General features: G+C 40.0%; 7 protein-coding genes and 1 long non-coding RNA gene across 14 annotated transcripts; 2 read left to right on the top strand and 6 right to left on the bottom strand.

The window, feature by feature from the left end:
* Nucleotides 1-831: 831 nt before the first annotated feature.
* Nucleotides 832-4,634, bottom strand: bloc1s6 (biogenesis of lysosomal organelles complex-1, subunit 6, pallidin). Of its 3 annotated transcripts, none has more exons than XM_026378004.1 (6): nt 4,502-4,634; nt 4,221-4,313; nt 3,218-3,386; nt 2,498-2,585; nt 2,308-2,394; nt 832-2,195 (listed from the first exon to the last, which is right to left on the bottom strand). In XM_026378004.1, the coding sequence occupies exons 2-6, from the start codon at nt 4,282-4,284 to the stop codon at nt 2,076-2,078; spliced, it is 528 nt and encodes a 175-aa protein (XP_026233789.1). In that variant the 5' UTR covers nt 4,285-4,313; nt 4,502-4,634; the 3' UTR covers nt 832-2,075. The 3 variants fall into 3 exon arrangements, with proteins under 3 accessions (XP_026233789.1, XP_026233791.1, XP_026233790.1); XM_026378006.1 differs by having other exon boundaries at nt 3,218-3,377; XM_026378005.1 differs by having other exon boundaries at nt 4,414-4,541.
* On the top strand, nt 4,497-12,186 carry slc30a4 (solute carrier family 30 member 4). Of its 2 annotated transcripts, none has more exons than XM_026378003.1 (8): nt 4,497-4,580; nt 5,099-5,629; nt 6,186-6,332; nt 7,910-8,063; nt 8,307-8,544; nt 9,279-9,384; nt 9,486-9,620; nt 10,988-12,186. In XM_026378003.1, exons 2-8 carry the CDS (start codon nt 5,230-5,232, stop codon nt 11,140-11,142), a joined length of 1,335 nt encoding a protein of 444 aa, XP_026233788.1. In that variant the 5' UTR covers nt 4,497-4,580; nt 5,099-5,229; the 3' UTR covers nt 11,143-12,186. The 2 variants fall into 2 exon arrangements, with proteins under 2 accessions (XP_026233788.1, XP_026233787.1); XM_026378002.1 differs by lacking the exon at nt 4,497-4,580 and adding an exon at nt 4,666-4,800.
* LOC113174221 lies at nt 11,157-14,437 on the bottom strand. The gene is made up of 2 exons (XR_003299894.1): nt 14,256-14,437; nt 11,157-14,120 (listed from the first exon to the last, which is right to left on the bottom strand). It is a non-coding gene; the product is annotated as an uncharacterized LOC113174221 (long non-coding RNA).
* Nucleotides 14,438-15,371: 934 nt separating this feature from the next.
* On the bottom strand, nt 15,372-16,746 carry c3h15orf48 (chromosome 3 C15orf48 homolog). 2 transcript variants are annotated; one of them, XM_026378993.1, is made up of 5 exons: nt 16,671-16,746; nt 16,506-16,564; nt 16,300-16,388; nt 16,075-16,135; nt 15,372-15,848 (listed from the first exon to the last, which is right to left on the bottom strand). In XM_026378993.1, the coding sequence occupies exons 2-5, from the start codon at nt 16,542-16,544 to the stop codon at nt 15,780-15,782; spliced, it is 258 nt and encodes an 85-aa protein (XP_026234778.1). In that variant the 5' UTR covers nt 16,545-16,564; nt 16,671-16,746; the 3' UTR covers nt 15,372-15,779. The 2 variants fall into 2 exon arrangements, with proteins under 2 accessions (XP_026234778.1, XP_026234779.1); XM_026378994.1 differs by lacking the exon at nt 16,671-16,746 and having other exon boundaries at nt 16,506-16,664.
* On the bottom strand, nt 16,550-21,455 carry spata5l1 (spermatogenesis associated 5-like 1). Its single transcript, XM_026378992.1, has 12 exons — nt 21,323-21,455; nt 20,177-20,780; nt 19,898-20,083; nt 19,250-19,534; nt 18,977-19,162; nt 18,484-18,642; nt 18,114-18,323; nt 17,802-18,029; nt 17,568-17,702; nt 17,290-17,415; nt 16,671-17,189; nt 16,550-16,564 (listed from the first exon to the last, which is right to left on the bottom strand). Exons 2-11 carry the CDS (start codon nt 20,768-20,770, stop codon nt 17,052-17,054), a joined length of 2,247 nt encoding a protein of 748 aa, XP_026234777.1. The 5' UTR covers nt 20,771-20,780; nt 21,323-21,455; the 3' UTR covers nt 16,550-16,564; nt 16,671-17,051.
* Nucleotides 21,456-22,166: 711 nt separating this feature from the next.
* On the top strand, nt 22,167-32,712 carry LOC113174373 (NAD(P) transhydrogenase, mitochondrial-like). 2 transcript variants are annotated; one of them, XM_026378327.1, is made up of 22 exons: nt 22,167-22,299; nt 22,923-23,088; nt 23,814-24,043; nt 24,149-24,348; nt 24,427-24,514; nt 24,660-24,748; nt 24,847-25,034; nt 25,318-25,451; nt 25,552-25,743; nt 26,292-26,442; nt 26,586-26,747; nt 26,851-26,961; nt 27,069-27,214; nt 27,324-27,519; nt 28,134-28,367; nt 28,906-29,066; nt 29,248-29,427; nt 29,513-29,672; nt 31,065-31,146; nt 31,823-31,941; nt 32,280-32,395; nt 32,490-32,636. In XM_026378327.1, exons 2-22 carry the CDS (start codon nt 22,959-22,961, stop codon nt 32,634-32,636), a joined length of 3,216 nt encoding a protein of 1,071 aa, XP_026234112.1. In that variant the 5' UTR covers nt 22,167-22,299; nt 22,923-22,958. The 2 variants fall into 2 exon arrangements, with proteins under 2 accessions (XP_026234112.1, XP_026234114.1); XM_026378329.1 differs by lacking the exon at nt 22,167-22,299 and having other exon boundaries at nt 22,959-23,088; nt 32,490-32,712.
* Nucleotides 32,713-32,976: 264 nt separating this feature from the next.
* Nucleotides 32,977-36,691, bottom strand: dtwd1 (DTW domain containing 1). Of its 2 annotated transcripts, XM_026377652.1 has the most exons (5): nt 36,469-36,691; nt 34,754-35,069; nt 34,421-34,558; nt 33,447-33,714; nt 32,979-33,293 (listed from the first exon to the last, which is right to left on the bottom strand). In XM_026377652.1, the coding sequence occupies exons 2-5, from the start codon at nt 35,009-35,011 to the stop codon at nt 33,064-33,066; spliced, it is 894 nt and encodes a 297-aa protein (XP_026233437.1). In that variant the 5' UTR covers nt 35,012-35,069; nt 36,469-36,691; the 3' UTR covers nt 32,979-33,063. The 2 variants fall into 2 exon arrangements, with proteins under 2 accessions (XP_026233438.1, XP_026233437.1); XM_026377653.1 differs by lacking the exon at nt 36,469-36,691 and having other exon boundaries at nt 32,977-33,293; nt 34,754-35,038.
* Nucleotides 36,692-41,258: 4,567 nt separating this feature from the next.
* Nucleotides 41,259-46,891, bottom strand: fgf7 (fibroblast growth factor 7). The gene is made up of 4 exons (XM_026379173.2): nt 46,316-46,891; nt 45,286-45,922; nt 42,423-42,529; nt 41,259-42,247 (listed from the first exon to the last, which is right to left on the bottom strand). Exons 2-4 carry the CDS (start codon nt 45,569-45,571, stop codon nt 42,032-42,034), a joined length of 609 nt encoding a protein of 202 aa, XP_026234958.1. The 5' UTR covers nt 45,572-45,922; nt 46,316-46,891; the 3' UTR covers nt 41,259-42,031.
* Nucleotides 46,892-60,086: the final 13,195 nt, after the last annotated feature.

Raw genomic sequence — 60,086 nt, 5'->3', positions numbered from 1 at the left:
GTTGGTTTTGACTGTGTTTCCTGCTGTAGTAGTGAGTATAAAATTAGAATTTTATGTGAACTGGAGGGAGGTAGGACAGACACAAGGCTGTGTTGGGACAGAGAGGAATGTAACCTACTTCTCTGTCAACAAACTCCTGCTTGTACGGCTGGTATGTGACAATGATGTATAAAATGTTTGTGAGAAGAGACCATGTTTGTTGAAAACATCTGTCTAGTGTTCACCAATCCTGTGACACATAAAGCTTTATGTGAGAAAGGCCGAGGCTGAATCCTGAACCAACAAGTACACCGATCAGGAAATCTACATCGGTCCTGCTGCTCTCCTCTCTTCCAGTTAAATATATTCATCTGGAAGCCGAGGTAATCAGAAATATATAATAAAGCAACAGATTGAAATGTGAAAGTCTACATCCTAAATGTGTGGAATAAAAACAAAGAAGTTTTCTTAAAGACCAAATATTACACACGGATGTAATTAGTGTGAACTCACTAACCAGTTTCTTTCTTTCAGGTTGTAGCTGTAGAAATGTGAAATGTTAAAATAACAACAACAACAAAAAACAAAACAAAACAACAACAGATAAATAAAAGAAGCATGGAGCACATTAGAAGGTCAGAGATTGAAGCACTGGTGAATTGAACTGGATAGTGCTGACACCTGGTGGACTAAGATGCTTAATGTAAATCATATACATGTAGAGCACAAAATAGTGATCAACAACAATACACACTATATTTTATTTGCATTTAACTGTGACAAATAACAGTGCCACACATACTAATATTTAGAGCATGTTAGTAAAACCAGAAAACTAAAAATGGAACTAAATTCAGTACAAACCAGTTTGTGTTGCTTTTATTATTAATTATACAAACAGTGTAGATTCAGATGTACGTAGTGCATAGAAGACTCTTTTTACACATTAGGTGGGGTAGGTTTGGTACAAATTGTCATCCATTATGATATCATCTGGACCCCAGAAATACAGTCAATCATATTCAGTGCAGACCTATTTGATTTAAAACAGCGTCTCTGTTTTATAACATTCAACACTAGCAGGACATAAAGCCCAGAAACAACATATATTAACACTTTTAACACAAGTTGACAAATGCACTGATTCTCCTCTTTGTCACTGAAATGTGAAATGGTTGAGTTTGTGTGATCAGAGGTTGATAGTGGGAAATACCAGCATTTTAGGATTTTGTCCGTGTCTTTGGTTTGTGGCAATCTCGGCAATCTCAGACATAAAGGGTCAGTTTTAGCCCATTTATTCACAATCTATATACTGTCTACTAAGTGAATCATTTTCCAAAGAATATTACAGTCTTGGCTACTGTTTGTACCTACCACAGAGATGGTATAAGACAGGCATCATGCAAGTGAAGAAACAACACGAGTCAAGCTGCTGTGAGCTGCACGAGCTGCGAGTCAAATAAATGATCAAACATTTACAACCAAAATCTTCTGTAATACTGCTGGAAGCTAAGAGCAAGTCAAACACGGTCCCATTTGAAGGACGTCATGCCATTTGTAACAACACACTTGATTGCGGAGGTTGGATTTCAAAAAGGTTAATTTACAGCACAATTAAAATGTTCTGTACTTTGAACCTGCTGAGAGGTGAAACCTATTTGAGACATGCAATAAAAGCATTGTTGAATTTATGTCTACTTTTATTGTCTAACCTGCTGTACTTCGGAGCAAACCTGCCACGTTATTGAGCCAACAGCGTTACCATTAAGAATAATTTAAGTTGAACCATAATAAAATGTGACATTTCAGGTGCATTTTATTATTATAAATAAAAACTCTAACTGTCTTGATTGCAGGGAAGCACATTCAAAAATTTCAGGTTGGGGGCAAAGTTGAGGTCCTGGGGGTCTAAGATGAAAATGATTTGACTACAACATCCCTGTTCAGCATCTAAGAAAAAAAAACAAAACTTGTGCTTTGGAAAATGGTCATCAGTAATGTGACGTATAGTTGATCTGCAATAAATAGGCTAAAACACTCAAACCACCTGTACTGTATGGTCCGTTAATACAGCCGACGTAAAGTACTTGCGGGTCCTATGTTCTTTTAGCAGGTTTGGCAGTAAGCTGCCTTTCTCTCTCAAGCTCCTTCTCACGTTGCTGCTCCTTCTCCAGCGCCTCCTTCTGCTTTTGTTGCTGCAGCTTCAAAGCTCTTTTCTGACATAAATGAGAAACAAATTAATATTTTTTTCATTTGGAGCATGATGGAATTAATGCTAATGTTAGAAATACATGCATGTCATGCCATGTCAAAGAGGATGAGAGGTACCTTTAGTTTTGTTGTTTTTTCATGGAGCATAATCATCTCTTTTCTTATAGTCACCAGTTTATTGTGGTACACTTTTGCCTCTGTAAACTACAGATAACAAACTGGATTAGAGATCCCGTTCGCTGTCTGGTGTGCACACTACAAACAACAATAAGTGCAAATGTGAGCTTATAATTCAGTCCAAACTTACCAGTGAATTGAGGTCCAGTAAGGCATTACATTCTCTAAACTTGGTGACTTCTTGGTCCAGTGTGTCTAACAATATCAGCTGATTTTGACTAGATGAGAAATAAGTAGAATTAAGAGAACTTCACTTATGCTTAATCACACTACTGGATATTCAGCACCATGACTTCTGGCAGAATAAACACGAACATGTCATCTTAAAAAAAAATTTGAAACATGTTTCCACAACTAAATGTTTTGGGGAAAAAAAGTTCAGTACATACCGCAACTTAAAAATTGACATAGAAAAAGAAAAGCTTGATACTTCCGTACAACTATCATGGCTTCAGACTCCATTTTTGCAGACAATTACTTGATGCTTATTTAACAGCACTGTCCACCACTATTGCAATTTCCCCCTAATGATGTTTCTAAACATTTTGCGGTGACATTGGAACAACCGATTGCTTGGGTAGAAAAATAGTTTAAACACCAATTGTTAAATAATTTTTCAAGAAAAGAAAATGTGGTATTAAACTAAATATCTTTAGACTTCAGACTAAAAAAACTACTGGCATGGGACCTTTGGTTCTGGGACATAGTAACAGCAATTTGCCACCATTTTCAAGACAAAAGAATCAATTGAGAAACGTAATCATTATTCGCAGTCCTAGAAAAACCAATAAGTATTGCAGTACCTCAATAGCCCATTAAACACTCAAACACTAATAAGGGAAATACTCACGTAAGCTCTTGAAGTGCTCTTTTAGAGTTCTGTAGGTCCGGTAGGTAGTGAGAAAGTAATCCCTCTGTGAGTTTCTCCACAGCTTTTTTATCCACCAACACATTCTCGACAGGAGCTGAGCTCTCCAGATGCAAGGATTCCTGCCGTGTCAACTGGTGATCTGTCAAATCTGTAAGAAAAATGTACAAAGTATTAAGTATTATGTGTCTCAAGAGTCTCCATCAAAACCATTTATCATTTGTTTTTGGTGATCTGATGACAATATTAGCTTCAGAAAGGTCATGACTAAAGCTTAGCACAGTTGTTGCACTTGTTGGCATATTCCCCTCCTGCCTTCTTCTCTGGACATCCCTCACTCTCCTGGAGGACAGTCTGAGATAACACCAGAAACATCTGCAGTCAAAGAAAACTGGTTCAAAGCCGCCCTCAAGACTGACGGTGAGGGATTCAAGGTTATAGACATCGAGAGGGAGCTCACTGAGTCCATCCACATCAGATGACACTAACCCACACTCAACAGAGATGGGGGGTTATGCCTCCCAGAGGCAACCGATTGTTGTCATGTGGCCAAGTAAGGTCACATGACACAACATGGTAAATTCACATGTCTGAGCTAGTTACAGTCACTGATTGAAGATCTTTCACGTGAGGTTAAACGCTCTGCTGCTAAGTACAGTAAGTGGACTTTTGTGTTTCTATCAATTTCTGAAAAAAAAAAAAAAACTGTCTTCAGGGTTATCTCAAATTGTGCTTCAAACATGGTGATTAAATTAGGACACAGGAGATACTGAGACAACCTAAATTAACTGAAGATCTGTGGCCTTTTTTTTCCAAGATGCTTGATGCAACCTGTCTGTACCTTGACAAACTAAGATTTGATGCCCTTCTCCTTTTTGCTAGTGCTAAAGCTGGATTTTAATCATATCTGCTGAAGTGCAGGCCTCGTTTAGCAGGCTAGGCAGGTATACAGTTACAGTGGAGAGCTGGGGATAGGGATACACACCTTCATTATGTGGAAGTTCACGCTGGGACGAAGGTCCTTCATCTTCCATCCCCTCCACCTCCATGAGCTACAACCTGCTACTGCTTTTATAAGCTAAAAGAGGCGACGACACAGAGGGATGTCACAGTTAGACCACATAGAAAACATCAGCTGAAAGATGATATGATAGCTTATCACAACACTGAGTATTTACATGTTGAGGAAGTGTTCAGCTAGCTTGGACAGAGACCCAGCACGGCATGCTAGAAACCAGGCAATCACCTCGGCCAACACCGTCTTACCTTTTTGATAGCTTACTAAATCGTGCTTGCAGGGGAGAGGAGTAAAGTTTTGTGGACCAAAGACAGAAAAGTGACCACGGTAAGATTTTGGATTTGTTACTGCGGCTGAACAAACTGCTGTCATGTGACTGTGCGTCATCACGTGATGACTCCTACGTAACGTATGTGAACACTTCCTGCTACTGTGAGCGGCGGATGGAAGTCGAGCAGCGATGCTCTGATGTTTACAGCCGTATTATCATGACAGTTAGCAATTTAAGCACTAAATAAGTTTGTACAACCGAAAACTAAATCTACAGGTAAGTCCGGATCGTATCTCTTAACAAAACGCCATACTACAAGGGTTCCCTAATTGACAGGACAGGAAAGCTAACCTTTCAGCTAGCATGTTACTGTTTAGCCACGGCTGTTTTTTATGGCGACTATTAAAGTTAAAGTTTATGACTCATGTGGGGATGTGAGTAACTCAGTGAATTTGACATCTCATGTGTCATTTTGGATGTTTGGATGTCGTTGCTGAAATAACCGAGCAGCTGTTTTCTTTTTAAAACCATGATCTCTCTGTGTATTTTTGGTATCATTTTCTTTTTCCTCCAGATGCTAAGATGGAGTTGAAATGCGAGCTTAAAGGAGGACTCCGCTGGGCACATGTGAATGATTACCTCGGATGTCAGTAGCCTGCTTCAAGAGCTCATTTGGATATAACTTGACCCTGTTAAGTATTAAACATGTCAGGTGGGAGCCTCTTCACAAAGATGCGGTCCGCCTTCAGGAGGGGACCGACGGACTGGGACCTCAGCGACACGGCGAACTTCGACTTATCCGACGAGCTGGTGGAAGATGAGACGCCTAAATTCAACAAGCTGAAGGTGGTGGTGTCCGGAGAGATGTCGGACTTCTCTGCCGGGGCTACGTCCAACGGAGTGGCGGTGAACACGCTGGTGGTGGTGGCGGCGGATGATGATGATGACTCGCTGCTGGACTCCAACTTGGGCAGCCCGGGGTTAAATATGGACCCCTGTGACAGCTGCACCAAGAAGAGGGAGAACATGAAGCACAAGAGTGTGATGAAGAGGCTTGCCATTGCAGCTTTGCTTTATTTTCTTTTTATGACAGGGGAAATTATAGGTAAGCTGGTGAAAAGTGAGTCTCACCACGTATTGTACTGTTACTAAAGTTTATATTAACCTATTGAGTTTTTCACCATTAAATGTCAGAAAATAGTATAAATTATCCATCACAGTTCCCTAAAAAAGAAAGTGCAACAATGTATGACAGGTTCTGTCCAGGTGCCCCAAAATCCCTAGGTTATTATCATATCATTTGAGGCTACATCATTTATTTAATTTCTAATTTATTAGAAATTTGTAGCAAACTCAAATCTCATCGGTTTGCTATAGAAATCCAACAGATATTTCCAGGGACATGCTAACATTTTACTCTTCTCAAGTTTAAATATGTGATTTATCTAAAAATTTAAACGAAACTCAATGTGGTTCACAAGAGAAACTATCACTATCACTCACCATTCTATCTAGAAATCTATCACATCCTGTTCTTTTCTGTTTATGTATGTCATCTTAGAGTCACACCCATCGAAACTTGTTTAATATGTCGGCATCCGCATGCTCATCTTACTATCTGTAGATCTCAGGTCATTTTAATTGTTCACATTATTTTTCAGGTGGCTATGTGTCAAACAGCTTAGCCATTATGACTGACGCGGTGCACATTCTAGCAGACGTGGTGGGCATTTTGTTTTCTCTGCTGGCTCTCTGGCTCTCCACCAAGCCTCCTACCAAGAGATTCACTTTCGGACTGCATCGCCTCGGTATGGCTCTGATTTCAGTTGCGTCATGCTTTTTATTTTCACTTCCCTTTTGTCACAGATGTTCTAAAAAGAAAGTGTTTGTTCAGCAACATCAGATTACATAATTTTTCAATTCCTGTCATAAATACTGATGCAAGTTACTGACATTTACGCCAATAACAGTCAGTTTGGGTTTCTGTGGCCACATCAGCAAACTGTGGGATTTGTTGCTGAAATGCACTAAAGTTAGCAGTTTAAGAGGTAGAGCTAGTAGTAACTAATTAAATCCATAAATACTTCCTTTATGGAGGTAATAATGTTCAGTGAGTATTGAAACTGTTCTAGAGAAGTGTTCTTTCAACAGTTCTTTACAGTTTGGAGGCTGTAGTTTGGGTTGCTGAACTGCATTATAAAGAGATGTTTCTGTTATCCCACTTTACCTCATCAATATAAAGGTGGTGGACATAATAATTGACGAGATGATCTTTATTGAAAAGTATTGACTGAAACATCTTGTCAGAATTCAGCTCCATCAAAAACATAAAAACATAGCACAAACGAGACCAACAACACCAACAACAACCCCAAACTTACAGTTGAATAAACATTGATGTTACAGTTGATTGAGCAGCAGAACAGACTAATGAACAACAGCTTTCTTCATCCTGTTCATTTTGAACTGTTGGACTCTAAAATGCCTGTCAAGCGCTAAAAGCTGATATTCTCCATTTATTACATGTTTTTTTTATGAGCTGTTTGAAAAAGGGCCTACTAAGGATCTGCCAGTTACCTTTGAACATATACAGATTTGATTATATAAGTTATGACTGACTTGACAACATAAACATAACAGTATCTACCGTTGGCTCCAAAAGATCTGAGCCCACAGAATATAGATGTGCTGCTTAAATGCAGGTTAGGACCATAATACAAAACAGTATCATAGACAGCAGCACCTGCTCTCTGAGAAAATCTGAACACACGCTGCATTTGCATTAGACTAAGTTTTAGCTTGATGTGCCTACTAAACTGCCAGCTGAGTGCAGATCTACCTGTGGATTACTAAACATGGAACAGTTGCAAACAATCACATATAGGAAACAATTCTGCTGTAACTGCTGCATATGTAAATAAGTAACTGTTTGCTTATGATGATCATATGTCAATAGATTATTCCTGTTGCTTCTAGTTGGTCTCTGCTGTACTATTGACTTAAAACCAGTTTAGAGTAGTGATATGCACGTTATATGCTTATTTTATGGAATAGCCTGAATTATGTTACAGAATATGAAATAGTATTATCTTTGTAAATACACACACTATAAATTTATACACATAAACTGTGAACAGGACAAGGCCCACAATTGGATCTCTGCAATACATCGTTTGTAATTGTAATAGGCTGTAAATTCATACATTTGGCATTAGAAACAGGAAGTCGCACATAGATTCTAGAGCTCCTCCGTTGTGCGTGAGGCTAAACTAATGGAGAGCCCAGTACTAAATACTGTATGTATCTCACAGTAATAATTCATAAATGTCCTCTTGCCTTATTGTTATTTCTTTGTTTTTACAATGAATGTAATTTCCTGGCCTAGAGGTGATATCAGCCGTCCTCAGTGTGATTCTCATCTACATTCTGACGACCATCCTGCTCTACGAGGCGGTTCAGAGGACAGTTAACCAGGACTTTAACATAAACGGAGACATCATGCTCATCACTGCAGCTGGAGGTGTAGCTATTAACCTCATGTAAGTGAAGCACTCATGTAAATATGTGTTTCTAATATTCTATTGTGTATGTATATTCTCTAAGTTGTCTTAAAAGTATTACATGTGCAGTAAGTTGTTGATCCTCTATTGTTTGACCGCAGTTTGTAGGTGAAATAATGAAACCTCACCGTTTACAGTTTCTAGGTCTGTTAAACAGTGATGTGACTTGGACCAAATGTATGGAAAATGAATGCTTAAAATAAACTTGTCTTCTCTCTTCAGAATGGGTTTCCTGTTAAACCAGTGTTGTCACCTCCACTCTCACGGCCATGGTCACTCTCACGGCCATGGTCACTCTCACGGCCATGGACACTCTCATGGTTCAGCAGCTGCCTCGAGATCAGGTCACGAGCAGAGTCCTCCTGGCAGCCTAGCTGTTAGGGCTGCCTTCATCCATGCTTTGGGAGACCTTCTCCAAAGTGTCGGGGTGCTCATAGCTGCCTACATTGTCCGCTTCAAGGTACCCGGACGTTTTATTTTACAATAAATGTTAAACATTAACATGGCTGACGTTGATGTTCTGTAGAATTATCACATATAATTGAGCTTATGTAATTTAAAATTATTTTAGTAGATTAGCTAAATCTTCATTTTATTAATATAGACAAGAATATTTGGTAATGCTGTATTTTACAGCTTCACTTTCCTAGTGCAGCTGTAAGTTCTTTAGTTTCCTTGAAGTAATATTTATTAGTTGATTACTGCAAACTTTAGTCTTTATTTTTGCTACAATGTATGCACAACTTGCGTGTTTTAGTCTCTTGCTAACCCCTGAGGAAATGTCTGGCTTAGCATTGAGAAATAAATTGGAGTATAACAACTGATCATTCTCTCTCTTTATAATTAATACCAAATTACATGGTTCTTGTCAGGAGACTTATTACGATTTTATGTGGATATTGGAATATACAGTATGGATGAATAATATAAATAATGTGTGCTGTGCTTAATATAGTAATTTGTACCTACCAGGATAATACTTACTTAATTGCTACTTAATTATAAGGTAATTGGTGAGTGGTTAATTGAAAGTTCACTTCAGGGTAGATTTAATTGAGCCAGTTGTTAAATAACTTCAAGTTCATCCCTTGAATTAACTACCAGAATGGCTGAACTTGCAATAATGAATATTTGTGATTCAAGAAACTTACTACTATTGTTTTTGTTGTCTGTTTTAACTTTGTGTCTTCACAGCCGGAGCTGAAGTTGGCAGACCCCATCTGTACCTACATCTTCTCCATTCTGGTTCTCTTCACCACATTCCGCATCTTACGAGACACAATAGTAATTTTACTGGAGGGTATGTCTTGGCTCTTGCTCCCAGATTCATGTCAGATTATGCTGTTTAGTGTAAAGTGTGTGATGTGAATGCACGGATGTTTTTTTTTTTTTTTTTTTCAGGTGTCCCCAAGCACCTGGATACTCAGCGAATCAAAGAGGACCTCCTGAAGCTGGAAGATGTCCAATCAGTCGATGAGCTGAATGTCTGGGCGCTGACAGCTGACAAGACTGTAGCACTAGTGCATCTCCAGCTCAGTGAGTAGTTACAGTACATAACATCAGGACAACCAACAAGAGAGATTGATGTAGGAAAATTAAAAAATATATTCCTACAGTAAATATTTAGAAAATTCTAGTAATATAATCCACCATTTACAGTTGCTTTCTCTCTGTTTACAGATTGAGCAATTTACATTATTTAGCTTTTATCCAAAGCAACTTACAAATGAGACATGACCGGACAGACAAACCACACATGTACAATAATTATAGACTGTTACATGTGGAATTAGTTTGTGTTTTGGTCTTTGTTTTAGTGATGCTACCACCACCACTGTTAATGGTAGGGGATCATAAAAGAGGCACGTCTGCATGTTTTATTTATGTTCATTTTAAAATACTCCACAAGATGGAGCTGGTTGATCATTGTCAGATCACATGCATCTCACACCACAGCAAACTGCTGCTGCAGATTAAACCTGCAGATGACATGGTCTATCCTAACGTCTCCTCTGGCTCCTGATTGGTGGCGTGTGATCAGTGATATTTGGAGATTTAAACTGTACATTTAATTCTGACGTCAGATGTGGATTTACAGATTAGTGAAACATATAGACCATGACCTTTCACCTTATGTCTAAATCTATCGTATGTCCCAGTTCTCTTCAACATAAACATACATATTAAAATCTAATCATGTAGTGATACCTTCAGTATACTGAAATAAGGAAAAACAAACAGTTAAAGTGTGATTTAATGTTAATGATTTTACGTTGCTGTACTTTACTTCTCTACAATAATGTGCCAAAAGGAAACGGACAGGCTATGTGGTTAGTGGTTAAAAAGCTTTGTGAGAACAGCAGATTTGATTATGTGGCTCAGAGTCACATGTAACTTATGAGTAAAGCCATAATGTGCATAAAACTGTAACAGCTGTAGATACGTATTCATACATCATGTAAATAAAATATGCAAAATGACCTCATAACACAAACTATAATACATGCTGTGTAGTTGTATGAACTGAGGATAAATATGTGCTAACTGCACGTTCAAAGTGCAAAATTCTGCAATCAGATATAACTCTAAAACAAAGTGTTACAAAATGCATTTTAAATAAACATTTTGAACATATAGTGCTGTTCCCCTGGGCTGTCAGACTTCACATACAGATCATACAGACTGTCTACAATACATGTGCAATATGTATGTGTGAACAGTGATTATGCGACAGTGAGGGACATGCATGTTTATTTTATACTATTTATATTATATATTATACTGTATTGTTTGCACCAAGAGCTCATCCAATATTGTTGAATACATACAGTAATGTACAATGACAATAAAGGCTATTGTATTCTATTCTATATTGATTTCATATTCTTCTCTTGTGTTCACAGCGCCTTCTAGTGCCAACAACTGGGAAGACATCCAGGCAAAGGCTCGCCACCTGCTACTTCACACCTATGGTTTCACTAGGTGCACAGTACAGGTCCAGACCTGCAGGCAGAGACTAGTCCGCACTTGTCCCCAGTGCCAGACCCTCAGCACCTGATGAAAGACTCTGACTTAAATTGAATTCCACAGTGCTTTTTTTTTTTTTTTTTGATCCAGAGCACAGAAATAAACAGTTCAACTGATGGCCTGGATGTTGCAAAGATGACACACCTCAGTGCCATAGCAAAAGTCACAGTATACAATATGTAGGTGGAAAAAAACTGGTGCCAAAGGACACGTTGTGGAGCAACAGGAGATGTCTAACTAAAGAATCGCCCTCTGGGGAATTTGGGCTTTTACGCTTACAAAGCTCTGATGTAAAGGTTGAATGCATCAGATGAGAAGAACGGGAGGGAAAACTTTGCTCTTAATTCACCATTAAAGCCTAATCCATTTTTCTTTCTATTTTACAGTTTGATTTATCACAACTGATGTTTTGTCAGCAGATGCGAGTTTTACTTTGTGCTAGTTACACTGTGTGTATTCTGAGATATTATTATTTTACTAAGGATGTCAGCAAATCAAACGTTACCTCACGAAATTTGATAACTGTGCATCTACGTTGAACTCCTCACTGCTGGCATAAGTGAGTCATAAAACCTTAGCAGATATTACATTTCACCAAATGCACTTGTTCATTTATGTTCTTCAGCCAAAGTCTGTTTTAAAGCAGATTTTATAAAAAAAAACACAACCTTAGATATTCTTGAAGTAGCCTCTATTGACTGTACTGAACAACAATTAAAACAGACACTGACACTCTGGTGTCTTAATTAACTTTGCTGAGCAGGTAACTGACAATCACAGTGTTAACTAATGGTAAACGCTATATTGATTGTACTGACCTCCACTGTGGTTTCACTCCATATTGTTTTTGTTTTTCTTTATCATCATCATCATTAACTGACAGTGGCATTAGGCAGACACGTTCATGAAAGTTGCAGTGAGGGAGAAATGTGTGGGGTGGAATTTGCCAATAATGGAGTTTGTAGTGTTAGTGTTGAGGTTGCTCATGGCAACCTTCCCACAATCCTGCTATTGATTAAAGGAAATCAGGAACTGGATCAGTGTTTTTGTTTATAATAAAGTATTTAATCTTTCAGTCTCTCAGTATCCCTTTATCTGAATAAGTCAAATTTAGGAAACCTTACAGGAATTTACCCAAGGTCTCTCCTCAGATTTTAATTTTATTTTATAGTTTTCCACAATAGCTGCAGATGTTCGACCGATCTCCATCCATGTTTCAGTTATTGATTGTGATCTTAATTTACAATTCCAATGAAAAATTAACTTAGTGTAAATAAAAACATATTATTATTATTAAAAGTCTGTGCTACTGCGACATATGAATGTTTAGTCTGTCAACACTAGGTGGTGCACTAGTTGGTACCTAAGGACCTGTTTTGATAACATCACTATGACCTCATGCATAAGGTGCACATTTTTATTTACCGTGGTTCAACCGTGATACTCAGAGCGACTGAAGAGAGAAACTTTATTGTTACCTGAAGACAATGAAGTTCAACTGGTTACTGAACTCTGAAACATGCCTGTTGTGGTTTATTGTTGATATGAGTAAACTGGGAGTGTCTCAGTTGCCAGGCAACAGTCACATTAAAATGAAGCCACTGAGCCAGAGGGAGTAAAATTTTCTGTTTGTCTTACAACAGGCCAGTTTACATCACATGACTGCCCTGCCCTGCTCCAGAGCCTGATTGATGCAAGACGTCTAAGGCTGATCACATGTTTGTGAGCTTAAAAAAACTGATAACAACATATCAGCTGATATGTATTTATTAATAGAAACCCTGATAGGAATTCCTTACATTGAATTGTTGGGAACTCTGCACAAAATAAGCGATGAGTAGGACGTGAGCAGCAGTTCTAAGAAACAGAAACAAGATGACGAAAACGAGAAGAAAGAGGCACAGAGAGCGTCTGAATGAGCAGTGCAGATGTTTTATCTGTGATGAGGGTACTTCTTGGCTGTCGGATAGATTGTGTTCGTAGTTCACCTCTTTTTACTTTCACTGCTCATATAATTAATTTCCTAAATGGGAGCCAAACACGTTAAACCTGCTTTGAGACGGTTCTGTAGATTAAACTGGTCTAACCAAGTACAGGTTAGGGCTGATTAACTGAAAGACTCATTAGAAACCGGCTTGAAAACGACTCATACTCTTTTAAATGAAGGCTTCTAATTAACTAAAACTGTACTGCAACACTGTTTAAAAATAAAAATAGATGTTTTTGAAACAGATAACAGCTGCCACAAACACCACCGTCATAAGATAAAAACAGTTCTATATTCAGGGAAATACATTCACTATTGTGTAAACAGAAATGCGACAGACTGTGTGAAAGAAACTTTCTTCACTTCACAGATGTCAACAGAATCCACAGTTCAAAGTCAAAGCAAAAGCGACGTGTGCCACATGATGCCACAGAGGGAATCCCCTCATCAGGCACGCAATACAAGTAATACCTGCCTCCCTCACTGGTCACATGGCCGGTGGTTTCATTATGTCTGCGACACAGTCACGTAGACAAATGCAAAAAGCACACACACACATCAGTACAGTACATCCTTCCTCTTCTGTTATTGTTTCTGAAAATAGCCCTTCAGATTGATATGTAACGTCTAACACGCACCTGTCTGCCCTTCAATAATATTCATGCATGTATGTCACAAAAGTCACAAAAGTTGGGGGGTGAGGGGAGGGGGGGCATCTAGCATGTCAGATGAGAACAGTTAATACACACAAACAGGCAGAAAAGAGGAAGGAATCATTTTAAATGTGCGGCACTCTTGCTGACACATGCACAACAACACAACATGCAATGAAATGTAAGTGAAACCAAACTAGAAAATGGCTTCCTGATAAAAAAAAACGAGTCAAAGAGATATGATACCCACGTCTCTGTCTCTCTCTCTCTCTTCCTTCTCACCCTTTGTGTAATGTTTAATAATTGACCAGACATCCATTCAGTCCAGTAGGTTGGGTTTGACGCGAGGTCTGATGTTTTCGCCCTCTTCTGAGAAACAGAGGTTAAGAGGATTGACAACACGGCCATAAACATAAGTAGATGAGTGCATTTGCTCATTGCTTGGTTGCCAGTAATTACTTTGCAGCAGTCCGAGCTGGCAACGCACCACAACCGTTTTCTTACCTGCAAACAGCATTCAGATAAATACTTTGTGCATCTGTTGAACGAAAGATGTGGATTGAAGAATGAAAAAGCAGCTGTTATTGTTATTGTTGAACAAAAGAATCTCCTCATCAGTTCAGTTCATTAAATCGATCAATAAATCTTAAGATCGGTTCAGCTTTCAGCTGCATGCATGCTCTTCATTAGCAGATGCCGAATGTTTGTTGCACGTTTGAGCATGACTGAATGCTGATGTACTCAGAGACTCAGAACATGCACGTTCACAGTGACATGACAAAAATGGCAACGTCTGTCTGCTAATGCAGAGGGTGTGGGAGAGGTTCGTGTAAGAGTTAACTGACTTATTTAGAGCATTTCAGCACCATTTTCACAACAGATATTTTGTGACTTGTCATAGAAGGAAATAAGAAAGAGGAAAGGATCTAATGACAATGATGGCTGCTCTCCATCTAGGTGAGCCTGTTTCAGGGAACTGGTATTATGCACGTTGCCTTACTGGTTTGTTTTACTGTGACACCAAAGTCAAGGAGGCCATTATGACCCCAAGTGAAACTGGCTGTTATGAAAAAAGTCCACTTGGTATGGTCCGACTTCCTCACTGATGATGCAAAATGAAGATAAAGAGTCCTTTTGAATGTAATGAATGAGAAGGAACAAATAAGGAAGTGAATAAGCAACATATCAAAGAGCTCGGTGACATGAGCCAGTTAGGTTTTTTTTATAATTCTGAACTCTAACTGCTTTACTTTCAAGGTCCTGGTACTGTGGGTTGTGCACGCTGGTCCACTGCCAGAGATAAAAAAAACAAAAGCATTTTTCAACAATGCCGTCAGTAACACCCAAACTACTATAACAACACATGGAGCTATATATGAAGCTTTGGCTACACAGTGGAATCACTTGACTGTTTTACTGGCGCTGCGTTTAACGACATACTTTATTGACGCCCTTGGGGAAATTGTTGTTTGGAGAGGAAAAAAAAAAAATTGCTACATGCCCCCACCCCCACCCCCACCCCCATGTTGATTAAATGAATGTGAGTATTCCTCTATAATTATGTTCTTGAACAATTAAAAACATAAAACAACTCTGTGATAAAAAAACAAACTGAACCCGTTCATTATAAAAATTTATTGATACTGTACAGTACATTATTTACTGTTTACATTTTATACCTTCACATTCAGATATACTGTACGAAGATCTGGGTTGCTATGACCACCAACTCTCCTATGAAATTAAACACCTGAACTTATTCATATCTTTCTCCAGTTGTAATCATAGAAACCCAGATGGTCTTTTTTCAGCTTGACCTTGACCAGTTCCTTTTTTTTTTTTTTTTCCTGTTATGGATGGATGTCCGTGGGCTGGGCCAATACAGAACAGGGCGTAACCCCACCAGTGGAGCAGAAGCATTTCCGCACACTGAGTATTAAAGCGTCCTAGTTTGTGCAGAAAGGATTCTGTTAGACTGATGGGGGGGCAGGCAGGTAGACAGACTTTGAAGCAGGTGCCCGCCTTTTTTTACTTGGTAATGCGCTTCACCAGCTCCAGCTCCTCCACTGGCTTCCACTGCTGATTGATGGTGATGAGCTGCAGCAAAATGCAAACAAATAAAACACAGCCTTCACCTTACTGACAGGTTACATGAGAAGCTGTAGTGTTGGCATGTTCCAACACGTGTGACAACATAAACATGAAAGTTCATAATGACTCAGCAGTGAGTGAAGACGCAAACTATTACAGGCTTATTAAAAAAAAACAACAAACATCTAGACATCATTAAAAGTTATGAAATGTTAGGAATGTAACAGATTACCTTTTGAGGTTTTGATGGATCCAGTCTCTCCCATGGTTCTGGGTTTGTGGTCTTATTCAAACTAAATCAAATGAATGAAAATGTGACATTGTTATTAAGCATTTCTTACACGTCTGACGCTCATAGTCAAGTTAAGTGCAATTTACATTATAAACATAATTATAAAGAAATACAGCGCAATTTAATTTGTTAACAAAATGAGATAAAATATATAAAACCACTCACATAACGTCAGGTTTAGTAAGTAGAAAGTAGAGTGAAGCAGAGGTGGCTCCTGTTGCAGCAAAAGCCATGATCCCTACCAGAGGGATCAGCTGAAGCAAACAGGTGCATCATAATATTAAAAGGCACATTATTTCCTACATGAGCCACATATCCAACATCCAGAATACAAAGACACTCTTATCATAGGAAAAGTGTGAATGACTCACCTCCTTTTTCTTTCTCAACAACTGGAAAAATCCGCTCATTTTTGAAAATGTTCAAAAACCTAAAGAGTGAAAAAAAAAAAGATTTCCACAACAATGAGGCTGAGTGCGGTCAGTGAATTAAAGAAAAGTCACACAGTTGATGTAGCTGAGTGTGGCAGGTCTCACCTGTTGTTGCTGAGAAGTACTGGACGTATTTTAGCGCAGCATCCTGTGAGCCCAGCTGATGTAGGCTGGAGGAGAGGCGGTACGAGGTGAAAGGCACGTAGACAGACAGAGCTTCCTGCACAGAAAAGTACTAATGGAGTCCCAGACAACAACTGATCCACTTTCCTTATCTACTCTATATGTTTTCTCTGTATGCTGCGCCCTCTTGTGGCCACAACTGGAAACTGAAAGTAAATAGCTTGTGGTCCTGATCTCAAGATGCTGTCAGGGACAAAAAACAAGGAAAAAATACCAGACAGAGGTCGAGGTTTACTAGTTTTATTTCAAAACAACTGTATAATAGAACAGATCGATGCACAGGACATGATCATACGTGCTTTATCATCTGGACAGTGTTTGATATGTTTGTATCTGCCTGGCAGAGAGAGAGGGGCTCATTTTACTGAGAGACCGGATGAAATATGTGTGTTTGATGGAAGAAGGCTCCATGTTCTCCTCTTGTAGCGCCAACAAAGCAGCCTGGAAAACAAACACATTTTTAAGGTGTTCCTTCAGCATGACATCACATTTTTAATAGCCAGATGTGAGTAAATAAGGCCTGGGGTTCGCTTCGCATTACCTCTTTACACAGATTTTCCAGGTCAGCCCCAGAGTAGAACTCAGTCTTTGCAACTAGCTCCTCCAGACACACATCAGCATCCACAGGCATTAATGTCGTACACACCTTTAGGATAGCAAGTCGAGACTAGACACAGGAAACAAACATATGAGGTTAGCCGGCTTTCTCTGCTTTTTAAAGCTGATATGAAAAAAAAAACCTTTGAACACTTAGTTCTAGTTAAGCAGCTTCTGTGTCATAATGTTTTATATTTTAATCACATCTGAGCTTTAATTTACCTGCTGGTCCGGTGGTGGGACATACATGATTTGGTCCAGTCTCCCTGGGCGGAGGAGGGCACTGTCTAAGCAGTCCGGTCTGTTTGTGGCAGCTACAACCATCACATCTTTGTTGCATACTTCCTGGCACTCCAGCTATCAGAGAACAAAAACAGCTTATATCATAACATGTTCTCCTGACAGCTATGTACTGATCAGATGTTGTCATTGTGATGTCATGTCCTAATATCCAACCTGTTCCTGTGTGCGATTCTCCTCTGCTCCTTCTGCCTGGAGGATCTTCTCTGTCCCTCTCCTCTCCAGCATCTTCAGGCCGACCCCATCCATCTCGTTCAAGAGCACAGAAAGGAGGCGTGTCTGCACACTGTTGGGTGTCTGACTGTTGGACCTTGAGCCAATCAGAGAGTCAATCTCATCCAGGAACAGGATACAGGGAGAACAGGCCCGCGCCTGACGAAACAGCTACACATGGGCAGAAAGGAGCAGGTGTTTAAGGATGAAAACAAAAAGGAAGACACAGCAGTCATTCACAGAAATGGAAGGTACCTGTGCTAACGCCTTCTCAGAGTCTCCGACATAGGGTGAGTAGAGGTCAGCACCACTGACAGACAGGAAGGCACAGTGGGAGGAAGTAGCCGCAGCCCTGACAAGTGTTGTCTTTGCACATCCTGGAGGTCCATAGAGCAGCACACCGCGGGGACGACGCAGACCCAGACGAACAAATGCCTCAGGGTATCTCATCGGCCACTCGATACTCTTTGATGTTAAGACACAGAACAGAGCAGATGGAAAATAAACTGAATTAATTCCAGTGACAATTATTTATCTTTGATGAACAGAAAACACTTTGGTTTGGTTTGTCATTTTTGTTGTAATTAATCGCTCTATAAAATAAGACTAAATTTAATTAAATTACCTGTCTTAGTTTGAGTTTGACCTCTTCCAGACCTCCTATTTGATCCCAAGAAACTGGAGAGAGGTCTGTTCTGCCTAGGCTGCTCCGCAGGCACGAGGGACGCACTGACTTCAGAGCCTTCTGGAAGTGTTTCATGTCCACTGCCTGGTTTCCTGAACCCTGCATAGAACATAGTCAAGTAAACATCAAGTAAACATGGCCACAAAGTATCCACAAATCAGCTTTTTTCCCCAACACTGGAGGAATTAGTTTTGCAGCTGTGGATCAGGTAATAGAGCAGTTGACCACCACTCACAAGACTGATGGTCGATCCTCACCTCCTCCCCTAGTGGCTCCCGGTGTATGTGTGAGCTCTGTTGTGTGTTAATGAAGTACTAAACAAGTGCAGATCATTTACTACACTTAAAGGAGGTTCCCTAGAAAATGTTTCCCTAGAATAACTAAAATATTAGTGATTTGTTTTCATATGAAACATTGCTTGATGTGTATTTACCTTTGAGTTTTCCTGTATCGCGTGCATAGCAGCCTCTCTGCACAGGGCACTGAGATCTGCTCCCACATAGCCTGTAGTTTTCTGTGCAAGCTCTGCCAGATTCACACTGGGACACACAGGCATTCTCATGCACAGAACAGACAAGATGGCCTTTCTCTGCTGCAGGGTGGGAACTCCAATAAAAACCTGAGGGAAACCCATAAAATTCAGAACCCCAAAGTTGTCATTATTTACATTCATTATATCTATGGTTCTGTTTTTCCTCCTCCGTACCTCTCTGTCAAACCTTCCAGGCCTCCGAAGTGCCGGATCTAAGCTGTCTGGCCGATTGGTGGCTCCGACGATGAGGAAGCGGTCGGACTGATTCATCCCATCCATGAGTGTGAGAAGCTGGGCAACCAGGCGGTTCTCTGGTGCAGACGAACCCGTCCTCCTCGGACACAGAGAGTCAAGTTCATCTAAGAACAGCACACATGGACCCTCTTCGGCTGCAGCTCGAGCTTGCTCAAACACAGCCCGCAATGACTCCTCACTCTCACCTGGACGTGAACCCACCACCTGAAACAGTCATTTAGAATTTACTTTGACTTTAAAACAAAGAAAGAATCTGATTTTTCCTTTTTTAATTTGTGAATACAGTATTTGGAGAAATACATCAACTAACAGAAATTGCACTAAACTAAGTATATAAATATGATTAAGTACATTTACTTATTCCTTTCTGTTGCCTTTTTACCATGTATTTAGTTATTAAAGGTTTTAAGGGGAACTTTCATTTACTTAGAACTGCTTAGAACTTATATGCTTATAACTTATCACAAGTTTTTATGGTGGTTAAAAATGCTAAATAGGCAGAATTCAAATACATATTTTTATTTTCTGAGTACAATTTCATATATTTATTATATAATATTTTGTTACCTCTGGCCCTCTGACCACCACCAGGCTGGCTCCCACCTCCCCTGCTACTCTGTGGACCAGCAGGGTCTTGCCCACACCTGGAGGACCAACCAGGAGCACACCCCTGGGACATGACACACCCACAGAGCTCAGGGTGCCTGGATAGAGCAGTGGGAGCTCCAGCATCTCTTTAAGGGAAGCACTCACCTAAAATGCAGCAAAAAACTAAGTTTGGTGCCATGTAACTGGAAATGCACATTAGCTGAAGACCAATAATGATAATAAAGTGAAAATATACACCTCATCCAGTCCACCAAGCACGGCTGTGTGCTGGTCCTGCAGCTGACGCATGTAATGTCGGACTGTCTGGATGCCCGCTATCTCCACACCAGTTTTTGACGTGATCAATCCAGCAGTGGCAGAATCCATATTGATCATTTCAATAACTACAAATCTAATCTCTGTATCAAAGTCCTCCAGATTAATCACATACTTCTCATGGACATATACTCCTTTCAGCATGTCTTTCACAAGCTCGTGAACAAGACGAAGAGGTGCACGTTTCTTAAAATCCAAACTCTGAACTACCACAGTTATCTTAACACCTTTCAGCTTGAGGCAAGGTACAGGTTTCAGTTGCTCAGGGTCCAGGTTCAGGTGTGTGGGTGGGTGAGAGATCAGACTGGGAGAAGAACATTTCAGGTCTATCTGGAGAAAGCCCTCTGAAAGGTCTGATCGCGGCCAGGCCGTGCACAGGCAACTTCCCCCAGGAACAGTCACCAGCAGAGGGGAGCCCAGACTCAGGCCCAGCTCTGCCATCAAGCCTGGACCCAGCCTACATCTCTGAGAGCCTCGATCTGATGGATCCACTGACAGCAGCTTCAGAGACTTCATTGTTCATCAGCTGTCAGTGACCATGTTGACAGAAACAGGTAGGTAGACAGTGTTAGTTTTAACCCTCTAAGGCAGTGGTTCCTAACACTGGTCCTCAAGGTACAGGTTCATTTTTGTCTTTGTTAGCACTCAATAAACTGTCTTTTTCATTACATTTTCAGCACAAACACAGCTGTATAGTTCAGGCCATATGCATTTCTCATTCCTCAGGCTCTGTTATTTAGCAAATTCAGTTTGAATTAAAATAGATCACAGATATTACATTGAAGTACCAAGTGACAGGCATAATTCCAGTGCAATCAATGTATGTAATATAGCCTATTTATATCATGGTTTTAGTGTCTTTCTGAATAAATATCTATATATATGATTTACTAGAAATAATCCTAATTCAGTGTTGGATGAATAAACTGACTTCACCACTCAGTTAGTGCCACTAGGTCAGCTGCAGCGTTAGCTAGGCTACATGCTACTAGCTATTAGTTACAACTTTCAACATACTTCGCTTAGCGATACATGTCTTTTAACAAAATCTGCCACACAGTTACATACCAGACAATTGGTGATACAAGTGCGAGGAGCTTTTCCTCTCAGCTATCCAAGTCTGCAGAGCAGAAAATAACAGATCGACTGATGTTTACAAAATCCATGTGGTGCTAAAACCAGGTGGCCAAACAAAACCTTGTCCTGTGACAGAAGGATCTGTTTCCGCTTTGCTAATATGGCAACTATTATGAATTCACAATTTATTTAAATTATTACAGACAGAGGATATTAATTCACCCTAATACCTATGTAATTTTTGTTAAGACTAAAACACTATATTTCTATGATGTTATATAGATATTTCCTTATATAGTTTGTTTGCTATTTTCAAATGAATAAAAGGACAGTTATTAAATAGCAAAATCACACTACCGAAGTCTGCGTAAACTCTTTTATTTTTGATTTATAAGTTGGTGATTAATGGCACCTAATATGCCACAATCCGTCCATCTGCACTTGAACTACAATGAAATTAGGAAATAGTCATGGTCGTCCAACAGATCTCTGGCGTCACCTTGTGTTCAGAAAAGAAAGTGCATTAAGTCTAAAAAGCTAAATAAACAAACATAGCATACAAACAAAATGTTCATGAGTGTGTGGGGCTTTATAATCTTTCTTATTCTAAGACTGCGCTGGAAACAAAGCTCTGGCTCTGTCGATGAGTCTCATGCGTACCTTTTCAAAATAAAAGGACCAGTGTGCGTCTTTGTGATTAACGCGTTAATCCAGCTCAGTCGCAGGTTGTGCGGCTGAGTTTTAAGCCACTAGCTGAAGAGAGTTGATCTGTTTTAATGGTGGTCATGAGTGAAGTCACGTGGGATGCTATTTATACATAAATAGCGCAGCAGCGATATCGAAACTGCGGAAGCTCGTGTGTCCGTCTCTGCAAGCGGCCGAGCGCACTTTGGGTTAGGACGTGACTCTGGTGGCCGCTGCTGGAGGAAAGTTGAGCCATTAAACGGCTCTTTCTGCAAATCCTAAAGGCAAGTGTGACTATGGTACCGCAGTCAACCAGTCTTTCCATTTGCAAACGATTTGTGATTCAGCGACGCAGCGAATCAATGAATGAATGGAAACTTGAACTAATAATACGCGCCTGGCCTTGATCAGAAATCAAAATAATAATAATAGTAATGGCAGCAGTACACGTGTGCACCCTGTTTGTTTTGGGGTTGTGAAATTGTGCCTGTGTTTGTTTTGAGAGGTCGTGTTTGTAAACAGCACATTTTCCTATATGTGTGTATGTCTGGGTGCTGGGTGGCCCCCTGCTGCTGCTGCTGCTGCTGCACTTCTTATGGCTCCTGCCCACATCATCCAGGTCACACCTGGCACTGTTTTCCCTCTATGCCGTCATAATTTCAAATCTCGCGAACAAACCCGGGGTGTGTGATCAACCCTGGGCCCTGTGTGTGTCCTGTCCTGCAGAGCTGTCACTCTGCTCTCTGTAGGCCTCGGCACACACAGCCTGACTGTGTGACTTGTTGGAGGGGGGGGATCTTGACTTAACCCAGGGAGGGGGATCGTAATGTTCTTAGTTAGTTGACAGCAGATTCAGGAGTAGTGCTAACTAATTACCTACCTCTTCTGGTTTGTGTTCCTATTTAAGAGCCACAGAGAGTCTCAGGGTGGACACTGAGTGGCCATGTCGACCCTCCTGCGCTGCTTCTCCAGCTCTTCTGTCATTTTGCTCCAGCGAGGGGTCTGTCAGAGGACGCCTGGAAGGAGAAACTTCAGGACTTTCCCTGTGTTATGGGACCAAAAAGCCTCCAGAGGTAGGAAATGTATTAAAATCACTGTGTTTTTCATAGAGGACAGGCTGGGTCTGCATGCTTTGTTTGGTTTGGACTTCAAGGACACTCTCCTCCTGCTCAGAAGAGTGGGAAAACTCCAGCGATTGTCAGCTGTTTGCTGCAGGTTGCTAGGCTTGTTTCCAAAACTGAATATAAAAATAAATAGTAGCTTTATTCACTGAGCTGTTGGTTCTGCTAACACGTGAAAACACACGAGAGGTCAGTTAAAGGTGACATGTAAAACTTTAACTGCAGTCTGACGGATTCTGTTCAGACATTTCTGTTTGGCGTCTGTGCCGTTTCACCGGGCACTTGCCACCGAGTGTTTGTGAAAGTCTTGTGAGGTTTTTTTTATGTTTGACTTTTTGAGCATGTCTCTGTAGGAGTGCAGGCCCAGTCTGTGTGTGCTGGCTCGGGGCCAATCACCTGCTAATAATGTCTCCATGGTGGCGAGGTCACCATGCCGTATTTGGAGAGAAATGTGAAACCTGACACTGTTCCCAGCCACACAATCTCAGCTGTACGCCAACGCTCTCATGTGTTGTGCAAAATAACAGAGACCCAAAAGTGACCAGTTTTTATTATATAGTATTAAAAAAAAAATCATGTTATTTTATTGTATGACCAGTTCTAACATTCCTTTGGAAGTGCGCTCCCTGGCTTTCAGTGGACCACAGACTCGTTTATCAGCTGGTTTGTGCGTTCAGGTGTGCTCTACAAGGACGTGGTAGTTGGCGTGCCGAAGGAGACGCTACAGAATGAGCGACGTGTGGCGTTGTCCCCCGCGGGGGTGCAGGCGTTGGTCAAACAAGGCTTCCAGGTGCAAGTGGAGAGCGGAGCTGGAGAGGAATCCCAGTTCTCTGACCAGCAGTACAAAGATGCTGGAGCCACTATCACTGATGTCAAGGCGGCCTTTGGCTCCGACTTGGTCCTCAAGGTCTGTTCACGTCTGCTAAGACAGTTCCATCTAAAGTTTAAGGAGTTTCCACTGGTGATTTGTGATTTGTAATTTTTGATTTGTATCGTCTCTTTTCTGCCTTAGGTCCGAGCCCCCAGTTTGAGCGAGGCAGACCTCCTGAATCCTAAGTCCACCTTGGTGAGTTTCATCTATCCAGCACAGAACCCAGAGTTGATGAGAAAGTTGTCAGAGAGACAGAGCACAGTGCTGGCCATGGACCAGGTGCCCAGAGTCACCATCGCCCAGGGCTATGATGCCCTCAGCTCCATGGCTAATATCGCTGGGTATGTAAAAGATTCATGCTAGTACCTGTTCAAGAATGTGCAGTTACATGAAATGTGACTTGAATATTTATTTGGTAGGTACAAGGCTGTGGTTCTGGCTGCAAACCACTTTGGCAGGTTCTTCACTGGTCAGATCACAGCTGCAGGAAAAGTACCCCCGGCTAAGGTAGTTATCTACACCTAACACAGGGCAACATCAGGGATTTCTCTATTCCCAGTCTCCTCCTTATCTTCTCAAATAAATGTGAAAATGTGGACTGTCAAGATTCTTCTTGTACAACACCCCAACTGTATGTCTCTGCTGTACACAGGTCCTGGTTATTGGTGGTGGAGTGGCTGGTTTAGCAGCAGCAGGGGCAGCCAAATCAATGGGAGCCATAGTCAGAGGATTTGACACCAGGTATTTTGGATCGGGGGGGGTTATGTTTCTCTAACTCTGTGATGATGGATGAAATGATAATGATTTTGACAACAACCCGACTGTTTCTTGACTGTCAGACCAGCAGCTCTGGAGCAGTTCAAGTCCTTTGGGGCAGAGCCTTTAGAAGTGGACATCAAAGAGTCTGGAGAAGGGGTCGGAGGTTATGCCAAAGAGATGTCCAAGGAGTTCATTGAAGCTGAGATGGCCCTTTTCGCCAAGCAGTGTAAAGAGGTCGACATTGTCATCAGCACTGCCCTAATTCCAGGTCTGTTTCGTTGAGGACTTCACTCTTTGATGTACTTTGCTTTTTAAAGATGGATCAATCAGTATTATTGCACAGACACACTTAATTATATTACTTAGATACCCACCAAGGTATGCTGAGCCTTTTAATCCCTGTTAGCTCATTATGCTGGTTTAGAAACCTGTGAATTTCCTTTATGATCAATCTCTGCTCTTCAGCTGAGAGACAAGGTTTCAGTTTAGATATTTCTATCATAACATTATGAACATCTGATCCAATCGCTCTGTTTCATGTTGCCATGCAGGGAAGCGGGCTCCCATTTTGATCAAGAAGGAGTTTGTTGAGTCGATGAAGGATGGCTCTGTGGTGGTGGATCTGGCTTCAGAGGCAGGAGGCAACATTGAGACCACCAGACCTGGAGAGCTGTATGTTCACAAGGTGAGCTCTCTGCTTAGGAAACAAAAGAACATCCTGCCTTTACGCTGTGGATATGTAAATGTTCAGTTTACTCATGGTGTACTCTCTGTTTATTAACCAGGGAGTAACACACATTGGCTTCACAGACCTACCGAGCCGCATGGCCACCCAGGCCAGCACTCTGTACTCGAATAACGTAGTGAAGCTGCTGAAGGCCATCAGCCCAGACAAGGAGTACTTCCATTTCGAGCCCAAAGACGAATTTGACTATGGAACACTTGACCATGTCATCCGTGGGACTGTTGTTCTGAAGGTAGGTTACCTACTGGCAGCCTCCACGTCTGCTGGCATCTCTCTCGGCCTGAGCTTTCAGATCCTGTCATGCTAGGATCCTGCACCAGATGAGTACTGAAAACCCGATCCCAACTGGGAATAGCTCATGTTGGATCCCAGAAAGAATGTTGTGAACGTTTCAAAATATACTTTTCCAGGATTTTTGGCCTTGGCGCATTGTTTATGACAGAGAAAGCATGCAACCCCAAAAGGACATATCAGTTTACCCCTTGTTAAACTAAGCATTATTCAGGCCCCTTAAAAGATAATTTATCTTTCAAAACCACTAGTAACTGGTTCATGATTGCTGTTTGTTCAGTGTGATCTCCCATGCAGTCCATGAGTTTATATTTTAAGTGCTCCCACCATTCAGGCAAGCTCTCACAAAAAGCAAGACCCCAAGGTCTTGATGTCTTTGTTTCACACGAAACTCTGGATGTCCTCTGTGTTCTCACACTGGTTCGTGTGTGTGTGTGTGTGTGTGTGTGTGTGTGTGTGTGTGTGTGTGTATTATTTGTGTGTATGCAGGAAGGCACCAATATGTTCCCATCCCCCCTTCCTAAAACGGCACCACCAGCACCAGTAAAACAGAAATCAGTCGCACAGTTGGAGGCTGAAAAAGCAGCATCGGTCTCCCCCTTCAATCGCACTTTGACCTCTGCTGGCATCTACACTGGAGGTCAGACACGAACACACAAATCCATGAGCGAGTTCCTTGAAAATGTCAGCCTGGAGAAATGTTCTTATTGCCTCACTTATTGCGTAGAACCGTACACAGACAGAAACGTAACAGCATCACTGCTCGACTCTGTCTCTTCGTAGGCCTGTCCACCTGTCTGGCTCTGGGCATCATCTCCCCAAACGCAGCGTTCACCCAGATGGTCACGACCTTCGGCTTGGCTGGCATTGTGGGATACCACACCGTGTGGGGTGTGACCCCTGCTTTGCATTCGCCCCTTATGTCTGTAACCAATGCCATCTCAGGTCAGGAATCGATACAAAGCAGTTATGTCCCAGTTTAGAAGCCTGGTGTGTGTGTTTGTGATTGTTAAATGATATATATATATTTTTTTTTTCTTTTTGACAGGCTTAACAGCAGTAGGAGGTCTGGTGCTGATGGGTGGAGGTCTGACACCCTCCACATTGCCTGAAAGTCTCGCTCTGGCTGCTGCCTTTGTTTCCTCCATCAACATTGCTGGTCTGACATTCAACACATAAACACAAAAACAATGGACAACTTTGTCTACTCGTTCAAGTGAAGATCGTCCAATCTAATCATTTTTTTTTCCCTGTGTGTATGTGCAGGTGGTTTTTTAATCACCCAGAGGATGTTGGACATGTTCAAGCGTCCCACTGACCCTCCTGAGTACAACTACCTGTATATGCTGCCAGGGGCTGCGTTTGTAGGGGGGTATGGAGCCTCAGTGGCAGCTGGATACAGCATTGAGCAGGTCACAGTGTATTTGGATACACATATAGATATATTTATCCTACCCAATACGTGTTGTATGTGTTGTCCATTCCTTGTTGATCTAATGTGACTTTTCTTTTCTTCCTCAGATGATGTATTTGGGTTCAGGCTTGTGTTGCGTCGGGGCACTGGCAGGCCTCTCTGCCCAGGGCACCAGTCGCTTGGGGAACTCTCTCGGTATGATGGGAGTGGCTGGGGGCATTGCTGCCACCCTTGGTGCCCTTAAACCCTCACCAGAGCTCCTGTCGCAGATGTCTCTGGCCATGGCCACTGGAGGAACTCTGGGTAGGTAGTTTGTAGAGGCCTTTAAAAATCTTGTGACTGCATCTTAGCTAAGGCGACGTACTACCAACGCGGGATCTCTATGATTCAGTCTCCATTTAAAAAGACAAATAATAAAGCTTGGACTTATTTGAAGTCTGGCAGTTTGTTAAGAAGACTACAAGAACATAATGAATGAGTTACATGCTATTAGCTTTGCACGCGACTCCTCTGGTCTTTGAATATTAACTTCATCGATCATCTTGTCCAGATGCAGAGATGAGTGGGTTTCATCATGTGTGCACATGTGAACAGAAATTTAAGGAAGCAGATTGATAAATGATGTTATAATCAACAAACACACACAGGCAGCAGAGCATGAGGGTTTACTCATTGTTAAATTATTGTCCCAGTGTTTGCAAGAAAACGCACTTAAGTAATTACCTTGGGACTCATTAAATTTGCTTTGAAGATCAGGCTGTGTAAATGGAAACAGGTGTTTGCCTTTTAACCATTTGCCCTTTTTAAAATCTTTTTTACATAAGCTTTTTTTTTGCCAAACACAATAAAGTAATTTAGATTCACCAAACTATCTTCTTTTTTCCTCTTCTGGGTTGAATTTCATATCTCCTCTGCAGGTCTGACTATTGCCAAGCGTATTGAAATCTCCGATTTGCCACAGCTTGTGGCAGCCTTCCACAGCCTTGTGGGGCTGGCAGCTGTTCTCACCTGCGTTGCCGAGTTCATGATCGAGTACCCTCACCTGGACACTCACCCAGCGGCTGGTGTACTCAAGACTGTGGCTTATCTGGGCACCTACATTGGAGGCGTCACTTTCAGTGGATCTTTGGTGGCCTATGGCAAGCTCCAAGGTAATTTCACTAAGATAATTGTAGCGTGTGTGTGTGTGTGTGTGTGTGTGTACTGTACAGTAAGTGTACATATGTGCAGGTTTAAAGTCAGACTATGTCTGTTTCATGTTTAATCACTGCTCTTCATTTGACACTCTAATATGTATATACACACAAAGTATGCTTCCTCTGGCACTGATGGTCTCTTTCATCTAGTTAAGGCCAGATATCCTCTGGTAAATCCAGGCCTGGACTGAAGCTTTATGTACATATGTCAGCAGTTACTAATTTACTTTTCAGCGCGACTGATCTCACTGATTGACTGAAGAGAAACACGCGAGAAGCTTTCTGATAATTTGTTAGGGGCATGGCTGTGGTTGTGGATGGAGTCTCAGACAGATGATTAGAGACCTCCACAGGTGCAGATCTGAGACACTAAATTGCTTAAGTGCCCCTATATGCCTACTCTTGTCATATTATATACATCTGACAACATAAAACATGTTTATACTAACTTTCAAAAGAGTGGCTATACTTTCTCAAATGTTTTGGGTGACAGGCATCCTGAACTCGGCCCCTCTCCTGTTGCCGGGACGACACCTATTGAATGCCAGTCTGATGGCGGCATCCGTTGGAGGCATGGTGCCCTTCATGCTCAGTTCCAGCTATGCTACTGGCTTAGGGTGTCTATTGGGAGTGTCTGGGCTGTCTACTGTTATGGTAAGTATAAGTGATATTGACAATAAGTCAACATGAGGTTATTGGAAAAGACAACAGAACATCAGTCTGTCTTCTAGTTGCATAGATTTAATATGTTCACTTTGAGCACAAAGTAATTTGTGAGTCTTTAATGGGTGAAACTAAAGTTTTCTATTGATTGAAACACCTCGTGTCCCCATAGGGTGTAACACTGACAGCAGCTATCGGGGGCGCTGACATGCCCGTCGTCATCACTGTGCTGAACAGCTATTCTGGATGGGCACTGTGTGCTGAAGGTTTCTTGCTTGAGAACAATCTCATGACAATCGTTGGAGCTCTGATTGGCTCTTCTGGTGCTATCCTCTCCTACATCATGTGTGTGGTGAGTAGACGCACATATCTGGCCACATGTAAAGTTGCAGTACACAGTTCAGTGACCTGAGCCTGATTTGTTCTCCTCTTTAAAGGCTATGAATCGCTCTCTGCCCAACGTGATCCTGGGCGGGTACGGCACCACCTCCACAGCGGGCGGTAAGCCCATGGAGATCGTAGGCACTCACACTGAGGTCAACATCGACCAGACTATTGACATAATAAAAGAGGCAAACAACATCATCATCACACCAGGTACAGCAACACAAGACTGTGTGAGCAATGTGCACTGAGTATTCAAGGGATATCATATAAGTTAAAAACCTATAAAATGTCATTAATTTTACAAGCATGCCTACATAAGCCTGTAGAGGAACTAAAGATGATGGGAAAGTGTAGACACTCCTAAAAAAAAGACTGGAGCCTTTGTGAAAGACAGGTGTAGAAAGTTTGGGTTGCTATCAGAAAATAAGATGGAGCACAACTTGAGTGTGTGATTCTCTGCACTCCAGCTGCGGCTTTTCAGACTGTCTGGATCAATAACGTCTTCTGTCTCACTCGTTTGATTAATTTCACCTGACCAAAAGGCTGAGACTGACTGCTGCCAAGAGTTTGGAAATGGTCAGGATCCTGGACTGACTGATATGGCCGTAGTTGATTCAACTCCGAATATTGAAGCCACAAGAGGGAGCAATCGGTCCACTAATGATCCCCAGCCACATATTGTGTGTGTGTGTGTGTGTGTGTGTGTGTGTGTGCCTGTGTGCCTGTATAACACAGACAATATATATTATGTGTCAGTGCATGTTAAGCATAAGGGATCATGGGCTGTGATTTTTTTTTTGAGTGTGAGATGATGACCAAATCTTTTGTTATGAAATAGGAAAAACCAGACTTGTCTGACAACTGAGTAGCTGTTGAGTGGCCCAAGCAAAAGGAACCCCCTCTGAATAACTTGGATACTTTGACTGCTGTTGTTTTCCAATGGCTCCGAACCAACGCAAGGACAACTGTGTGGTCCAACATGCTGGTTTGATTAGAGAAACAGTGAAAAGTCATTGGAGCTATTGAGTCCAGACTCAAAATGTCTCCATGTGCTGTCAACAACAAAGCATGGCAGTGAGGAAACAGAAGGCTCCAGTTGTCTGGATAATTAGAAGATATGGGTTACGGTCAACTGGCTTAAAAAAACTCCATTAGGGTTAATGCTGAACTCTAAAAGGTACCCGACCACCAGGGTTAAACTGGGGTTTCGCAGACACAGGGAAAGGAGTTCTTTGCACGCATAGGACTCAAATGCACACCACACATGCAAAAGTTTTTCTTTAGAAAAATGTGTATCAGACCAATGAACCACTGATTTAACACGGAGAGGAGACTTGTGGTGGAGGGGAAGAGGGATAAGAAAGAACAAAGGATAGGAGAATAGCTGGTTTGTTTGCTGAATGGAGAATAGCTGTATCAAATACTTATTTAGTCCAAAGTTGTAATAAAAAAAAAATCCAGACTATAAAATGTGATTAATCAATGAAACCATGGTGGGATTGTAGAATCTCTAGACACTTGTCAAACAGAGCTGATTATATAAGAATGAGAACACATTATGTTCAGCTATTGTTTTTATTTTATTCATATTTTTTTATTTAGGCTGGGGTCTGTGTGCAGCAAAAGCCCAATACCCAATAGCAGACATGGTGAAGATGCTGAGGGAACAGGGCAAGGCTGTCAGGTGAGTATCTACACTCGTGCTCTTCATCTCCTGTATATACTGGATTACTGCTGCTTCTCTGTTGGGTTTAGACACACTCCCAGGAGTTACCTGTGACTGTTAAAAAACAACGTACACCTTGGAAAGGTGACGTTTGCAAAGTTCTCTGTAAATGGGCAGAGTAAATTAATCATGTAGTATTGGCTAAAGAGTGAGAACTTTTTGTTAAGCACTCAATTTGAAAAAGTGAATTCAATTAATTTTATATACTTTTAAATTTTATGATACAATTTACTTCTGAAACACTAACTCTGAGGGAAAGGTTCGTTTTAGTCTGCTATATTTACGAGACTAATATTTCACATTTAAATTGTAGAAAGATTAATTACATTAATGTGATCCTATTAAAAAAACAAAAGGATGCTCTTCTGTACCTCCACTACATAACAGCATATAAAGTTAATAGCAGCTTTTATCCACCAGCTGCAATTAAAAGTGCTACTGAGAGATGAATGTCGCCCTAAAAACAAAGCAGCACTTTTTTGTGCTCGATAGAACCCATCTGTACTTGTTGACAATAAATCGCTGCATTTTGATTTATCACACCACACAAACAAGACATAGTTGATCAGAGAGTAGTGACGTTTAAGCACAAATGAATAACTGTCGATGAGCAGTGATGTTTTGTGTTCTACAGGTTTGGTATCCACCCAGTGGCCGGTCGTATGCCTGGCCAGCTTAATGTGCTCTTGGCCGAGGCTGGCGTTCCCTATGATGTGGTCTTAGAGATGGATGAGATCAATGAAGACTTTCCAGGTAATTTATTTTTAAGGTTTCTAGCATTTACAATATTTACTGTTACACTTTGGCAGGAAGGTGTTGGATAATATTACTAAATCAATTATATGTAATGACCCCTCCCCTCCATCCACACATGGAGCTGCCTCGTGTTGTCTTATTAGACATGCCATGTTATCTGGGTAACAGTCTTGTTTTCCTAGCAACCAGCCATGCACTCAAAGACTCTGGTTCTGTTTATGACAGAGGAAGATGAATGTGGTGCTGGAGAACCTAATAACATCAGGGAGGACAATTGCAGAGTTTATGTATTCATGTGTCTCGCGTATGAATGTGTAAATGTGTGCTGCCCACAGAGACGGACTTGACGCTGGTCATTGGAGCCAATGACACAGTGAATTCTGCAGCGCAGGAAGATCCCAACTCTATAATAGCTGGTATGCCTGTCCTTGAGGTGTGGAAGTCCAAACAGGTTGGTTTATCTTTCTATAAAATAGCTTTGTGTGTAGATGCAACAGTCACAACATCACAATGTAAAGTTATCATTTTATTAAACGTCACTTCAGGTAATTGTGATGAAGCGCACCTTGGGTGTGGGCTACGCTGCAGTAGATAACCCCATCTTCTACAAGCCCAACACATCAATGTTGCTGGGAGATGCCAAGAAGACGTGTGACAGTCTGCAAGCCAAGATCAGAGAGGTCTACTACTAGATGTCACCCTTTACTGTGTAGTCAGTAGCACAGAGGCAGGTTGACAGATCTATTTCCATCATTAGCAGGAAAAAAATATATATATATATATGGAGAAGAATTATTGTGTCTTCAGTCAATGTGATTCTATTACAGGAAAGCACAAGATTCATAGGATTTTTTTTTTTTTTGGAAAATAAGGGATGTGAACAACTTAAACATGTATGGATTTGTAAATAAAAATATTTAAATCTTAAATGTTTCTTTCTGCATTAAAACATTTCAGAAAAATTAAATGCGCAAATTATGCTCAATGTTTACATTTGTTGTCAAACTCAGAATTATATATATTTTTTTGTAGATACTTATGTAGCAACACCTTATTTATATTACACAGTTGAGAACACACTTTTTTTTTAATAGTTAATCATTTTATTGTTATTTAAAATCAACATTTTCCAGCAGAGGTCTTGGCTTTTTTGACAACTGAGTGCAGGTAGGAGTAGAAGAAAAGAAGGTTATCATATTCTGCATTGTACTCCTGTGCAAGGCAGTGCTCGTGAAAGTCCTTGAGAAAATAATAAATAGCCTCAATAGTAGCAAGGTAAGTGTCTGGTTTGCCTTTCTGATGGCGCCAGAAACATGTTTTCCTCATCTTCAGTTCTACCTGGAGCAAATCTGAAAGAGAACACATGTCAGTCAGAGAGAACCCGAGGACACAGGGTGAGATCATGTTAAACAAAGATGGGGAGGGGGGTAAATTTGCCCCTAGTAATCACAAGCAGTCAGAGCTCTTTGAAAAACTGCACAAATGTAATCGTTCATGATTACCTTGCAGTCTCTCGTCTGTGCTGATCTTGTTGGTCTGGTTCCATGTGCTGTCAATGAAGACCACCCTCTCTAGGGGAAACGCCCTCGACTCTGAGCCCTTTACTTCATCTGGGGTCCCCTCACTGTGGGTGGCGTCTTCGTCCCTTTTTAGCCTCTTTATGCAGGGTTCACCGGAGGGGTTGTGTGACCCGCTGTCAGTCCTGTTATGCAAACACTGCATCATGTCTTGAACAGAGACTGCCCCAGGACCAGGGAACACCAACACCACCTGAAAGAGCAAGGAGACAACACAGACTCAGTGGAACACCATCATACAAACCAAGGCTGGAGAACAAAAATGTATTTTAAACATACAATGATGCCTGAATGTTTATGCATCCTTTGGAATTTGCTAAAGCTAGAACCCAATTAAACAAGTGGGACAAATAAATTTCACTTAGTATTTTTTTATAGTTACTTACTTACAGGTGTATAAATAATGTGGTTTATCAATGAATCTGAACAGGGAATTATCAGGTGTAGGTCTGTGAGACCCTGCCCGATTTAAAAGGCAAAATCATCATTAATCGTATAATTTACATCAATATCAATGTAAATTTAGTGGATATGTTAACAAGTGTAGTACATTATTTGCATAACCTAAATTTGAATTTACACTACGTGTACAAAACAGCCAAGGTATCTGAATCCTGGCTGGTTTCACACTCACAGAATAAAGGACATAAGGCGCTGCGACAGTGGAGTTTTTCTTATGTACAGTATAAAGATTATGATATGAAGGCAGACTATAAGAGCTGAAAGAGTTTTGGTTTGATTCATTAAAAAAAACTATTCTGAAGCTCACTTCCTGTTTGTTGTTTTGAGCTCTTAAATCAAGATACATTTTAAGATAAAGTTTTTTTGATATCTTTGGATTTTTTAGTACACAACACTCTTCTGTAAGAGAATATTTCTTGCTGGAGAAAACTACTGACCTTATCCTTATCAAACTCAGGTATGCAGGGGTAAGTGTATATGGTGACATCACTGGGTGCGAGGAGCTTGGCATGGATTGCCGTGCTCTTCCCATCTGTCTCATTTGGATGCTTGATGATGTCTATCTTCACGGGAAGCTGAGGACAACATACAGTATTCGAGTGAGGTCAAGAGGACACTACCTTCCAAACATGCAGTGTGTAAAAATTTCATCGCTCGTCCATAAAAGACATGACTTAACATTTTCCACTACATTAGGATACTGTGCAACAACTTCAGAGCTACAGTAAAGGCCTCTTCTAAAATCAAGTGAGTCCTAACCTCTTACTGACCTTGATTGAGGGGATTTCTTGCAGGGTGACACCCACTAATGAGCAGCATGTGTAGCAGAAGAACATCCTTGATCCTCCACATTTAGAGCACTTCAGCCTGCCCATCTGCTGTGCTTTCTCCAAAACTGCATGTGATGCCAATTTTAGACCTTGGAGAGGCTGCTTGGCAAGCTCATGAGTGTCTGATGAATCGCTTGAGACTGTTGTTTTGTCACGGCAACCACGATGGAGACGCTGGTCTTGATCCAGGCTGCTCATGCTTGCTCTTTAAATGTTGACAGACCAGTGCCGGAGTAGGTGGGACCTACATTCACAGCTGAACAAGAATGACAAAACAAATGACGCAAATATTAGCAGACGGAAATAATCCAACATTTACAATAAAAATTACAAAAACTCTTTAAACAAAGTAGGGTTGTTATTAAAAAGGCAACTGTTGGTGTATAACTTTAAACATGAGGAAAATACATTAAACAAGCCAGGGTTGTTTTTAAAAAGGTCAGATGTACTACTTACTTTACTCAAGTTAAGTTATTAAGTTATGTCCTAAATTTTTAGACCTACTCCAGATTTCTTGGACAAGTTTTCAAAGGCGAAAAATATGCTCAAACATCTCTGTTACCCAGTGACTTGGTGTGGAACAATAACAGCAGCTGGTGAAAGTGGAGCAGATTTTAACCACTTAATGTACTGACAGATTGTTAAACCATAACAATACATCATGGTTTATGTTTTATTTTATTTTTTGTATTAAATGTATGCAAAATAAAATAGAAATACTGTATTAGAGCACACATATTTCAATATTGTTCTTCAGTACTTAAAAGTTACTTTTCTATCTCTGGTCAAAATACAGTTACATTATGAGTCATAATATCCTGATATTCAGTTTTATCACACTTGAAAAAATAATGTCATAGTTCCACCTTCATGAACACATCTGATAAAGAGGATTAGATGCTATTTTGTCTTTACATTAGTTTTATCATTCTAATGTTAAAAGCAAATATTGTGAAGATATATGGCAGTGGGGGTATTTGTGATGTGTATGTGATATTTATTGATATATACTGAATTTTAAAAACAATCAATCGACTGATGGAGAATAAAATCAGTAATGTAGGTTAATCCATAATAAAAATAATCATTAGCTGCAATCTGACAAAGTTCAAATTCAACTCAGCTGACCAATACAGTAAAAGGCTGCCTGCACATTAATACATTAGTAACAATATAATGGTTTAATATATAACGGTGTTGGTGTTTAAATGTGATGCTGCTACGTTGTGTTACTGTCAGTTCTGTGAAAGAAAGGACTGTGTTGAGTACTTTTACTTTGATTACTTTTCCTGGTAATACCCTGGTACATACGTAGCCGAGGTAACGCTGCGCAGAAACATTTGTTTGAAAGGATTTTTACATTTAGGTAAAAACAATTTTACTGTGAGGTAAATTAGCAAAACAATCTTTATACTTCACCCACACCTAGTAGGAGTAGCTAATGTGGAAAGCTCTAATAAATAAGCTTAAATAATGTAAACACACCAGCATGTAGTTACAGCTAACGATGTATTCCTAAGCGCCTGTAGCTCAGAGAGATCTGATGAACTGATGAACTGATGAACTGATGTACTGATGTACACACTGATGTTAGTAACATCTGTCTGAGCTAATTCACTGAAGCTAACGTTACAGCACCGTACAGTCAACATTACCTGATGCTAGTGGAGCTAGCTTCTGTTAGCAAGCTTGCTCAACACCATCTGCAGCTTCGGCTACCAGCAGACATAAACCACAGGAACTAGTTAGGTTAGCTAACTAATACAAAACGCCAAAGGTGAACAGCGTTAATTTAGTTCTGTTGAGTTTTAATCGACACGCTGTCCTCTACAAACCAGCTAACCTCACAAAACACGACTGAAACGTGCCGGCGTGAACTTCTTCTTCTACGCCGGAAACGATGTTTTTTCAAACATCAAAATAAAACTCTCACATTTTTTTTACAGTTACCTTGTACTTTTACATCTTCTACTCATATCTTCCAACTGACATCCACACCTCAGATTTTTCCACTGTTGAAATAACATGAATGAAACTACATAGTCAAATAAAATGGCTAATAGTTATTATTATTTGTTTTCACTGTACAACAATTGACATTTCTGGGATGCTCACCAATATGACTGATCAAAGGGAATAGTGTAAAATATTAAAATGAATTTGTATTGCTCAAAACCAGATGTGCTTTGTGCATTGTACAACAGATTGTTTTATGTCTGATTTTAGAGATACCTGGGCTGTCCTATTTTTTATGAAACAGACAATTGCATGCAGACTTGTATGGCAAACAGATGTGTGTCAGATGAAACCTTTTAGTGCCTGTAATATTGGATTCCTAACAATCAGAAATCTGCCAGATATGTGCTGCATGCCAGGTTGCTTCGAGAATCATGGCAGCGAAACACAGTTTATCGGTACTAGTCGTATCACTTACATCAGACTTGCTTGTCATCACTTCAGGCTGTGTTGCTCAGATTCTAGGGGTCTGTCTTTGTGTCTCCTCGCTGCAATATGTGGCCATGATTAAAGACATTATGTGATGCTTCTTTCTCTTCTTCTGATTCAAAGTGACTCTGCTGTTTAAAACCATGAAAAACAGCTTTTGTTTCCAATGACATGATTTCCTTGCTCCATTGTACTGTATGTGTCTTCACTCTGTCTCACCTTAGCCATTAAACTGTCACATAGTCTCATGTCATTATTATTGGAAAGTGTCTGGAAGGACTTAACAAGCATTTGTTATACCGTTATTGACAGTCCAGATAAAATTAATAAAGGCTATTAGTGAGACATTATTTTCCCTCTATTCTTTCTTGACAGTTTTCAATATATTTATTAAAAACATAAAAATCTAATAGTTCAAACATGGTCTTTCAAGTGTATCCAAGCTAGTTCACCCAAGCACTCAAGAATTTTATTCTCTGATTCTCTGAAACAGAGCAGCAGGTGACTGGTTGACAGCTTCAGAGAAACCTTGTGAACTGTGTGACCTTCAGGATCTTAGTTAACCACACACTTACAAGATACACTTTCAATGCTTCCTAGAGTTCCCGGCTTACCACTTTTGGCATGATGTGACCTTTTAATGAACGAAGCCAGAACTCTTTATGACGGGTCAAGAACTAAAGTTGAGTTTCTGCAACAGCGGGAGAAAAGGGAGCATAAAGAGAAGAACCCTGGTCGAGGTGTAAGATAGATAGTTTGTGTTCCCACTAGTGCGTACATCTGTTAATGTGCATAAGGTTTGTGCCAAGATGACCTCCTAACCCTTTCCAGCCTGGGAGGATGCTAAGCCAAGTTAAAAAAAAAGTCTAAGTGAGGATAGTACAGTATGTTTATGAAACTAAATTCCAGCAGGCCTAAGCCAAATATTTTCCTGATGAATTAAACAGTGGGCTGAAAGTGTTGTAAATCATCTTTCATTATCTGGATCCCTCTTTAAATGCTCACTTTGCTCAAGGTGCAGTCCACCAAATAATGATAGTAAAACATTTTCTCACTTTTCTTTAGTTATCTCAAGCCTTTGAAATAGTCAGAAAAACTGAAAGATTACAAAACTCTATCCCAGTATGTGTTTCTAATGACCAGTTTTACCAGAATCAAAAATTATCGCCTGCTGTCAGTCATTTTCATTAAGACCATTTGTTCCTCGACTCTCTTCCTCATGAGTAAATCCAGTTCTACTAATCATATGTGTAATTCTGGACTGGTGTGCACTTTGGGGTTCGTATGATAATCCTGCAAATTCTGATCCAGAAATTGCTTCAGCTCTCTCGCTGCCATTGTCATCAGAATTTATACTAAGAGAGACTACTGCAACCTGTGTTAAAGAGACAATGAATCATTACCGTTAATGCGCACAACGTTTCCTGTGCTTTTCTTACCAGAACATGTGTTCAGTAATTTCTCTAAAGGGCTATAACATGGATGACTGATGTAAAGGCAGACAGATTAAAGTCAGGCTGGAGTTATGATGTAAATGATTGTATTTCCTGAGCCAAGGACATATTCTGATTTTAAAGACATGATTCTGGAGATAACATTACACCAAACTGAGGTAAAGTAATGCATACATTTAGAAGATGCTGACAACCTCACAGAGAGGAAGTGTTCAAATTACCAAAGCAAATTATTTCACATCTTTGAGTTAAAGCTCATAATTCATAATTCATTGGATGTAAATCATGATTATGAAGACATGGTAGTAATAATGACTGAGTGTTTTTTAGTTGTTACATATTGTAGGTTATTGTAAACATGTAGTTCTAATCATACGTATTTGTCTGTGACGGTTTAATTCACTGTCAGAAAATGTGTGATATTGGGAGTTTCCGGAGGTCCCGACACTCTTCCACAGGTTCTGTGCCAGAGGCTGCAAAAACAGAATTCCCAAGGCTGCATAACCACAGATTTCCTCTGGGGAAATGAAGGTTTACGGCCCTGAAATGTATCAAGTTCAGCTGCGTGTTCCTCCTCCCCTCTGGGGGCCTCCCCTTTCTCCCGCTGCCCCAAGACCACCTCTCCACATCGCACGAGACTCCCCAGACTCTCGTCCTGTTCGTCTTCACTTGCCTCACTTTATCAACCTCCCCCTTTATGTTTGTCTCACTCCATCCTTCCTTACACTGATGTTCACAGCCAGACTTCCTCCACCCTCCCTTTAGACATTGTTCTTGTCTGCACATGCTTTTTGTATTATGTTTCCACACAAAGGAAAATATAAAACTGCTGCTCTAAAGCTTTGCAATCAATAGTAAATATATTTTATAGAATCATCATTCATAGTCTAACAAACTGTTAATCTTTTACTTTAAGGTCTTTAACTGTCTTTTAAAACAAAAGAAATGACAAAAGCCATATCTATTTTTGAGAATTTCATTATTATACATATGAACCTAGATTGTACAAATATGTACAGTAATTTGAAAAACAGAAAACATACTGTATCATTAAGCGTAAAATAGGAATATTGATACACACTGAACTCATGTACTTGCATATACTCAGTGATGATATAATATTTTCTACTGCAAAGACACGCTGGCAGGAGTACAGCCTGTTTCGTAATTTTGCCATGATCAATTTAATGCATAGCATATGAAGAAAAGTGCACGGGATTCCCACATTTTGACAAAGGAAAAGATTACTGAAATGATTTGTGCTTTCAGGAGCATTTTATTAAACAAAATCTGTGTGTCTTGGAAAACCCTTTAAGTATAATTCATGTGTCTGGCATGCCTGTGTTGCATCTCTTCTCCTGGAAATCTGTAGTTTCACGTCTGTGACAGTTCTCTCTCATTCTTCATTGGCTTCGGCCTCGTCTCGTCCTGCTGGGAATTCGCAGCCTTGAGTCTGAAATGTGTTTACATTTTGAACATGTTACAAATTATCTGCTAAGGCTAACTTTGCGTGACTTGGCAGAAGCCTTCACCTTGCTCAGATATTGTTTGGGTCAAATGTATTTCAGGGGTTTGCTCTCTGAATTTGACTGTCTGTAGCTGACAGGGGTTCTCCAAGCCAGATGTGAACCCAGACAAAAGGTAAAGCCCCCGCTTTGTGTTGGTGTGTGTTGCCTGCACACATGGGTTTAAATGTACACATGAAAATACAGTGTGGGCTCGTATTTACGCAGGGACACGGCTCCGCTTAAACTCAATCCAACATAAGCTCAGCGGGAATGAATGAGACATTTAACCTTGTTGATGTATTTTTATCTTCCATCTTAAATGATCAGATTTATCCTCGTGTTGTATGACCACATCTCAGCCTCCCTTATTACGCCCTTTCACCTTCTTTGTGTATATCATGTACCTAGAATTGTCTAGTGACACTAAAGTATTCCCAAATGTTTCTTTGCAATGTGCATTCAATCTTTCTAAAGACACCAACAGATCTGATCATCCAGTCATTAAATTAGCTAAGCTGAAAAAACGGACTGTCTCCAGCGGACTACAGCAATTTGTTTGAGACACTGTAGTTGCTTAACGTGTTTCTCTACAGACTTGACAATGCAAAAATTAGGTTGGGACTAGTCTTCAAACTATTTTTTAATACAATGAATATCACAGCAAATAGCAGAAAACACAATGGGTACAATAATAATCTGAACTTATACCTGATTTATTCAGTTATTAAGGTTGTGTCCTGATAGAATTGTGCCAGAGTAAAGACCTTTTTTTATTTTACTATTTCTCCTTATCAAATGTTTGCCTGTAATTTGATTTGGTAAGAATGCTGTATATGCTGGATGTGCAACTAGGCAATTGCTCATTAAGGACCTCCACAAGATATCTGTGTGGCTATTTAGGAGTTTTTATACCCTCTAGTGGTGAGATAAAAGTGCACAGTATATAGCCCAGTTAAACCAATGCACAATCTACACAGATTAAACAAATAATTTACAATCATGAATGATAAGGTACTGTAATGTTTATTGAAATGTTTTTTTTTTTACCATGCACAGAGTTGGCCAGTAGAATGAAATGAGATTAGGAACACGTTTATTATGTTGTTCACGTTGTATTTTAATCTGGATACTTTTTCAGCAGCAGCAGAATACTTTAGCATTTCAAAATCACACCTTGATAAGGAAAAGAGAGTCACTGAGCAGCTACAAGGCATTTCACCACAGTCTGACCTCCAATACACGAAGGAGAGACAGAATAAAAATGAGTTGTCCATAAACAGCGTCCGGTGGTGTCACATGCAGTTGTAACTGTATTAATTGTTCCTTCTTTGCTTTGTGTGCTTTGAACACCATTTAAAAAAACAAGTCCAGCTTGCTTCCGCACATTTGAGTCGAGCCAAATCTCCAATCTGGACATTAACTGTGTATTGATCACGCTGGTCTCCTCACCCGGATCGGTGTAGAACATCTTTGGAAAAGAAAACAGTCCTGAATGTGCGTAATACATTTCACTGTTTTATAAGGAAATATAATATTAAATTCAAAACATAACAACATTAAGAAGGGAATAGTGGTTTTACAATTTGTATATCAGTTGAAGACACTTCAAATATTTCTGTATCTTATCTGAGGATGCCTGGAATAGTTTAATGTACCCATCTGATGTCTGTTATTTCCTCTTTTGGAAATGACAACAAATTAAGTTATAATACACAGAGAATGGAGTGTGGTGTTGGTAATGCTTCTACATGTGTCTGTTAGCATATTTAATATGTGATTTAAATCATACACAATTTGTGGCATAATTGTTTTTAGTCCACTCTCCTCTCCTCCTCCCTGCATTTCATAGGGATGAAGTGAGATGCTACATGCTCCCTCCTGGTCTTTTTCCCTCGCAGTGGCCTTCCCTTCTGAGACAGGGCTATGAACATTTCCTTGCCATTTTTAGTCCACCTTGCAGAAGAGTAAGCATTGAAGTAGTTTTCTAGGAAAACCTCCTTGAAGTTGCAGTTCTCATTGTAGATCCTCTGTAACAGACAGACATGAAAAACAGAAATTGAGCACAGGCTGCAGTCGCCTACATTTGGCGGTATTGTCAGTTCTTGATCTACGGGTTGAAATGGATGTTTTGCAAAGCTTGATTATGGACTAACTAAAAACAGTTGACGTGATTTTTTTTTTTTCACTAAAGAAAAATATTACCTTGCCTTGCAGCTGTCCAGCTTTGTTCATGGAGATATAATACTGACTCTTTATGCCTTTCATAGCCAGTATTCCCCCCTCAGACACTGTCCTGATCTCCAGGATACCTGCCAGACATTCACTCAGTTAGGAAAATGACACACCATGGGACGGATAAGACACTATCAACATCAAACCTTCACTCCAGCTCAGATCTGTACTCAGCATTAATCTTCATTAACAAATGGGATGGAAGTTCCTGTGGTTAATCATTCTGTGGTCTCCCTGGCTTTATTCAAGCCTTGTTAACTGGCCTGGGTGGCCACAAACCACAACCTATGTCGCAGCACATAGAGGAGACAAATTACGCCTCTCTCCCATGGGACTGAGACAACAAACTCCCTGTATGTGCTTTGCACGCTACATTTTAGGACTGTTCCTTAAGTCTGTGGGAGAGTAAAACCGCTAATGTTGAACTTTTTTTTATTATTTTATTATGCAACTTGAGAATGAATGCTATGTTTGACTACATTTTTTTTGTTAAAGCAAAAAGTGCAAGTCTGGTCTAGTCACCGAAAAAGGTCTTCACTGTACAATATTTACAATAGTGCTGTGGTGTGGTATTTCATCCGATTTGAAACCCTACTTTATTATTACCCCGGACACAGTTCGCTGATAACTCTAGCAGTCATATGGATCTACGTCACCCAATAAAACGTTAAACGTATCTCATCATAGAAAAAGCTATTTCACATGTTATAGGTGTGATGCTATAATTTGGCAATTCATATGATATTGAAACTTAAAACTCCACAAACTCCACTAAACAAAAATGTACACATATACAATATTTATATTTAAAGGACAGCAACATGCCCCAGGAAATAGATTCTTTAGATACAAAACAAACTTTGCTGTTAATTTTTACATGCACAAGTTCTTTTGCACAAATTCTTTTCTCTGACAGGCTGAGAAAAAACATCAAGTAACACTCTTCAGACCGACATTGAACATGCAACATTTTAGTTCTTGCTAGATCACAAACAGATGGCAGCCTGCCAGTCTTGGAATGTGTTTGTGCTCTGCTTACACTTGGTATTTGACTTAATATCACTTCACTGGGCTGTATTCAACTATGTGCTCACATTTATTTAACCATGCTCTTCTCCTGTTAGCTTTTATTATGCCTTGAGGTCAACGTGATCTCAAAGTTCAATCATGCACTGACGGAGCTGCTCTGCATCTTAATTGTAAATGTTTTATACATTCACAGTCAGTTCATCATTGATTTTAAACTCAATTTGTTAAACAGGGATTTGAGCCTGAGTGTATACCTTGACTGGTGTGTTTTGATGGTTGTTAAGAAGTGTCTTGTTGTGTTATTAATTACTATTACCGAGATATGACACGTAACAGCCACAGTTGTTTGGTCTGATGTCGAAAGATGGAAGACATTTGCGTGCACACACACACATATTGCTAACATTTTGGCTATGACGCAGGTAGTCTCTCAGGCTATCCTCAGCTTGAACAGATTTGTCATCACTTGCTGGTCCAACCCCTGGCTAAGCAATCTAATTGGTGGGTAATCCCCAATTCCGCTTTCTCTGAGCAGATTTCGAATGCAGTGTTTACATTCGTGGGTAAGGATTGCAGACAGCCTGCAGGAATATGACATTATTGTGCAATTTGAGATTAATATTGACTTGTTGACTAGCTGTGGTTTACAATTTGTTGATTGTCTGCTTTGAAGCTTTTTAGTAGCTCTTTGCTGTGGCTTAACACAACATTTTATTGATATTGTTCTCGCATTTTTGTTGAAGTCGAATTGGCCAATGTCATAATCTTTCACTTAAACACAAAATTAAACAATAACTGTTATTTTATATGGGATTGTTGGTATGTTGCCTTTAGACAATCAGAACAAAATTTCACTGGAAACTACCCATCTATATATATTTTTTTCAGTCAGATATAATAAACTTGAAAAAACAAACAAACAAACTTGTTACCTCTCAAAAAAGAGAAAATCTTCTCATTTTGGTTTCATCTTTTATTACAAAAAAGGGATTGTGTATATCTTTATATATATATCTATATATATATATATCTATATATCTATCTATATATATATATATATATATATATATACACTGCACCACTCTGTCTCTTCAAAGTCTTATTGGTTAAATTAGCGTGTGGCCTTAGCGTGCGATTGTCAGGAACACATGGGTGTATCAATTTCTCTGTTTTTTTATTGCCAGTTGTTGCACAAACATTTTTTCCATCTCTGTGAAGCCGACATTCCAGGCACAGCCACACTGTCAGATAGGAGGAAATGATAACTACTGAAAACATCCTCAGATTGGCACTAGTATCAATAAAAAGATGAACTTTAAAAAACGTTGACTCTGAAACAACATTGATTTACACTTTACCGTGTTCTCATTGTGACACTGTAAGTCTGTGGTAAATCAGTCTGAACAAATGTGGGTGTGAGCAGGACACAGAGAACTGGCAGTCAGATCCTTTAGTTTACTTCATTTCAGCCTGTGTTTAGATGGTGTTATGGTTTAACAAGCCAAAAGCCCCACCTGCTTCATTTTACATCTGTCACTTTTGCGGTGCTAAAAGAGTCACATGGCTCATTAACACTGTGATTAGACTATGGAAAAGTCTGTACAATAACACCTCCCATGTGCTCCTGTCATTTTTACAGGCCAAAGGTTCGTTACTGACTGAGAGAAATGAGCTCACGCCTAAAAATCATCTAAAATTTTAGGGCTAAGTTTTGAGTCAGGCAGATGCCACTGATTTGTCTGCATTATAAACAGAGATAAACGTACAATGAGCTATAATAACTAGACAAAAAAGCAATCCTTACTGTAGCAATTTGTGGGATCCTGAGTTCCGTTGATGTTGCCATCGTCATCAATTGTTAGGAACCACTGTGTCCGGCTGAACAGCTGACGGATGCGCACATCTCCTCCCTCCATGTAGTCATAGTTCCTGGTGTGGCGCTCCTGTCTGGAACAGTTCATGATGGCAGCAAGTTGCTCTGGAGTGCAGTCACTGTAGACCACACACACACTGCCAAACAGGAAGATTGCATGCAGGTACAGTCCCGATAACAGATTTTGAAGGTTCCATGTCAGCATCCATTTGCGCATTATAAAACAGTGCAGTGAGGATCAATGAACAACATACTGAAATGTGAGATCTCTGCGTTATCCCTCAACACAGCAACCCCCTGACCCTTGAGTTGTAACCTTTGTTCAGTGACCTCCAGGTCCCTGTTCCTGCAGCAGGGATTCCTAGGGGGACGCCGGCAGTGAACGAGGCTTTGTGAGGCTGGTTGGGGTTGACTGAAGCTGGAGAGTGGTCTGAAGAAGAAGGAGGGTGACAGTATTATGTCACTTTAGCCCTTAGTGATGTTCAACATCAGCTGCACCATCTTTTGAAGACTATAGTCCGACAAAAGATGCTGTAATCCAGTCCAGGAAATGTTATGTGGGATGCCACTGGAACAAAAAAGAGTAAACTTTTTTGATTCTAGATAACGTAGTTGGAAATCTATATCATATCACGAGTACACATAAATACTGAAAGATTTTCATGAAAGTAGTTCAAAATATAAACAACTACGTTTTCTAAGTTTATAGCAGAGCCCTATAAAAGTTCAAACTTACAAGTGTTTATATGAATATATACTGTACCTTTCCTAACAGTAAATTAAAATATATGCACTTTGTAAGCCAAACAGCATGTCGTCCTGTCATGCACTGAAATGTTTCAACACTGCTCTTGGATTGCTCCACATGTTTATGATATAATATTAGTATTTACAGTATACAATAAACAAAGCTCAACAAACTACGCCAACAAAGATCTTGATTTAAAATGTAATGACTTACATTTGCACTGAGTGATGTCAGGAGCTGTCTGAGTTGTGTTCCTTTTCAGCAAGAGTTTTAATTTGAAGAATCTTCAGTTCTAAAGCTGTAGTCTCTGTTGTAAACCAAGGCCAGTTATGCAGCAAAGTTAAGCAAGAGCTGGGAGCTTCTGTCAATTCCCATGAATGTCTCCCTGATTCTGGCAGGCCGACTCTGTGCATCTTCCTCTGTCGCAGTCTACTCTGCTTAGATAAATGCCTCCTGCTGACCTCACTCAGAGCAATTAGATCCCAACCAGTCAGCTGTCCCTGGCTGAGATGCAGCTGAGATACACCCTCTCAGTGCTTCTTGCTGTCACTCACACACCCGACATAAGAGGGTGCTATAAACTCTTAGAATAGCGGGGTCTCCTTTGTATGCACGCTAGCTCAAGACTTAGTACAACTTCTCTATATTTTCCCCAAAACATCTTGCACTTTAATGGGTTTATGCTGTGACTGTTCAACAAAGATCTTATTACCTTCAACTGATGGAAAAGATATTTGCTCTAATGATGCTTTGAAGAATATTTTAAATGTCACAATTCATTAGTGGTTTTACTCAATCATTAGTAAGAATTTATTCACTCGAACAAAAAAATCTTGAAAGAAACCCTGAAGCTCTTGTTCTTATTATATTAATTTTATGCAGCAAATTATGACTGGCAGTTTTCCATCCAAGAGGAGAAAAACAGAAGACAGAACTGCTCAGAAGCAGTCATCTCCATGTCAGGTCATGTGCTCCTTTGCATTTTGTGTGACATTTTATTTACATGCCTAACCCCTTACTCGACTCACTGTGATTCACAAAGCATTTCCTAAGGTGAAAAAGCACTTTTGAGAACTAAGAAATACACAGAAACCCCCTGCTGTGTGTTGCTGTGCTGTAGGGTCTACTAGAGAAAAAGAGATTTTATGCATCTACATACTGCAGAGTACAAGACTCTGTGCTGGTCTGTGTTCTGGAGACAGGACACAGAGCAACAACATCATGTATGTGCAGAAGGCACAAATCTTCAGGTCAAATCCTGAAGAACCAGAACAAGACCAGAACAACATTTGTTATAAACTGACTGATGTTTAACATATCTTCAGATCTTCTTCACATGTAGGATTGAGTGCGAGATCGGCAGGTGGATTTGATTAGTAATTTATTATTATGTCCCTCAGTTACCAAGTGGCCACGAATTAGAACCACATTCATCTAGTAAAGCTGAGAACTAAGACATCAAATGAGCTCTAACTACAGCCAGTTGAGGTGAGTCAGATGTGATCAGTATGACTTCCTGTGGAGGTATTTCTGGTATGTCCAACTAGGTGCAGACTGAAAGATTACATGGTCATATCTGGCTCGAAAACACTTTGAGAAGAACTCGACATGGCTCAAGAGAAGGATGTTTGAGAGTATTTCCCAAGCCTCTTGTCATCATGACTTGGACTTGGGATGGAGGGCTTTGCTACTTTTCTTTTACATTCATTTCTGGTGGCAGACATGTGTTGGCAGCATGATGAGGCTGTCAGCAACAGTAACAGAGAGACTGAGTCAGAATCAAGGTAAGGGCATCTGCACTTAGATATAAAACAGATAAAATGGATAAAACCTGAGCCTGAGGGCAATCTCACCAGCACCTGCAGAGCTGATACTGAGTCGACAATGTATAACAAACATCCTAGACTGTAGTATCTTAAGGAAGAAATCTTTGCCTTGAAGAGAAGATGGGAATTCACCGACACAGTCATACTGAAGGAGCTAGAGAGGATCTGTCAGGAAGAATGGGATACAGTTCCCCACATCTTCATCCAAAAGTACACTAAGATGCTATTGCTGCCAAATGTACTTCTATAAATGACGTATTTGAGGATGTTAAGGGGAATTAAGTTTTAGAGATAGAGTACTTTTACATATACTAAAGATATGTGTCATTCTGGATTACTTAGCAAAGTGCTGTGAATGTTATCAGATTTAAAAATACTCCATAAAACACATGTGGAAACAATGTTCTTTTCGTAGTGTTTTATTTATTAGTTTCTTTGCAATAGATAGATCAACAGGGATTACTAATGGTAATAGAAGTACCTAATACAACAGTCATTGAGGTGAAATTGCAAAATCATGCAAAGCCGCAAAAAAAGCATCCCCACTAATAACTAAATAATAATTCAGGGTTATTAATTCTGAATTGAAAGTTGTACAATATGTACTTCTTCAGTTCACATTTGATGTACACTATAGTGCACATAGTGTATTTGAATTGTGTTTGTGTGTACAGACTATTTGGTTTTATAACCTAAGTGGCAGCCTACCACCATTTAAGGACCAAAGAGCAGCACAGTGTAGAGTTTACAGTAGCACAGGAAGTGCAGTGGTCATGAGACAGGCACACCAGACCTGCGTGAGTTAGCCTCTTTAAATCTCATTTCTCTGTCAACAGCCACTTTGTTTATCTCTCTTTTGTCTTTTTTTTTTTCTGAGTTATATGCTGCTTTGATGAGTGGAGGTCAGCATTTAAAGTCTGCTTCTTTTAATTGCTTCCCATTGTTCAACGCTGTGTTGAATGTTGCTGAAGCCAGTGGAGAATCTGCGAGGGTTTAGATGATTGCAGTGTAACACGCAAACATGCAAGCTCACCATGAACTCAAATCCTGGTCCAAGTCCAAAGTCAGACTAACCTCCAGCTCCCCTCTCAGAGGTTTGCTGTGTGTCTGCCTGCTTCATGAAGCCACAGTGACATTATCATCAGCTGGGCTCATTGGTGCTTTTGGTAAAGTTTAAAGGCTTTTTTAGCCTAATATACACTGTTTATCCAAAAAAAACAAGTCACCACCTGGATTTAACTAAGCAAATAGGTATGAGCCTCTCATTCAGTAATTACTGCATGGATGATTATGTTTTAGCTGGCAACAAGTTATTTAACCCAAACTGATGCAGTGAGCAGCTTCTCATTTCTTAAACACCCATGTAGGAAGACACATCCTGTGGTCAAGATGTTAATCTGTTTCAGAAGAGTCAAACTATTGACATGAATCAAGCAAAGAAAACAGCTAAGGAGACTGATTAAACTACTAAAACTGGGTGAAGAACTGTCCAATGGAAGAGGCTCTCATCATCAATATGAGATCTTGGGAACAAAAAACTCTGGACGGGAATACATTTGGAGAAACTGCAGAAGTTTGTCAAAATTTTAATGGTGGTCCAACAAAAAAACATTAGAGTGTGTGACTTTGTTTTTGGATGGACAGTGCATATGCAGTATATACTATAGACAAGAAAAAGAAAGTGAGGCTTCTTTGTATTGTTTTAAAAAGATGACTAATCCAGCCATGGTGTCTCTACAACATTATACTCACATGTACACACAGCAGATTGGATTTTATAGAACTTGTGTTTTTGGAGCTTGTTTCAATTAAAATCTTGTCATGCAATCATGCATCATTTCATTGTCTGTAGACTCACCAGATAGGCAGTTGTTCAACAAGTTGTTTCCTGTCCCTGCTGCGCAGGACAGGAATATGGCTGTGTGATGTACAACCTCTTAGAGTGTTAGCATATGAATTCAGAATTTACGATGGTTTCCACTATTACTGCAGGGACATCTGCCTGTACACAGTGTCAGCTCTCAACAGTCTAAAAGCATTCCTGGAGAAAGAAGAGCCTCTTTGTCTGTATGTGTGTTAAGCTTTTTACCCTGTCTTCTTGTGATATCACTGCAGTATGGCAAAACCGATTATGTCTAAGGTCAGTCTGTTCTTGGCGCTGTTTTAGACTGTTTGGGTTCAGCGTTTGCTTTCTAAATTCCATGATAATTGAGGCTCTCTAGGGATGGAGCCTCACAACATTAACGCTAACTATAAATAGCTGTAGCCTGTGAACACACACACACACACACACACACACACACACACACACACACACACACACACACACACACACACACAGACACAGACAGACACAAACACACACACACACACACACACACACACACACACACACACACAGTTGAATATACCCACACAATGGCACAATGGTAAACGGATAGGATAAACTGTTTGTAAAGTCAGTTTTGTTCCAAAGGTGGAATACTTCAAGTTCACTGGGAGCAGATCAGAAACAAAATGCTCAGTTTTTATGGACTGCTGTGTTTTTCTAGCCAATCTCATATTTCTCCGAGGTCTCTCACTCATCAAGAGTTTGATCAGATAAAAAAAAAAAAATCTTGATATTTAGATTAGATATATTTAGAAAAACTCAATCTGACCAAATAAGGGACAACATCCTCATTCTTGTTTCTCTTAAGTGTCTCTCTAGGTGAAACAAATGTGTACAGTGGCAAGAAAAAGTATGTGAATTTCAAATTTCATGGTTTTCTACATTAGTTTGTCAAAAATGTGATCTGAACTTCATCTGTGTCAAGAGTATTAACAAATATATGTTAATATATGTTATGTGCCTAAAATAATACCACAAAAAAAATTCTGGTCTTTCATGTATATATTGAGAACAACCATAAAAACATCATAGTTCTGGCAGAAAAACTATGAATTAATGACCTCAAAGAAGCAGGTGTTAGCATACTTGGAGTCTTGTTAAGAAAATTAGTTAGAAGGTGTGGATTAGAGCTACTTTCACAGATATAAAACACTATCATTTTTTTTGTCTGCCCTGCACAAGAAGAATACGCTTAAGGTGCTTTGGTGAGCCATGCCTCACCAAAAGAAGCCTTCAGAGGATCTACAATCAAGATTTGTTGATTTATATAAAGCTGGAAAAGGTTACAAAGTGATTTCATAAAACTAGAAATTCCCCAGTCTGTAGTTAGGAAAACAATCTACAAATGGAGACACTTTGGGACTGTGGCTAATCTACCAAGAAGTGGGCGGCCAGTCAAAATGACCCCAAGAACACAACAACAACAACATTAATGAGGTAAAGAAATAACCCAGAGTGACAGCCAAGGATTTGAAGGCATTAGTGGAATTGGATAACATCTGTGTTCATTAGTCTACAGTAGGTAAAACATTTAACTAGCAGGGTGTCTATGGCCGGACAGAACATTGCTGCACACCTGAAGTTTGCCAAAGAGCACACTGACACTCCACAGCGGTATTGGCAAAATGTTTTGTGGACTGATGAAACTAAGATTGAACACACAGCACTACACCTGGCATAGAAAGGGCACTGCATATCATCATGAAAACATCATCTCAACTGTGAAGTATGGTGGAGGAAATTTTACTGCTTTACTACATCAGAGCCTGAACAGTTTACATTTATTGGGGAAGAGATTAAACTCTACAGAAGTTTGGTGATGCTACAGGACAATGACCCAAAACACCAACGCAAGTTCACAACAGAATGGCTTTAGAAAAACAAAATCCACCTGCAGTGACCAAGTCAGAGCCCAGACCTCAACCCGAACAGAGAACGACTTTAAGAGAGCCACAAACATGAGACGTCCAGAGAATATGACAGAGCTAAAGCACTTCTGCAGGAAGAATGGGCTAAAATTGCTCCTGAACAATGTGCAGGTCTGATCCACAGCTACAGGAAGTGCCTGGTTGAGTTTATTGCTAAAACAAACAAAGTATTGCGATTGCAAAGAATTATTAATTCCAAATTCAAGTACTTTTTCCACTAGCACTATGATGTTGACATAAATGACATATAGATATAGATATAGATATAGATGACATATAGTTGTTCTAAATAAGACACAAAAGATCAGAATTAATTAGTGCTATTTTTAAGCACATTATATTTGTTAATACTCTTGACTTAGATGAAGATCAGATCACATTTTATGGCAAATTAATGCAGAAAACCATGAAATTCCAAAAGGTTCACAGACTTTTTCTTGCCACTTGTATCTTTCATAAGCTACATCTTCCCTTATTGAACAATTGGCTGTAAGTGTTGAGGCTGTATTAATCATTTAGGGTGGTGTACAAAGAGGAATAATAAAGCTTTTTCTGTGACAGCAGGCTTTGTGTTATTCAACACACAATGTCACACACCCATTCAGGCACAATGCAGGATATTTTGCACCGTCTTTTCTTTTTGAGTTTTTCCTGAGTCCTGCTGAGCGTTGGTGCAGACTCTATAGGAACTGTCTTTTTATAAACAACCACTGAGACTTTAAATGTTCAAATAATTTCAAACACTAGGAGCTATTAACAGCAGTGCTGCTGAGCTCAACGCATTTATCCAAAGGCAACAAGTTAAACGTTAGGAAGGATTATAGCACATATTATATTTTTTTGCCGAGCAACAACTATTGGAGAATATTAATATTATGTTTTACAGTAGTTTATCTCATTACCATCCAGCAAATGAACTGATGAAGATGTTGAGCTAGTTAAACAGTGTTTGCTAACATACAGTATGTGATAACATATGAAAACAACCTGAATGTTTCATGAATCCTTTGCCAGAAAAATGTCTATAATTGTTTATACGGATACGGTTCTGGTGCTGTAGTAAAATGTTTTGCGTTACAAAGCTTCTGGATGTCATGTTATGTTCAGGCATCTGTACTTTAACACTCACAGCTGAGAAGAAGAATTCATTTTACACAATCACTCACTGATTTGCAACCCACACTTCGTTTACAATGCTGTATTGTTTTTGACTCCTCAGTAGCTGCTTTCACACATGAACTTGAACCCTGAACTTCTCCAGGCTTTACCCAGGTGAGCTACATGTGAGAATGCAAATGTTTCTACACAGTGACGACCCTTCACCCCACTGTTTCTCCAAGTGAGACCACATTTGACCCAGAGTATACCCTGCTGCGTGCACCACGTGTGAATGCGCGACTACACACAATCAGACCTGATTCTCCAGACATATTGTCACAACTCTTCTATCTCCCTGGTCCTGGGTTGTATCAGTGACCAATCTACATCTGTATTGGTAGATACACTTCATAAAGTTATAGACAGTTACAGTGCATTAGGACTGTTGTAATTGGCCCTGTTAGAGAATGTGAACCAGCGCTGTGCTTCACTGTCAGGGGAATATTTTGATCCCATATAATACTTGAACAGCTGTTAGGGATCACAGTCTGAACTGCTCACCATATCTGTTCATGTATTAGAAAAAGCAGATTCTTGCTTATAAAAACACTCTCTGCCTTATCGGCTTTAAAGGAGAAAGAGCTTCTAAAATAAGCACAAGTTTCTGAGTCAGAACAGTGGATAGTTTATACTGAAACTTCTAATTCAGTTGGTATTTATAAATCACGGGGAAAAGACACCAGCTGTTTTCTGCAGTATAAATCAGTCTTTGTGTGCACCCTTGTCATTTTTCAGTGGCTCTTGACCACTTCTGTTTCATCAGCTTCTCACTCTAAGGCTGTCACGATTAGGTTAATGGATGCATGAACTGTAGAGAAGACAAAGCCTAGAGTACCATGTTGGCTCCATCATGGCCTCTGTATTTTCTGCAGCTCACTTGGAGTGCAGAGCTGCTGATGAAGAAAATGTCCTCTTCTAGCACATGGGCCTGGCCCTGAGTTCTCAAGCCTGTTGTCTTAGTGTCCCCACCTCCTTCATGTTGAGAAGCAGTGAAAGGTAGACATCTTTGCTGCCCTGGTGGGGGGGCACATGGCCAATTGAATTGACTCTGGGGTTTTCTGACGCACCAGAAGTGTGCGTCTGATGACTCAGGAAAAGGAAAACATGAGGCTGTGTTCAGTAATTGAAGAGGAAAGTGCCTGTTATGAAGGCCTGGATGATGTGGTTCTGTTGGCTTCATCAGATCGTGACCCATAGCATGTTTTCAAGTGTAAAGCAAGTGTGAGTCAGCTTTACCAAATCTGAGGTCATGTATCTCAGGCTACACTCTTTGGTTGAAAACTTAAAATGCAGCTTCAAAATGAATTTCTTGGGGGTAAGGTAGAGCATGAGTTACCTAATCTTTTGGTTTTTCAGTCATCATTCCAGCCATGGTCATAAGCTATAGTGATGAGCTTTGGATTGTGACTGAAACAAGTTTCCCCTATAGGCTGTGATAAGGGCACAGATTTCAGACATCTGGAGGGAGCTCAGATTAGAGCTGCTGTTGAAACGAGCCAGTTGAGATGGTTTTGGGCATCTGATCAGAATGCGTCCTGGACGTCTTCAACTGGATGTTTTCCAGGCACGTCAAAGCTATAGAAGACCCTGGGACATGCCTAGAACATGCTGGAGAGATTAGAGATCTCATCTGGCTCGGGAACATGTCTGGGTTACCTGAGAGGAGCTGGACAATGTTGCTGTTGAGGAGGTCTCTGTCTGATTGCCCACTGCCCCTGTGATAAACCTACAGATAAATAACAGGAAATAGAACGATGGAATATACAAATGCTGTTGGTTTAACCATGGCAAAAAAAAAGGAAAGTTTAGTTTTGTCTGCCGCATTAAAACATTTTATTCAGTTAATTAACATAAACTATCATTCACATGTATAAATGTGAATTTGAAGGTTTGATATACTGATTTTAGCAGTCAACAGTGTTACATACAGATCATGGTGATGCAGATAATAACCAAGGATTAATACACACTTACACTAAGTTTTTTTATGTATATTTATACTTGGTTCTAGTTTGTAGGACTAGAAGAGGACTGGGTAAAAAATATTGGTTACATTTCAGACAACGTGCATATTAGAAGTGGAAATAATAAATAATAATCAAAATAACTTCCAGCAGCCTTGTTGTATAGGCAGAAATCTTTTTTTAAAGAAATATCTGAAAATAATATGTCAGGTAAAAATCTGCATTAGGAGTTTGCTGTCATGATCATTTATAGAATTACGTATAATTGCCTTCCTCTTTGACAGAATATACTTCCAGATGAATGTCTCAGCATTACTCCCTCTGTCCTGTTTTGTCTCCCTTTTTTCTCTTGCTAGCCTTTGCCTCTTTGTCACGTTACCTATTACACAGCTGGAGCGCAGGTTTCTTTACAATAATGACATGCTGAACCCCCTGCACAATATGTTTTTAAAAGCAGACCAACAAATAGCATGGTAATGCCACGTTTCATCTAGTTGCAGCACATTCTAGTCTAATTATAAAAATAGGGGGATTCGAGCAGCAGGGTGCAGTGATAATAATGTGTGAGGTTCAAACACACTAAGCATATTATTCTATAAAAAGAGTCATGCGTGGGGCTGAACTGAGTTAAATGGGGCACTTAATGAACCTGGCATGGTTGGGTTGCTGGAGGGCTGTGGGACTGTTTTACACAGTGTTTCAGGAGTTGTTGTTGTGGGGCTCGAGATTTCATCAGACTGTTATCAGTAAAGAAATACAGTATATTGCTGGGAGATTGACAGATTGGAACGAACTGGATGATCTGGCAGCACTACACATGTAATGCAAGCTAAGACTATATAGGACTTTTCAACAAGGCAATTTAAATAGCATATGTGAATGTGCTGTGTTCACATGAGATTGGGGTTTGTAATGAAATAATCCACTCATAAAATCTTTATTATCTTTATTATATGTCTATAGATATATATTTACATATATATATATGTACATTAGAGCCACAGAATAATCTAAAACTTTAGGCAGATGTGTATCATCATGTGCATGCAAGTGTGTCTTTGTGTGTGCGGATGAGATAATGCTTCCTTTAGTATAATGCTAATATTTACATGCCATATATGAAATTACTGGATTTTTCACTAGATCATATTGGGTGAATGATGCTACGTGACTCATGAGCTAACTGCTTTCTCCAGTATTTCATCACTAAACCCAACTGAGACTGGGCACTTTGTTTAGCAGTTGGTTGCTAATTTAAATCTTTGAACTCACATGTTTTCTGTATTAATTAGTTTGTAAATCAAACATTATCTGGTCTAAGTGACACAATGGGCTTCTAACAACATAAAAACAATTTGAACTCACATATTACACATATTACACATATATTAGATTACTTTGGAATTATTCGATTACTTTTCCAGCTTCATGCAGTTGATCATCAAGTAACTCTTTTTCATGAGGCACAGCTGACACCAGCAGATGCCTCTAGTGAATAGTAAACTCTAAATGTTTGACTGTTTAAAAGGTCAAATTAGCTCTGTCGGACCATTTCATCGTATTTAAGTCAGACACTCATTTGGTTCACTTTGCCAGTTTTAATTAACAAATAGATGTTTAGAATATATATATATATATATATAGTATATAGTATATATAGTATGTAGTATATATAGATATATACAGAAACCCCAGAGTAAACAAAGGAGGCGAATGCTCTGTGAATTACTTGTATGGAACAGTTGAGTTGCCGTGTGGTTTGGAGCTGTCACAGACATGCAGTTAGCAGGAGAGGCCAGCAAAGGAGGCACTGAGTGGATACACCTCAGCTGCTCATAAGGCACGGGCACACTCACACGTGCACGCTGTCCTCCTTCACTCTCCTGTCTGCAATGGTAATTAGTGAAAATAATAAGCAGACAAAGAAGACTCGCGATCATGTGAAGGGTCAAATAAAATTCCTTCTGAGGCAGAGCTCGTTTTGGATTCATCTGAAGTCCTCCTTAATCTTCTCATAGCTACTGGCTTTAGTAGAGCCATAACCATAACACTGAGTCACTCAACTGCTCACTGGCTTCTGAGAGGAATGTCTATGTCATGTGTTATGACAGAAGTTAATGAGAGCCAGTATTTTGTGTTTTATTTTCATAACCCGTATTACAAAAAGGCAGACAAGTTCATGGATTCATTAGTGTATGAACACACACATTCACAACTAGGAGTTTATATGCAGGGATTTCTCAAAACACGAAGCAAGACAAACACTTTCATCAAGTTTCCATTGAATGCTCTCAACACCGAACATGATCGGTGGTATTTTATGCATTCGATTATTGGCATTGACAGGTGACCATTCATCATCAGTTGTCATTCATGAGCATTTGTCTGAACCAGATCATCTATACATATGTGAATATGTGTGCGTGTTTGTGTGCACATGTCAGTGCTTGTATGTTTACGTGTGGTGTATGTGTACATTTTTATTTTTGGCAAGTCAGACATCCCAGTCTGCAGCTTTCAGATAACTATGTCTCTCAATCTCTGTCATGTCTCCCTCTCTCTGTGTCTTATTGTAAGGATGGATGTCTTTTTAATAGTAGAGGTTGGAGAAACAGAGCAGACCTGGAGAGCAGGAGCTGACGTTGGAAGAAGAACAAACACATTGCACATGAATTCCTGATAGCACCTAACTTGCCAGAAGATTTGTCTGTCGGCCTGTTGTGCTTGTTCTTGAGCTCGCTAGCTGATTGGTCATTGATCTATAGCTTTCCTGTGGCTGGGCATTATTAAAACAAATGGTCACAGGTCAAAGTCTCTTAGTGTTTCATTAAAGTCCCCTCTCACCTGGAAAGTCAAGACTTGCCACAAGGGAAGGAGGGTTTTATAGTGAGACGGGGATGGATGTAACGAGAAATATTTTTGTGGAGAGCAGGTGGTGTCTGAAGGGAGGAACCTGGTGTGTGTTGTGTTTGTTTGTGTGTGTGTATGTGTTTGTGTGTATGAGGCACATACATGTGAGAGGTCAGGCCACAAGTCAGAGGAAATTACTTTTGGGAACAGTTATGTCCTGAACTGGCCTGGTTTATAACTAAAGGTGTGCTGCTGTCATTCATTTGAACAAAACAAAGTGCTAAACCTACAAGGGCGACATGTGTTTCTATTTACCTGTGGCATCTGTTGTAGGGAATTACTCATAAAAAGAAGCTGAAACATTTACTTGACTGCAATTTGGTTTAGCAACAAAGAATGCAGGTGAACTCTGTGATGTTAAATGAAAAACCAAAAGGTGAAAGGTAATTTGTTGGACTTGTTTACTTTATGCATCTTAACCACAGTTTGAATTATTAAAAGTTTTGATCAGTAACTTTTCACTAGTATTCCCCTTTTTTTTTTAGGTGCGCAGTAAACAAAGAGCATAGAGTTATTGTTGCTGGCTGTGTAAAAACCTGTTGTATTAATAATTAACCTTAAACATGTGCCAGCTATACATTGCATAAAATGCCCTGAGTCAAGTATACAGCCTATACTATACTGGCACTGTCCACCAGGTCAGGTGCAATTTGACAGACTGCAGGACTGTGCGGTTGCTTGTTCTGCGTTGTGTGATTTTCACTCAAATGAATATAATGAAGCATGGATTTAAAAAGTTGTATGTATAAACTTTAACTGTTTAACTAGTCCTGATTAGTTTAAAAATAAACAAATGCTTTTGACAAAAACCCATCTGTCACATCAGCACACGTGAACACTGTATTCTCAGTGAGTGTCTTTTTATGAGGAGTGAAGGACGTGTAATAAGCCTGTGAGCAGAAATTACATACAGTTTTAATTATAAGGTCATGAAATTATTCATAGCTCCCTTGACCTATTTGCCACCCATTCCAAAACATATTTCAACCTTGGACCTCATGTAGAAAAGCCCGAATTGCCTGGATCTTGCTGCCATGTTTTTTTCATTACCAAAAGAGGACATTGTTCCCCTATTTGAGAAAATGCCAGGCTGAAAAGATGAAAACACTGAAAAAAACAGTCTGGGCCAAATGGAGGGATAGCATGAGTTTACAGATCAGTCCTTCCCACAGGGCAGAGAGGCCTGTTTTACAATGTGCTTTCACTCAGCCCATATCTAGAGTTGCGTGAGAGATTTCCATATCTCACACACTCTTGTAAATCACAATTGAACAGTAGTAACTCAGAGAATGAACTCCAAACACGTCTGCTTTCTATTTGGGCCCATGGGTCCTGCCAAGACCAGGCCAGGCTTAAAGACCACCCCTCAGTGCAGATTTATTGGCCTCATCACCTCTTGGTTCTGCAGGAACGCCCTCCCTGCTGGCGTCACACTGGAGGACACACATTTCACACCTGTGGGGCTGGGGTTGGGTGAGGTTGTAGGAAATGTCGGTGAATGAGGTTTCACATGGTGGAATATTTAAATACCACAAAAACACGTACTGATGGGAACCACACAGAAAAAGAAACGGCTCATTAACAATTATGCATTATGCAATAACAATTTCAAAGACTGTGATAATTAAGTAATTGATTTATTTATTTTGCTGCATAATGTAAAACCTTCATAAAGACAAACAAAAAGAAGGAAAAACCACAGCACTCTTGGGTGCACTGTGCGTGCTTTTAAATCCTGGCCTGATCTGATCTTTAAAAATTTCACAATTCCTGCAATTCTCTCAGCCCACTTTTGGCCTTACTCAGCAGCTGGACTCACCAGTTCACATTCTGGAAACTGATTACTCCCCTGTTACTTCCCAGTTTGTAGCATGAATAATCACTCCAAAAGCGCTTCAGTCTACTGTATTTTTCAATGTGTGACTTCTATGTGGTCACACTATTCATCGATAGAAATGTGTGAGAGTGTGTCTGTGTGTGTGTGCCAAAGAGAATCGAAGTAAAAGTTTGTGTAAATTCACTTTGATGATGACACCTGGTACAACAGCGCTGGGATCTTTTTGTTAGAGCTGTCAAACCGATCACACGGCTAGCTGTAGATCATGAACTTTGGGGGATTCGCACGTGACAGGTGCACTTCACCTTATGGAAGCAATAATCTGACCCATCTTGTTTCAGGAGGAAATAAGCAAATAATAGGAATTTATCACCCAGTCCTCGTGCTGACCTTGGTAAGGTAAATCATTGGTGACATTAATTGAAATGACTGCTGCCTTCGCTGGTGACAAAAAAGCCTAGAGGCTTTGC

This window comes from Anabas testudineus, chromosome 3, assembly GCF_900324465.2.
Source record: "Anabas testudineus chromosome 3, fAnaTes1.2, whole genome shotgun sequence".
Classification (NCBI taxonomy): Eukaryota; Metazoa; Chordata; class Actinopteri; order Anabantiformes; family Anabantidae; genus Anabas; species Anabas testudineus.
The sequence above is the reverse complement of the archived record's forward strand: the minus strand, read 5'-3'. Positions and strand labels throughout refer to the sequence as shown.

What these genes read in the sequence shown, in the direction of transcription:
- bloc1s6 (XM_026378004.1), bottom strand. Translation starts at nt 4,284, where the DNA reads ATGGAGGTGGAGGGGATGGAAGATGAAGGACCTTCGTCCCAGCGTGAA. An exon ending in TACTGGACCTCAATTCACTG is followed by an intron (nt 2,395 to 2,497) that starts GTAAGTTTGGAC and finishes TGTTATCTGTAG; the next exon opens with TTTACAGAGGCAAAAGTGTA. An exon ending in AAAAAACAACAAAACTAAAG is followed by an intron (nt 2,196 to 2,307) that starts GTACCTCTCATC and finishes CATTTATGTCAG; the next exon opens with AAAAGAGCTTTGAAGCTGCA.
- slc30a4 (XM_026378003.1), top strand. Translation starts at nt 5,230, where the DNA reads ATGTCAGGTGGGAGCCTCTTCACAAAGATGCGGTCCGCCTTCAGGAGG. An exon ending in AATAGTAATTTTACTGGAGG is followed by an intron (nt 9,385 to 9,485) that starts GTATGTCTTGGC and finishes TTTTTTTTTCAG; the next exon opens with GTGTCCCCAAGCACCTGGAT. An exon ending in ACTAGTGCATCTCCAGCTCA is followed by an intron (nt 9,621 to 10,987) that starts GTGAGTAGTTAC and finishes TTGTGTTCACAG; the next exon opens with CGCCTTCTAGTGCCAACAAC.
- c3h15orf48 (XM_026378993.1), bottom strand. Translation starts at nt 16,544, where the DNA reads ATGAGCGGATTTTTCCAGTTGTTGAGAAAGAAAAAGGAG. An exon ending in TGTTGAGAAAGAAAAAGGAG is followed by an intron (nt 16,389 to 16,505) that starts GTGAGTCATTCA and finishes TGTTTGCTTCAG; the next exon opens with CTGATCCCTCTGGTAGGGAT. An exon ending in ATCCATCAAAACCTCAAAAG is followed by an intron (nt 15,849 to 16,074) that starts GTAATCTGTTAC and finishes ATTTTGCTGCAG; the next exon opens with CTCATCACCATCAATCAGCA.
- spata5l1 (XM_026378992.1), bottom strand. Translation starts at nt 20,770, where the DNA reads ATGAAGTCTCTGAAGCTGCTGTCAGTGGATCCATCAGATCGAGGCTCT. An exon ending in TGCTTGGTGGACTGGATGAG is followed by an intron (nt 20,084 to 20,176) that starts GTGTATATTTTC and finishes GCTGCATTTTAG; the next exon opens with GTGAGTGCTTCCCTTAAAGA. An exon ending in TGGAAAATCTGTGTAAAGAG is followed by an intron (nt 17,190 to 17,289) that starts GTAATGCGAAGC and finishes TTTGTTTTCCAG; the next exon opens with GCTGCTTTGTTGGCGCTACA.
- LOC113174373 (XM_026378329.1), top strand. Translation starts at nt 22,959, where the DNA reads ATGTCGACCCTCCTGCGCTGCTTCTCCAGCTCTTCTGTCATTTTGCTC. An exon ending in GGACCAAAAAGCCTCCAGAG is followed by an intron (nt 23,089 to 23,813) that starts GTAGGAAATGTA and finishes TTGTGCGTTCAG; the next exon opens with GTGTGCTCTACAAGGACGTG. An exon ending in AGGTGTGGAAGTCCAAACAG is followed by an intron (nt 32,396 to 32,489) that starts GTTGGTTTATCT and finishes ACGTCACTTCAG; the next exon opens with GTAATTGTGATGAAGCGCAC.
- dtwd1 (XM_026377652.1), bottom strand. Translation starts at nt 35,011, where the DNA reads ATGAGCAGCCTGGATCAAGACCAGCGTCTCCATCGTGGTTGCCGTGAC. An exon ending in AAGAAATCCCCTCAATCAAG is followed by an intron (nt 34,559 to 34,753) that starts GTCAGTAAGAGG and finishes TGTTGTCCTCAG; the next exon opens with CTTCCCGTGAAGATAGACAT. An exon ending in CTGAGTTTGATAAGGATAAG is followed by an intron (nt 33,715 to 34,420) that starts GTCAGTAGTTTT and finishes TTGCTCTTTCAG; the next exon opens with GTGGTGTTGGTGTTCCCTGG.
- fgf7 (XM_026379173.2), bottom strand. Translation starts at nt 45,571, where the DNA reads ATGCGCAAATGGATGCTGACATGGAACCTTCAAAATCTGTTATCGGGA. An exon ending in GGATCCCACAAATTGCTACA is followed by an intron (nt 42,530 to 45,285) that starts GTAAGGATTGCT and finishes AATGTCTGGCAG; the next exon opens with GTATCCTGGAGATCAGGACA. An exon ending in CTGGACAGCTGCAAGGCAAG is followed by an intron (nt 42,248 to 42,422) that starts GTAATATTTTTC and finishes TGTCTGTTACAG; the next exon opens with AGGATCTACAATGAGAACTG.